The sequence below is a fragment of the Polypterus senegalus genome, chromosome 15, assembly GCF_016835505.1.
Source record: "Polypterus senegalus isolate Bchr_013 chromosome 15, ASM1683550v1, whole genome shotgun sequence".
Taxonomy (NCBI): Eukaryota; Metazoa; Chordata; class Cladistia; order Polypteriformes; family Polypteridae; genus Polypterus; species Polypterus senegalus.
This window is the reverse complement of record NC_053168.1, coordinates 87,496,249-87,568,337: the sequence shown is the minus strand read 5'-3', so window position 1 is coordinate 87,568,337 and position 72,089 is coordinate 87,496,249.

Sequence of the window (72,089 nt, the reverse complement as noted above, 5' to 3'; positions counted from 1 at the left end):
CACTGGGGGTGCTTTGCCACTGACATCGGTGTAAGAATATTTATATTATCATCAGGTCTGAATTAATCCAAGATTTAGTTATTTCTAAGGGCATTATATGCATTTCTTTTTCTATTTTTTTTGGTATTTGTTGGTTTCTGAAATTCAGTTTGAAAGTAAGACCTTTGCTTTCTGGTTAGTAATTAAGATTTAAGGCATACTGGTTTGAACTTTGGGTTTCGATCTTCACATTTTGTCTTTTTGAGTTGTCTTTTGTGCAAGAACAATGATGACCTTATTCTAACCCTAGGAGACAGGGTTACTACCTTTAAAAAATTATATAAATCACATCACATCAACAAAGGGGTTGCGGTATATGGACCTGAGGTTCTGTGCGTGCTCCCATTGGTGAGTCAGACTCGTATTTTTAAATTCTTCGGGATAGCAAGCCAGGAGGCCATATCTGCAAATTGCAGTATTCTTCACCGTTTCACGGACTACTTTTAATCTCTCTCTTTTTAATATCCTTTTTCCTTTATGTATGGTTTGAACTGGGGATTAAGATTTGGCCGCTGTGGGTAGGGAGGCTGGGGAGGGCGTCCAGGGAAAAGGGATCACTAATAAGCAGTCCTTCACCTGGCATGTAAATGTATCAACTTTGGATTGCAATACACTTGCTTATTTAAACAGTCCAACTACCATCTGAAACAATTTAAAACTGCTTACTTTCACTTAAGGCAGAAGGGCAGTCCGCATCTGCTCGAACTTTTATAGTAATTGTGTTGAACAGTTTAATTGGTCAGCGCAGGGGCGCCGAATACAAAAAGGAGTTACGGCCTCTAGAGGGGGTATTCTGACTAGATTGTCTTAGAGAAAGGTACTTGGTAGAACAGCATTTTGGAATTTACCAAGCATTGCAGCTTGTGCCTTGCTATTTGTAAATATTTTTCTTCTCATATATATAGGGTTGTGGTTATTGGTCCACTGTTTATTTTTGTATATACACTTTTTCTGTATTTTGAATATTTTTGTTTTTGTGAATCCTGTATACACTGTTTGAAGGAGCAGCTTCCTGACTTGGAGCACTGTGGATGAAGACAGCTTCATTTTTGGTTTGTGTATATATGGTTTGCACTAGTTTGTGTGTATTTTACTTTTCTATTTGGGACTTTCTGGCAGCACTGTAAATACTGTATATGGTCATTTTTGGGCTCCATTTGATTACTGTTTTTGTGTGTCCTTTGCGGTATTGGACTGTGTATTGATATATAAATTCCACAGGACATTATTTTTGTTTTCTTGAAGTGCACCTGTAAATAAAACCTCACTTTATTTTTCAAAAAACCCAGCCCTTTTTGTGTCCGTGTTTCTCTGTCTTACACCATCATCCTGGCCACGCTCGGTCCCACGTACTAGACACGTAGAGTGTAGGCTGGTGATCCTAATTTCCACTATACAGGGTGTCACAGGTGACTTTCTCTCTCAATCCTCTGCAGACCATCCACAGGAAATCCCGCTAGGTTCTGGCGCCAGTGATGACATCACTTCTGGTACCGGTGCCACTGATGACGTCACTTCTGGTACTGATACCATGGATGAGGTCACTTCCGGTCCCAAAGACATCACTTCCGGTTCTGGCACCAGTGATGACATCACTTCTGGTCCTGAAGACATCATTTTTTGTCCCTGTCTTTAAAGCCTCCATATTCTCAATCTCTAGTCAGTTCTTAAAAGGACTCAAACCTGAATACAACTCCTCAAAACAATCCTTTTGCAGCCAGGGCACAATACATGGGTGGTTGCCCCAAACCTTTTTAATGTATTTGTGTATTTCTTGTGATAGTGGCATAGTCCGCAGAATTTTCTGGCTGTCTGTTTGGCAGAAACCTGCATAATTTTGTGGGCACAACCCGACAAGACCGCGTTGTGGCACAAGGGGGACCTGGAGTTGGGAGGTAGAAGACAGAGCTTGCTGGAAGAAGTGGAGGAGACATAGAGAGAGTTGTGTGTGATTATTGTATTTACTTGCCTGTGTATGGTGGTTGTGGTGCTCAGAGGCACTATTTATAAAAGCAAGGAAGTACTAGGGTGTTGTTAGCCATTATGAATGTAGTGAAAAGTCAAGCAAAATGACACCTTTTATTGGCTAACTAAAAATATTACAATATACAAGCTTTCGAGGCAACTCAGGCCCCTTCTTCAGGCAAGATGTAATACAGAAACTGGAGTTCCCTGTACTTAAATAGACACTGGGACAGAGACAGCACTCTATGTGGGAGAAACTGGACAAACACTCTGCCAGAGAATGAATTTACACAAGTTTCACATTAAATGTGGCAACACAGATGTTTCCTGTATCGGCCAACTTTAACAGCCATTGACACTGTGAGAGGGACTTTAAAGTCACAGTGCTTATGGGCAACTTCAGAACACAGCAAGAGAGAAAAGAATGGGAAGTTAAACTCATGCTAAAATGTAATACATTGCGACATGGTTTGAATAGAGACAAGAGTTTTATCGCCAGATATGAGGATTGTTTGCATCTCTCAGACTGACACAGACAACCTGACTACAGATCCACATTGTATTAAAAACTCATTAGAAACGTCAAAAGACTTTGTTGGACAGTTATCTTATCCAAAGATCTTGACCATACATTGTTCGTCTCTTTTGTTAAATTAACCCTAGCCTGAAGGAGTCTATTAATTTTTTACATTTAAGATTTCTCACTTAAAGGTTTTCCAATGCTGTCTCTGTCCCGGTGTCTATTTAAGCACAGGGAACTCCAGTTTCTCTATTACATCTTGCCTGAAGAAGGAGCCTGAGTTGCCTCGAAAGCTCGCTTATTGTAATCTTTTTAGTTAGCCAATAAAAGGTGTCATTTTGCTTGACTTTTCATTAAAAGAAAGGAAGGAATTAAAATACTTCTTAGTACTTTTACCTGGTGTCCTGGATGTCTGTCTGTCAGGTTATAGGAGCGACAGTGCCCTTTAGTGTCACAGCTATTATATCCTTTGAACATTGTCCACTTCCCTCTAGTGTGGTGAAGCAATTATTACAAACTAGACAATAAGCCTGTTAAAATAACGGGGCCTAGAACAGTAGTGCATAAACATTTGTATGAACAGTCTATATTAAATGGCAAGGGACCTTGTATATGGCTGTAATATGCGTCACTGTATTGTGTGCCTTTAATTTTCTCTCTCAGTAATACTGGTTTGTATTTCCGTAAAATGCCTGTAATTTTGTCTGACAGTAATAAAGTGGAACCTCGGTTCACAACCATAATTCGTTCCAAAACTCTGGTTGTAACCCGATTTGGTTGTGAACTGAAGTAATTTCCCCCATAGGACTGCATGTAAATACAATTAATCCGTTCCAGACCGTATGAACTGTATGTAAATATATATTTTTTTAAGTTTTTAAGCACAAATATAGTTAACTATACCATAGAAAGCACAGCGTAATAGTAAACTAAATGTAAAAACATTGAATAACACTAAGAAAACCTTGAACACCAGAGAAAACTAACACTGCAAGAATTTGCGCTATAGCCTTATGACCCTCTTTTTTAATGAGTTTTAAGCACAGGGGAAAAAATGAACATTTGAAAAATCTGTAATTTAATAAACAACCAAGAAAAGTAACATTGCAACAATGCTACACGAGTGAGTCTCTCTCGCGGGCCTGCATGTGTGTGTGTGTGTGTGTGTGTGTGTGTGTGTGCGTGACTTGTGCACGCCTGTGTGTGTGTGTGTGTGTGTGTGTGTGTGTGTGTGCATGACTTGTGCACGCCTGTGTGTGTGTGTGTGTGTGTGACTCAGGCGCCTGTGGCCCCGCATGCACTTCACCAGAAGACACACACACACGGACACCTGGACGCACACAAGGGTTTTATTAAAGATGATGATTAATGTAGCAGAATACATTTTTGGTTCATAAATAAGATTTGTTGGAATGTTATGGACTGTGTGTGACTAATGATATACAGAATGTCTTTACTAACTTCCAGTAAAAAGAACAAAGTAGTTTGGTAAAATAAAAGGGCATGACCAAACAGAATTTTATGTATTAAATTAAGACTTTCAAAGACAAAGAAAGCTTAAAATTCAAGCACAGGAAGGGGATAAGGCTGAAGAAAAAGAGGAAGGATCAGTGCAGATGTGATATTTAGAGTGGGTAGATTAACAGTTATAAGGTGAAAACAGTAAAAGCAAATAAAGGAATGAAATAAGGAATCATGTTGACAGTCTCATCCTGATTCTGTTGTTTGTGCTGTACAAAAGAAAAAAAAATGCACAACCATTGCGCCAAAATTATTTCCAGTATTACAAAATATTCTGCCACATTGAGTACTCATACAGCACTAAATAGGCTTGGCCATGTTTTCAGCCTTTTATCCTTATTCCCTTTCATAGATCTTGACAGTCACTGAAATTTCAGCAGTGCTTTTGTCATTTATTTGTTCATCACTGTTCTTATTTATAGTTGTTTTATAAATATGTAATTTTTTCTATGTATACAAGTAACATCACATTGAGAAAAAGTTGAATGACACAATTGACAGCTGCTGTCCTTCTAAGGCTAAAGCAATTTGCACAAGCTATTAAGCTGGCTTATGGGATTGTAGGGGTATGTATGATCTGAGAAGAAGGACTGAAACAGTTTACATTTTTCAGTTTAGCAAACAGAGACATAAGTTGATGTGACGGAGTGGCTAAAATCATGGAGGCATTGGTTGACGTTAGTAGTTACTTTAAAATGAGTTCAACAAGAATCAACACTTGAACACGAATCAATGGCTGCAGATGGAAGTTAGTTAAGGGAAAATTCATACTAACATTAGAAAGTATTTCTTTATACAGAGAAGAATAGATACATGGGATATGTTACTGAACAGTTTATTAGAAAGACTTAAGTGAATAAAGATTGACATGCTTTTGTACTGAATGGCCTGTTAACTTTTCTTACAATATTTTCTTCTGTTTAGTTTCTTTACAGATCTGTTCTTATAAAGTTTGTTAGTTGTTATGTATGATTTGGGTAACTGTTTTTATGGAGTGAAATTAGACCTTCATCCACAGTGGGATCCTGTTCACAGAAGCGAATTGTGTCAGATTGAGTGAACTGTTGTAATATAATACAATACAAAACAATACAATTTTTATTTATAAAGCACAATTTAAAAACAACCGAGGTTGACCAAAGTGCTTTACAACACTATTAATAAATACACAGTAAAACAGACACAAATTATAAAACGTGATATCACGCAAGCTGTAAACACAGGCGAAGTTCCTAAGGCCAAAAACACAGAACAATAGTTCAAGAGATGTTGAACGCCAAGGAAAATAGATACGTTTTAAGAGTGGACTTAAAAACAGACAAGGTTTGAGCAGTTCTGATGTGAAACGGGAGATCGTTCCATAACTTTGGACCAACAACAGAAAAGGCACGGTCACCTCTGGTTTTTAGTCTTGACCTAGGCACTTGCAATAAATTAAAATTAATAGATCTGAGTGATCTTGGTGGAATGTAAGGCTGTAACAAATCAGTTAAGTACTGTGGGGCCAGACTATGTAAAGATTTAAAAACAAACATTAGGATTTTGTAATCAATTCTATATTTAACTGGCAGCCAATGAAGTGAAAACCGGCGTAATATTCTCGTATTTGCACTTTCCTGTGAGAAGCCGGGCTGCTGCATTTTGGACTAACTGCAATCGAGAGACACAAGACTGAGAGACACCGACATATAAAGAGTTGCAGTAGTCAAGCCGAGATGTTACAAATGCGTGCATAGCTATTTCAAACTTCTTTAGAGATAGAAATGGCTTTACTTTTGAAAGAAGACGAATATGGTAAAACAAGACTTAACCACTGTACTTATCTGCTTATCAAATTTGAGGTTACTGTCAAACAAAACACCCAGATTTCTGACACATGAGGTACTGTACGGTGATAGAGATGTACTTTTAAAATCATATACGCATTGATCAGTGGGACCAAACACTATGAATTCAGTTTTACTCTCATTGAGGCTCAAAAAGTTTGTTGCCAGCCAAAGTTTTAGCTCCTCCAAACAATCCAGAATAGGCTTAAAGGCATTCTTATTTCCACGCTTTAAAGGAATATAAATCTGAGTGTCATCTGCATACAGATGGAAAGAGACCCCATATTTACTAAAGATAGACCCTAATGGAAGCAGATAAAGAGAGAACAACGCTGGACCCAGAATCGATCCCTGAGGTACACCAGATCTTAACTGTATCTCAGAAGAGGAATGGTGCCCAATATTGACCACAAACCTCCTATCAGAAAGATATGACCTAAACCATTGTAATACTATGCCCCAGTAAACCAACGACGTTTCAAGACGTGAAATTAGAACGTTATGATTGACCAGATCAAAGGCAGAGCTGAGGTCTAACAAAACCAAAGCCGTAAACTGGCCAGAGTCCGTAGTCAACATGACATCATTTAAAACTCGTAAGAGGGCTGACTCCGTGCTATGGCAAGATTTAAAACCAGACTGAAACTTTTCGCAAATAGAATTATAAGATAAATGTGACTGAAGTTGGTTTAAAACAACTTTCTCAAGGATTTTAGATAAAAAAGGCAGATTTGAAATGGGACGGAAATTAGACAGCAGTGTGGAATCGAGATTTGTTTTTTTAAGATGAGGTCTCACTGTAGCAAGTTTGAAATCATGGGGAACAGTACCAGTTTGGAGACACTTGTTAATAACAGACAGCAGATCAGGGCCAACAGTGTCAATAATCTGCCTGAGAAAGCGTGGTGGAATAACATCCTGGGGACACATTGTATATTTTTGGAAAAAAAACCCAGCTTAAATAATGGTAACAGTACTGTAAAGCATATTAAGTATTTCATTGTGTGAAACAGTTTTCATTGATTTTGTCAGAGGACGGATTTCAAACGTTGTAGCATGTCCTCAGATTTCAGTGCGTCACGTAAAAGTGCTTTGTCTATTGTCTGCCACTATATTTGTTTATAGCATTAAACCAGAACACCTAGTCATACAGTTGCTCTAACTTTTAAAACATTTGTGCATTCATTCTCTGAAATCTCCACTTCCACAGTAAGTTACAAATATCCTTTTTTTAATTTTTAATCATACTTTTTTATCTTAATTCTTCCCGCTTTGCAGTAGCTCTTCTCTTGCTCAGTCTCTTATTCCCATTCTGTGAATGTCTCAAATGTATCTCTGTGATTCAGGTATAATGCAAAATATGTTGCTTTTCAACCCCTTTCTCTTCAACAATACAACGATAAAGTCAGTCGTGACAAACTTGATATACAACACACAGATCTCCGTATACCTGCCCCATTTTCTGGGATGTTCAACTCAGGGAATTATTGGGTTGGCCAACCTGGGAGTCAAGTGGTCAGACCATATTTAGGACAGTGCCTAAAATGTGTAAATATTTTAAAAATACACTTTGAAATTTACATTTACCAGAAATCAGATAAATCTGCCAAATGTAATCTTTCAGGACATTTAAAAAACAAGGTTGTAGTGATATTGATTTCTTTTCTAGTGGAAAATGTTGTAATAATTATGATTTTCTTAAAATGTTAAGAGTTTAAGATGCTAGCTAGAGTATTGAAGTAAAACAATGCATGGTACAGTATTGAGAGAAATGTTCATGTAAAATTCAGATTTAGTATGATTATTTTGTTATATCACCTCGAGCTTAGTACAAGATCTACATAGTTAATTAGACAAGTGCATAAAGGATATTCATATTTTAATAAAAAAGTTAAAAACAGTGGCCGCATATTGCACACCTGTTCACTCATCTTCATCGCCTCCTTTCATCTCCCCAAATGCATAAAAACCTGCATTTGCATTTCACATCTACACCTCTGCTTAAACTATAAGGTGGCACATCTCTCCAGCAGTTACATCACTCTACATACGCCAGCAGCAACAAGAACACAAGGTTCATTTAGTGTCATGGCCTCAGAATTTCAGTATTCATGTTTTATACCCACTTATTTTCCATGAATTCTTCTTCAAAAATCCATTCATTAACCTGTTTGAATATTGTATAAAGAATAGAGTGTACTGTAATACTTTCTCCTGCCGCTCCTAATCACTTACTTTAGTACTCAACATTTAAATGAAATCTTTCATGAGCCACCTCGTATTTTACAGTGCGTTTTTTAAAGTAGGCATATCCCTCTGGTTTAGCCCTCTTTTCTAGCTAACGAAAAGCTTAACATGCAGCCTACTGTATATAAATAAGGGAACATCTTTCTTCCCCAGCGCACTGAATAAATCGCTTGCATACTCCAGATTTCTTTTGAAGTTTCTAGTTTACATAAAGCCACTCTCTCTTTTTTGAACTGTTCATACATGTTTTCTCCCAAAGTAAGCAGAAAGTTGAAATGTGTTAATGTTCTGATTACATTATGTTTTGTAGCTCTAAAAAAACTTGACAAAAATTCAAAGAAATTGTCCATTAAATATTAGCCAATATTTTTCATGGTCCATTGGAAATTATTCTTTAGGTATCAAGATCACATGGCTGTGCAAAAACTGTCCTCTTGGTAGCAAGTATCCAGTTAGAGTAGGGCAGCAGATTATTTGGCTTTAGGTTGGACAGCCTGGCTTTTCTGCTCCCTGTCATCTGTTCATTGCAAATTCTATATGAATATTTGTTTATGCTTGCTTTAACCTAACCACAGTATGCTGAAATGTAAAACCTCCTACAAATCAGGCAGGTCCAAAGAACATGTATTCATTTTGAAGAGAAGAAAAGATGTATTCCATTAATTCTGCCTCTTTTGCTGATGTGATATGGATATTTGCAGCTGAGAAAAGTGACCTGTAGAAAAACCAATGCAAAAGTTTTATGTGAAAATGATCTAGGTCCATATTTCATTAAAGTACTTTATAGTAGTTTGAAGATACTTTAACTTTAATAAACGGGTGCAACATATGCTTCTAGATTTTTACAGTAAGACCAGTGAAGCATCCAAAGCTATAACCAATTAGACAAAGCTGAGATAGAGTTAAACAAAAAGTGTTAGTTCACGCAGCAGACAATGCCAATGTAAACTATGGTGTGACAGACAGCTGGCGTTCTTACTCGGCCTGGATGCCCAAGGGATGGAAGAATGAGGGAAGACAGCTTCTTTAGGGAACCGCCTTCTCTGGAACAGTAGATGGCAGCCCACCTTGGTTGTAACAATGCCCCAGATTCCCACAGCCTCCAGGGGGTGCTGCCAGGACTGAAGAACCTTGCATTAGGGTGTTTCCGCCTCACCCACAAGTGCTGACAGATCACGTGGTTGGATGTTCATAAGCACTTCCGGTATGGCTAAAATAGAAGGAGCTGCCTGCCAGACTTTAGAGAGCCAGAGACGGGTGGAAGGTGGACAAAGCTTGCTGGGGAGACAGTGACAAGAAACAGAAAAAGAAGAAAAGAAAGAATTTTACTTGTGTTTATTATGGTACTTGTGGCAGTGGTGGGAAATGATTGTTATAAGAAGAGTTTCCCACAATAAAGGCTCTTTGTGCTTTTAACTTGTGCCCTGTGTTTGTTTGTGTTGGGAAACTATTTAAAAATTGAAAGTCATTCAAAAGCTCAGAAATTCGTGCTACCAGTTATTTAGCTCACATACTGCACAATTCAAATAAGTTGGAAGAATGGATATGGAGCTCAACATTTTCAGCATCAAGATGTATAGCCATTTCATTATCTTGGCTAGTAAGACAAGAAGTTGGGGGATTCTTCGAATTTCAGGTTAATTAAGGCAATTCTTCATGCCATGCTGTGTGAATGTGGTTGTTATTACTGCCATCTAATAACTGGTTACTTAAATAGTAACTGACTAAATGCTTTCTGAGTTTGGGTGAGTGCTGTATATTTATGTGTGTATGCTTCCAATAGGAGGGAAATGCTCATGAGGTGTACAAGAGTTATATTCTCTTCCTGAGTTATTTTTTGATATTATTTACTGACTGTATAGAGGCGCTGAAAGCAAAACTAGTCTGTAGCACCTCACTAAATCACCAACCTGAATGATAAACTTCACACAAGACTTGGGAATCACTTCTTTGGCTTTGCTATGAACTTGAGGCTCAGACAACAGATATCGCTAATAAATGTGGTGCTGACTTCATTGTTTTATACAAAAGGGCCAATCAGATACCTCAGTCAGATATGACTTCTCTGTAAAGAGCTTTCACAATATATCTAAACTGAGCTTCACATATACTGTGTCATCTGGAGAATTCAGTGAAGCTGGCCAACAGTGTAATCTCAAATACACTGACATGGGTGGATTATATGAGAGATACAGCATTGTGGTGACATTTCTCAGTTTTCCAGAGATAGAGAATACCAGCAACAGCGGGAAGAATCTCAAACTCTTTACTTAAGCTGAATAACCTCTTACCATCTTCAAAAAGGTAAGTGCCTATGTTTTCTCCATTCCATTCCTCAATCCTTACACAGATTATACTCAGTAATGACTGCTGCATAGAGAATTGAAAGAAACAGTGAAGGTGTATAGAATCAAAGCAAATTCCAAATATTTATGAACTTCTCAGAATAGTGTACAGAGATGTTCCACAAATTTTTATCCAGTTAGAAACTCTTACTGCGGTGGGCTGGCGCCCTGCCCGGGGTTTGTTTCCTGCCTTGTGCCCTGTGTTGGCTGGGATTGGCTCCAGCAGACCCCCGTAACCCTGTAGTTAGGATATAGCGGGATGGATGGATGGATGGATGGAAACTCTTAGATGGAGTAAGGAAAGAGCTCAGATGTTACATGTAGGAATAACTAATTGTGACTTCAAAATATATTTTTATATTGGTCAGTCACTAATGTACATAGTGTCCTTCTTTTTGCACTCTGCATTAAGAATGACAGATATGCACAGTCAGAAGCTTCTTTATATAAGCCAGCATTTGGTCCAAGAACTGTCAATCTCATACTCATCTTAATTTCCATCATCTCTTTGCTGGTAATTTGATCTATTAGTTTTGGTTCTTCTCCAACAGCAGGAAGAGATAATTTATCTCATTTAGGCACTGAGTAAGGGATGTGGACACTTTTTCTCTAGTGTCATTTCTTGTGACTGAAGACAGAGAGATATAATTAAAGTTAGTAAAAAATATTTTATTAATACACACCAGGCAAAGGTAAGAATGACAGAGAAGCACAGTCCTAGGACACCTGCCCTTCATCTGCCCAGGTGTCGGTGTCCTAAATCTTTTATAATGCTAAGCGCAAAATTTGACCTTATGACTTTAGTTGCACAAGAATTTCAAGACATTACATCTTTACAATAATTTTGTTTGGATCAGTAGTTACACAATTTTAAAGGTCATCAGTTGGGCACTTGTAACTTCTTGTTCGTTACAGAAAACAGAAGCTGCACTTGTCGCAAGACAGACTTCTCGTGGCCCTTGTCACGCACACCAGATTTGATCAATAACTGATTTTTATTTTTCCACATTCCCCCCTTTTTATCAATCTGGGCATGACAAAGAGTGAAGAAAATTCAGAAGGTGGAGGTAAGGGATGGGGAAGGAGGAGGAGAGGGGGAAAGGGATGAGGAAACTGAAGAGGCAATTTGGAGCATATGTTCCTCGTGTAGCATATAGGCCTTGGCTATAGAAGCAGTGAAATATTTGGATATTATATAGCGAATAAGAGGAACAATGCAACATCCGATAAGTAAAAGGACAATGAATACTACTGCCAAAGAAATAAATACTGATTTTAGCCTTTGGCCCCATGACCCAAAGGTGGACATGAACCATCGATCCCAAGGGTCAGAAATGCCTGAGTTAGTGGCAAGTTCATTGGAAAGAGATGTTAGGCTGGCTAGTGCTCGAGTAATGGACCCATCAGGTGCAGTATTATTAGGGATATATGTACAACAAGCATCACCAAACATAGCACATACTCCACCTTTCTCAGCAAGTAAACGATTTTGCCAAGTCATTAGGGAGGTATGATCTAATTGTTCATGAATACCTTCTATAGCATTTCTAGTAAAATTAAGGAAACGCTGCTGGTTATAATATAAGTAACCATCTATTCTGGTCTCCATAACCAGTTTCTACTGAGAACGTGCTTGTTAAGGTGGTTAGATTCAAAGCCTGGACTAGGGTTTTTCCTCGCTGGATGCAGTAGTCAAAAACTAAGTAGGAAAGGGGGACAGAGGAGAGGGAGCAGGTGTCTTGACCTTAATTTGAAAGAGTCCTCGGGGATCATGACCACTTGCATATGCAGCTAAGACATAAGTTCCTGAATCATGCAAAGAAGGATTCTTTAGAGTAATGATTAATGGGTTACACTGATTCTTAGCACACTCATGAGAGGCATGTCCCTTTAAAATAGAGAATCGAGTCTTTAGGCCATACTGAGTAGCCTGCCAGGGTTCATAACCCCAGTCATTTGGTCCTGTGTTTGCAAACACATCACTCCAGAACAATTGCACAAAAGTCAACCTGGTATGAGGCAGTTTCCTCAACCTGGAAAGTCAGTGTCACCCGTGAAGTGGATAATGGAAGAAAAAACAACAAGAGTATGTATATTATGGGTGCCATCTTTTGCAGTGCGGCGTGAATCCAGGCGGCAATCCTTCAACCTTTACAGCGTGTGGTGTGGACAAAAGAACTTGGAACGGTCCTCTCCACCTAGGCTGATGCCAATGTTTCCTCCGGGTGTCTCGAACCAGGATCCAGGTGCCCAAGGGAATCGGCGAGTCCTTAGATGGAGGGCTGGTTCTCCAAGCCTGATTAACCTGCTCGTGGACTTCCTTCAGGGACGCCGGAGGCCTGTAAGACTAGAGAGAAGATCATTGTCCACAGTATGCAGGTTCACATTTCCTATAACCATGCCAACGGGCATGGGTCGTCCGGTCAGGATTTCAAACGGCGATAGCCCCAATTGCCGGTGTGTCCGTCCCTCAATCCCATTAAAGCCAGGGGTAAAGCATCTGGCCAGGATAAATTGGTTTGTTCACAAATTTTTGCAAGCTTAGCTTTTAGGGTGCCATTGCATCGTTCCACAATACCCCACTTTGTGGATGGTATTTGCAGTAATGATGTACATTGATCTGTAGCCAGGTAGTCAATTCATTTATTATGGAATTCACAAAGTGAGTACCATTATCTGTCTGTAGCTTTTGGGATGCCCCATCTTGGAATAATTTCTTTAATTAGTGCTTTAGCAACCGTTTTGGCATCATTGCGTTTTGAAGGGAAAGCTTCTACCCATCGGAGAACACATCGACAATCACAAGGCAATATCGGTAACCTTTAGACGGTGTTAGTTCAATAAAATCCATTTGGAGGTGTTCAAACGGACCCATTGGGTTAGGAGTAACGGCGGACTTACCTGAGTGCCTTTTCCTACATTAAACCTTTGACATAATGCACAGCGTCTACAGAATTGCTCTGCATATGTAGAGAAGCCTACAGCTTCCCAATGTTTTTCAACATCTTGAACCATGGCATCTTTCCCAGCATGGTCGAGGCCATGGGCTATTTTTGCCATACCTGGAAAAGAAGCTTTTGGGAGAAAAGGTTTGTTAGTTTGCTGATGAGTCCAGACTCCATCAGAGAGGGATCCTTCTTTGGACCACTTTTTCTTTTCAATGTCCGTGGCTGCACTCTGTAAAGAAATAATTTGATTATCGGGGTCCTTGTCATTTCTCTGTTGGAATAAAGAGATTGGTGTGTTACTGTATGCAGCCTCTTTAGCAAAGTAATCTGCCAATTCATTTCCTTTGCTGACAAGGTCCTGTTTTCCTGTGTGAGCTTGACATTTAACAATCGCTAGTTTTGATGGTTTAGTTATGGCTTCCAAGAGGGATTCGATTAACTTTTGATGTTGGATGGGCTTGCCAGTACTGGTCTTAAATCCCTCAATTTCCATAATGCCCCATGATCATGGCAGACTCCAAAGGCATATCTGGAATCTGTATAAATTGTTATGATTTTTCCTTCGACAGCTGACATGCTCGGGTGAGCGCTATTAATTCAGCTGCTTGTGCACTTAAACTTGATGAAATTCGATTTGCTTCCAGCAGGCGGTCCCCTTGGACCACTGCGTAACTAGTTGAGGGTGCTCCGTTTTCCAATCGCAAAGAACATCCGTCTACAAAAATATTTTCTCCAATTTCTAAAGGTGTTTCTTGTAGATCTACTCGAGGCTTTACAACCTTTGTTATTTCTGTATGGCAATTAGTGTATTGCCCTAGCAGTAGTGAGATGGGAGGTCTTAGCCTGTACTAAAATGGAATGTACAGCGTGAGGCACCTTTACTGTTAGGGGGCTCATGAGCACTATATCTGTACTGGCTAGCACAGCTTCTGTTGTGGCAGCCACAGCCCTAAGGCAAGGCGGAAGTGCTGCGGCCACAGGATCCAATTTTTTCGAAAAATAAGCTATTGGCCTTTGTTTATCCCCATGTAATTGTGTTAAAACTGCATTCATATATCCCCCCGTTTCGTCCACGAACAGAGTAAAGGGACGAGAAAAGTCCGGAAGGCCCAAGGCTGGTGCCACCGAAAGTGCATTTTTTAAGTCACAGAGAGCCTTCTCAGCCTGCTCGGACCATTGCACCTGACCAGAAAGAGGAAGGCCAGGGGTGTTTGCTAAATTTTGTAACGGCTGTGCTCTTTCAGTGAAATTCAAAATCCATTGCCGGCAGTAACCCAGAATGCCCAATACAGACATAACCTGTTGTTTTGTGACAGGTCTGGGAAGATTTTGAATGGTGTTAATGCGATCGCTAGAGAGAGCTCTTATTCCATTTGTGATGTCATGACCTAAATATTTTACAGTTGTTTGAATTAATTGCAATTTAGCCTTTGAAACTTTATGTCCATTGTCCCCCAGAAACTGCAGTAGTTTTTTAGTATCTTGCGCACAATCTTCTTCAGTAGCACTGCATAACATAATATCATCTACATACTGTATTAATGTACTACCTCGGTCTGGCCAGAACCCTTCTAAATTTTGAGCAAGCGCTTGTCCATACACACAAGGGGCTTCAGTATATCCCTGAGGCATGACAGTCCATGTCCAACGGCGGCTTCAAAAGTAAAAGCAAACCAGAATTGCGAGTCAGGGTGTACGGGATAGAGAAAAAGCATTGGCTAAATCAATTACTGAAAAATAACGAGCAGAGGGAGGGATTGCAGAAAGAATAGTGGAAGGATTAGGTACAATAGGAGCTCTAGGAAAGATTGCAGCATTCACTTGTCGTAAGTCTTGAACAAAACGCCATGAACCGTCAGCCTTTTTTACAGGTAAAATGGGAGAATTAACTGGAGAATATTTAATTGGAATAATCGCACGCTTCACAAGATCGGAATGTACGGCGGAGATGCCAGCCTCTGCTTCAGGAGACAGAGGATACTGGGCACGTGCGGACGGAAAGAAGATTTAGGGTAGATCACCAGAGGCTCACAATGGGCTATCCTTCCATAATCATTTTTACCCTGAGACCACAAAGAGTCAGGAAGCGCTAAGAGCCAAGAAGGGAAGTAGTTTGCAATGACAACGCAGAAAGGGAAGTGCAGCATAATGTACGATGTACTAAAAAATCAGTTTGAAGCACAACTTTAGTTATTAAATGGTCTGAGGTATCAAAACACTTGAAGCAACATGTACCCAGTCTGTTCTATTAAGACATTGTTCTACCCATGATCCGATTTCCACCCAATGGACAGTGCTTGATTTAGCTAAAGAAATATGAGGTAAAAATATTCTGTGAATATGTAAGATGTACAAATGCAGCAGCTTTTGTGGGGAAATGAAAATGCAGGGGATGTGAAGGGTTTCGGGGCAGGTACCTGATGAAAGAAAAGATTCTAGCCAGGGGGTGTTTACTTCTATAGGGAAATATTGGGCAGTGCAATAGGGTGTCAGGGGCTTGGAGATTGGGAAACAAGCAGGAGGGAAATGAGTGAAGGGCTTTAAGAAGGATGGTGTGTGGGGAAACATTTCATTGAAATGGAGAGAGAAAGTTTTGTCATGAGATCCCTTCCTAAGAGGTTAACTGGACAGAGCTGATTTAAAAGAAATCAGTGTGTTAAAGTGGAATCACTGGAATGCAGCTGAACTCGAAGAATCTCTTGAGGCAGGGACCTCCTTCAGCGAAAGGGCTGAGCGCGTGGCTCCTGTGTCCACGAGGAAAACAGTTTCAGTGCCATTCACCAGCCAGCAAAGTCAATAATGGATCAGTCTCTGAATTATGGGTGAGCAAAGGTAGTTGAAGAGAAGGGCTGGGGATCCCTGCGGATTCCTATGTCCATGAAACATCAAATTGTTCAGGTGGTGGAGGAGGGGGTGGGCACTTGTGAGGGCAATTGCGGCAGAAGTGTCCCATTTCACCACACCCGTAACAAGCATATGGTGTAGCGTTTGGATCTGGAGGGGAGGCAGCTGAGTGGATGATCCACTTGGATTAGGTAACATATATCCGCTACCTTGTCCCCGTCCACACCCTTGTCCCCGGAAAAATCCTCCACGTCCACGACTTCTGCCGGGAGTGGCCCCACCAGTGTAATAGTTCATTTGTGCTGCAATCAGCTTTGTCTGGGTGTCTGACTCTTTCTGCTTGCTCTGTTGTTCAGCATGCGCTGCGTGACGTTTTACTTCCTCAAACGCGGCAGCCTCTCATCTAATACAGGATACCTTGTTTTGAATGTCGCTTCTAAGTCCGGAAACAAAAAGAGGAACTGCAGTTTTAGTTCGGTTGTCTGGATTTTCAAGGCCGGAGTGTGTTGCCATTAACTCTTAAATTCAGTGTGCCCATTCATCTACTGTCTCTTTTTTTTTCTGTTTGGCAGCCGAGATAAGAGACCAGTCTCTGCCTTTCTTATACTTGTCCTTAATATTATTTTAACATGTTCCCATTGCGTAATAAAGGGACCTTCATCCCGGCCCCGAGGCAACGCCTCGTTCCACTGCCACGGGTTTCCGTTATGCTGTCCATGATTGACAGTCTCCCATGTGGTGCCAAGCTTTCTCCACAGCACCTGAGTCCATTCTGCGGCATTAGGCTTATACATATCATACAGCTGCTGTAATTGTTCTATGAATTTTTTAAACACACCGATGACTTTGGGATCAGGCAATTCGGACACAACGTCCTTCAGCTCTTGAATGTCTCAGTTACGATGTATCATTACAGTAGTGGGGTTATTAGCTCCTGCAGGTTGCATTGAATCATGTCGGGGGGGTTCTGGGATCTCAATCAGGGGGCATTCCAATAAGGGGCCTGTGGGTTTGGGGACTTTAAGGGGATTGAAAGGTGGTGTTTTGATTAGGGGGCTGAAGGAATAGGGTTTGACTTCTAGTGCGTTGTGAAATGGAGGTTCTAGGATCGTGAAACCCACCTGCCGAACCCATTACGTTACTTTTGTCATTCCCGGATCAGTGTGTAATGAGGGATCATAATGATATTCTTCAAAGAAACCAGACCCCAAGGGATCATCTTTTAATTCTGGTGCGGTGGGCGCTGGAGGTGGTGGAGGAACAAGTGTGGGATATAACGGGTCTTTTTTTTTTTCTAGTTCTAACTTTCTGCAGCCAATAATTCATTTCTGTACTGCCTTTAAATTACAATCTTTAATAACCAACTCCCATCTGTCATACATAACACATACCTCTATTACAACATCCTCATACACTTCTACATACAACACCCTTGTGCATTTCTACATAATATTTTTCTAATTTCCTGAATTTCACTTGCGTCTTCTGTCCCTTCTAATGTCCACCGCTCTGCTTATTCCATTTTTTACATGCCCTTTTAAAATCCAATCCTGTGTTTTCTCTATTAACTTTCTAGGTGACCCTTTTTGTGCGGCGTCTGCTGATCCTCCGAAAACAATCCTTCCAGCATAAAAGACTTGAACCCCGGCGCCGGTTGGCAGGCTTGCTGTTATGTATTCCCATTTTTTCCTTTGCTTTTCCCCCCCGAGCCCTGTGCCAGATTTATCTTTCTATCCTTGTCCTACTCGTCCCCTGTCCGATGAACTATTGGAATGCTGAGTGTGCCACTCACCCGCCCCAACGTTCCCTTTAATATTCCCAGGGGAAGTATACTACACTATTTCCTACGTTACTGTCACAGTGCACGGTGAAAGCAAATATTTATTTCTAGTACGTACTTTTTATTACTCCCCTTGTTTTTTTTAACCTGTTATTCTTCTATTCTATGCTCTATCCTCTGTCCAATAGATTTGTCCGGGTTTATGGGTGTGCCACGCACCGGATCCCGTCCTAAATCCCCTTTTTAATTCCCAGAGGATAGTGTTCTATACTATCTTTCCCAACAGGAGTGACCTAAAACAAGGTATTTCTTTTCCATTTACTATTCCCGGTCACTTTTATACTCTACAGCAAGCCCGCCCCCAGCTTATCTTTTTACGGAAACCTCCGGGTTACTTACCCCAGCCTGGGTGTTAGTCAGCTCTGTCAGGAAAATCCTTCTCAGTCACCGTGGTTGTACCAGAAGGAGACCGGGGACTCCTCACGCAGGAGTCGTCTCAGGACAGGGCAGTCCTAACTTTTATCGGAGCTGCTTACTCTGCTGCCGGTGTACACTGTAGCGGCAGTCTGCTTCAAGAAGACAGATCGCTGAGATCTTCCCGCTCGAGGAGTCAGCCGGCCGTCTCCTGCCCCACGTTGGGCGCCAGAAAACTGTGGACACTTTTTCTCTAGTGTCATTTCTTGTGACTGAAGACAGAGAGATATAATTAAAGTTAGTAAAAAATATTTTATTAATACACACCAGGCAAAGGTAAGAATGACAGAGAAGCACAGTCCTAGGACACCTGCCCTTCATCTGCGCCCAGGTGTCGGTGTCCTAAATCTTTTATAATGCTAAGCGCAAAATTTGACCTTATGACTTTAGTTGCACAAGAATTTCAAGACATTACATCTTTACAATAATTTTGTTTGGATCAGTAGTTACACAATTTTAAAGGTCATCAGTTGGGCACTTGTAACTTCTTGTTCGTTACAGAAAACAGAAGCTGCACTTGTCGCAAGACAGACTTCTCGTGGCCCTTGTCACGCACACCAGATTTGATCAATAACTGATTTTTATTTTTCCACAGGGAAAACTTCCAGAATTGAAACAAACACACTCAACATTAGTGTGACCGAGGCCCCAAACGCCACTGAGGCATTTCTCAACTACCAAGGTATCATTTTTCACTTCTGGTTGTGCATGGGATGAAATAGTTGACCTCACTCCATGTTACTGCTGGCCCATTTTGCCACAATTCATTGGCATGGTTTTCCGTTGATACATTCCTTTAAGAGTTTGTGGTCCTTCACTGATGAGGGCTTCTAGCACTTCCTTAACACTTCTAGCTATTAAGATTAAGTATTCCTCAAATATTGCCCCCAATTCTATTCCCTGTAAGTTTATTATAAAGTGATGTAGCTGCCTTGGATTACTGTAGACATTGGTAGCATTTCTTCTCACTATTTAGTATCAATATCACAGGCAAGTTAATCTTTTTGTTCTCTGACACTGATATTCCACCATGGTCATATTTTCTTTTAATGCAGACTGTAGTTTGTAGATTTTAAACATCATTGATGTTTGCTGTGACAAATCAGTTAGCCCTTATGCACTTTTTCAAAATTGACATGAGTTCTAAATCTAGCACTAATACTCACTGAAACATTCTATTCAACAAGCCATGTATCTTTTTTTTTTTTTTTTTTTGTCTCTGGCCACAGCGGAACACTTCTTATTTCTTCTTGTACTCATCCAGACAGTCAACCCACTTTTTATTTTTCCCCTTTTTTAGTTTTATATACATTCTCTCCAAAAATGTATGAATGTAGAATGAGTGCTTATTTTTCATCACCCTGAATCATTTCTCTTCCTTTCTTTTGGTTTCAGCCTTTTGATGGGGCTTTCTGTTTCCCGGTGGGCATGACAATCTCCCATTTTCTTCTCCCCTCTCTTCCCTTCCTTTTTCTCAACCTCCAATGCCCAGTTACTGTCCTACCCAGGCTGGGAGGCACTAGAAGCTATCACGGCAGGCTAAGCTGTCCAGTTGCACTTCTTGCATTTGGAGCTCATTTTCCTTTTTCTGTTTTTTTTCCAGATCTTACTAAGGTTACATAAAAAAAGAATGACAGAGGGAGTGTTCATATTACTTTAATCCAAAACATTCTCATGATCTGCCCTCATTAATGTAATAAAATGTCTTGAATATGAATATAAATAAAATCCATAAAGAGCAGTAAAGAGTGGACACTGGACTCTTAGTCTGAGACCCATGCAGTCATACACTACTTCACTGTGTGTGACAGTCAATGGACTACAATGTAATTAGTACCTCCTGTATCAACATTTCTTATTTCTTCTAATTTTTTACCATTTAAAATTGACATTATTAAGTTACGGTATTGGTTGTACATGGTATCTATTTGAACAAAAAGTGCAATGCATTTTATTTTACATGGATCAAACACCTTGTGATGAGTGACATTATAGCTTTTGTGGACTGCAGTTGCACTCTGTTAAACTCATTTCATTTCATGACATTTCTGTACCTACATTTAAGTGCTAGACCAATATTTCTCAACATTGTACATATTCAGAAGGAATGGCCTTTTATTTTCTCACTAAAAGGCCTTTTCTCTCACTTTAAACTTCTGACAGACATCTCTATTCTCAGCAAGTTGCAAGAGACTGTGGACAACAATGACAGTACAGTTATGAAGTTCTGCCTGCAAGTCAACTGTCATCCAAGAATTGAGGATTTTCTTTTTGAGCCAAAAAGCAGATGTTTTAGTCAAGTTTGTAAGTGTCCTTCTCCTTACTATGTTAAATCTAGAATAATGGGTCATTTCTGTGCACCACGTTGAATCCATATTTTAGACATCCTGTATTTAGGACACAATTAAGTCCTACTTTATTTTACAGCTGTCTGCCATAGACAAACAGAGGACGGTGATGTTGCCAGTTACCCGACGCTTGGTTATAATAGGTAATGTTGACTCAAGTCCAAAAACATACCTAACAATGTCAGCAGGTTGTTGCAACAGGATGTTGACTAGGAAAAGCATGCTGACTCAACCATTTCCTGTCCTGCCTAACATACTGAACATTTTCATACAAAACTGAGATGTTCTATTGTAAAGAATTTTACAACAATAACATTTATTTATATAGCAAGTTTTCATACAAATGTAGCTCAAAGTGCTTTACAAGATGAAGAAAGAAAAAATAAAAATAAGATTAGCAATACTACAGGGGGGAAAGAAAAAAAAAACTGCAGAGAAAAAAATAAAATCTGCAGGGGTTCTGAGGCCATGAGACCCCAAACACTCACTGGGCATTATACCTAACATAAATGATCTCAAACAGCCCTTATGGTTTTCAGGCTTCACGTGTAAGTATTAGACAATGATGTTCATGGGGACATCTGGCCTTTGATCCATCAATGTAAGGTCTGCATGGTGCCTTGATCAGGTAGTGGTGGTGGTGGTAGAGATTGCCACCACAGAAAACAGGAAAAATAACAGCAAAGAAAGTAGGTGTTAGTGAAAATTGGACAGCCATGATAAAAATGATGATTAAATGCATATACAGAATATCAGGGTTACACTAAAATGAAGCCATGAGAAAGTCATGTAAAAATAATGGGTTTTTAGCAGTTTTTTAAAGTGCTCCACCGTATTAGCCTGGCAAATTTCTATGTGTTCTACCTATTCCAGATTTTAGGTACATAACAGCAGAAGGCTGCCTCACCATTTCTTTAAAGTTTAGCTCTTGGAATTATAAGCAGACACTTATCACAAGATATAAGGTTACGATTTGGAGTGTAAGGTGAGAGGGATTCAAAAAGTATAGGATGGAGCGAAATTATTTAAGGCTTTGTAAACCATAAGCAGTATTTTAAAGTCCATTCCAAATGGCACGGGTAACCAGTGTAGTGACATCAAAACTGGAGAAATGTGCTCAGATTTTCTTTTCCTTTCTTTTCTTCTGGCAGCTGCATTTTGGGTCTCAGTCTCTAGTCCTGAGGGGAGTGCATTACAGTAATCTAGTCAACTGAAAACAAAAGCGTGAACTAATTTTTCATCATCTTGTAAAGTTATCAGGGATCTAGTTTTTGCTACATTTCTTAAGTGAAAAAATGTCCTAGTGATCTGATTAATATGTGATTTAAAATTTACGTCAGTCAATAATTACCCCTAAATTCTTTACTTCTGTATTGATTTTTATGCCTAATAGATCAGGTTTATTTCTAGTATCCTTATTATATCCATTTTTGCCAATCACTAAGATTTCTGTTTTCTCCTTATTTAGTTTGAGAAAATGACTACTCATCCACTCAGAAAAACAAGTAAGACCTTGGGTCAGTGAGGGGTCGTCAGGTGCTATTGATAAATACAGCTGTGTGTCATCAGCATAGCTGTGGTAGCTCATGTTATGCTTTGAGATAATCTGACCGAATGGAACCATATAAAATATCATGTGTCTTCAAAGTACAATTACCACAACTAACAAAGAATTTTCTACCTGCCAAGTAAGACTCAAACCAATTTAAGACACTGCCAGAGAGGCCCACCCACTAACTAAGACAATTTGTAAGAATATTGTGATCAATGGTATCAAATGCACTCAGATCTAAGAGCCTATATCTGCATTAACACGCAAGTTATTTACTACTTTAATGAGTGCAGTTTTTGTACTGTGATTTATTCTAAAACCTGACTGAAGAGTACTAATGAATACTGACCATTTCAGTTAATTTGAATTATAGTTGATAGTTTTTGTGAAATGTAGTAATTTTATACCAAATCAGAACGTTTGTTCTCTTTGTAAAGTTTTGAAAGCATCTTATTGAAAAACTATTATATTAAAGTGTTGAGTTAACTCTTTTCTTTTTAATTGTTTTAAAACATATGATGCCCTGTATCATATTACTTTAATAGACAGATACACTATGTCTACTTGTGTCACTTTCTCATGTAGGTTTTGAAAGATCTGTGGAGCTGATGCTTACCTTTATTTCAGGTGGATATTGACCATTGCAGGACCACCATTGGTCTAAATATTGCTTTCATCAATGGCATAGGTGCAATCTTCATAAGCTATTACTATTTTAACTTACAGTGTCCTGTAGATGCCTCATCCACTCTGGAGTTTAGCCAAAGGTAAACTAATGGCACTAACATTGTAGATTATACGTGGCCTTTGAAAGTATATCGTATATTAGTAATATAAAATGTTAAAATGTGTTTGATTTTTCTTTAGCCATAAGTGTGGGCTCTGTATGTGTCAGAACTGGCAACCAATGAATGCTCATCTGGAAGTACAGCTCTTATAATACATCCATCCACCCATCCATTATCCAACCTGCTATATCCTAACTACAGTGTCACAGGGGTCTGCTGGAGCCAATCCCAGCTAACATAGGGTGCAAGGCAGGAAACAAATCCGGGGCAGGGTGCCAGCCAGTGATAAAGAATAATGGAAGTTGGTGTTTTGGACCTCACAAACAGAAGAGAAGCTTATCTGTCTGATGTCTTGTGTTTTATATACCATGACAGAATGGAAAAAGAAAAAAAAGATCAAGAGACTGCAGCTGAATTGGCCATACCTGTTAATCTTTTGTACAGTGCTGGCTCTGTCAGGAAGCATGTTATTGGCTGGCTTTATATGTGTGGGAAAAAGACAATTACTGGTAAGTCAAATCCCAGCTGCTTTAAGATGAGCTCTTCAATATGAATACAGGGGTGCAGATGAAAAATTGCTAAAAGTAAATACTGCACAAACATTAAAGAGAGAGGCACAAATGCATGCAATAGGTGACCACGTAGTGTAGTAGACTAGGACTTTTAAGTGTAAATTTACAGAATATTACTGGGTGCTGACATGTATTACTTTTATAGTTGAAATGTAAAAATACAGAAGCATTATCTAATTGAAAAGCAGGACATTTATTTTCAGGTCATTCCACATGTTTGATTGGGCTCAAATCTGGGCTCCGGTTGGCCACTCAGAAATACACAGAGTTGATGCTAAGCTACTCCTATGTTGTGTGAGCTTTGTGCATAGGGTTATCATCCTGTTCAAAGGTGAACCATCAGCCTAGTCCGGTCCAGGTTTGCAATAAGGATATCTCTGTACCTTGCTTTGCTCAGTTTTCCTTCAATCCTGACAAGTCTCCCAGTTCCTGTGATGAAAAATAGCCCCGCAACATGATGCTACTACCACCATGTTACACTGTAGGAACAGCATAGCACAGTTGATACATGGTACTTGGTTTCCTCTATTTGTAATGCTTACTGTATAACCAAGGCCAACCAGTTTAGTGTTGGTGTCACCATACCAGAATCTTATTTCTAAATAGCCTGAGTCTTTTAGGTTCTTTTTTACAAATACCAAGAGGGCTTTAATGTATTGTCTGATCACTTGGCCATTAAGCCTAGATTACTGGAGTCTTGCAGTGGTGGCTGACGTTCTGGACGTTTCTCTCATCTCCACACTGGTTTCTGGAGCTCAGCCAGAGTGACCACTGGTTCTTGGTTACCTCTCTTACTTTGGCACTTCTTCCCCAATAGTTCAGTTTGGATGTAACAGACAGCTCTAGGAAGAGTCACAGTTGTTCCAAACTTATTCCATTTAAGAATTATGGAGATTACTGGGCATTTGGGATGAACCTCCAATGTTACAGCATTTTTTGTAGATAATAATTGACTGGAAACCGAAGATGCTCACATTCCACTCAAGGACCGAAATTCAATGAACAGTCTTTACTCAACCTGAAGACCTGGACTTTGCTGATGACTTGGACCTAGTGTCCCACGCCTGCCAGCAGGTGCAGGAGAAGACAAACTATGTGGTGAACACCTCAAAGAGAGACGATCTTCACATAAAAAATAAAAGACCAAAATCCTACAGGCTAATGTAACCATCACAGACATAGTCTACCTGGAGGGTTAACATTAGAATTCCTGAAGTCTACGAAAAAAACTTGTAATCCCGGCCCACCTTAAATCCCTTCACACCTCTCCATTCAGCATCTTTTTTTGTAAATGTGGCGAACAGCACAAGCAGCAAGCGATGCAGCCTGCTATCCCATTCCCCCACCATCAAAGAAAGGGCGAAACGCTCTCCCACCTCAAGCCTTGTTTATCTGGGAGTGAGGTACCTAGAGAAGTAGAGGGTAAATAATATATGGTTATTTGGAACACATGCATTTCATGGGTGATCTGTGTCTACAAAGATCTATGTAAGGGTAAGATGACAGGAAATACAAGAAATGTTGAACACATACTTAAAAGGCAAACTTTTTTCATGTTTTAGTACTAACAACAAAATTTTGACATGAAGTGTATAATGTGTGAAGACTGAAGTCCAAATATCAAATAAACACTTTCACAAAATGTACAAGTGAGCTTTCAGTCACGAATATAACCGAAGAAAAAAAAATCTGGTTATTGTACTTTGTTGACACGACTGTTTTGGTAGTATGGCGGTAAGAACTACTGAGTCAACATAAGTAAACATTTTAAGCAGTGAGCTGCTCTTATTGTTACTATTATACAATAAGAACATACATTTGATTTGAGTCTGTAATAGCCAGTGTAAATTTATGGTACTTGTAAAGGTTAGTGTTTTTTTTTATTATTATTATTCAGTTTTATTCTCTCAGCCATGTTTACGCTCCCCCTGATCTGACACTGTTGTTTTCAAATAAAGATGTGCTATAACAGAGGTGAACTCAGATGCAGATGAGGGTTCTACATTTGAGAAAGAGAACAGAAGCCCTCCCCGCAAGAGACGTCCACTCACACATAAGAACAATGCAGCTGCACCAGGCGTAAAAGCAAAAGATGGGCACCGTTTGGATGCAGAAAGAGGTCCAGTGCCATCCTGCCAGTCAGTCTGCCCCACACCTGTCCTTCAATGAAACAGCATGGCTTAGAGAGTTTGCCAAGGTATCATGCAAAGTCCAGTTTGTGATTATGTTTTGTGATGGTCTTTATATGAAAACATTTATATTTTACTTATATAAAAGCCAGATCAAATGTTATTTACCTTGATTTATTTATGTATCTTCCTACAGCGTAAAGTCACAAGTAGACTGCAGAGCATCCTCTGTTTGATTGACATGGGCATGCTGACAAAGTACATGTGTATAGAAGTGACTTTAGCTGCAGGAGGAAGCAGGTGTAATATATATACACACACACACTGTAAGCAGTACTGTTCTGTACACAGTACTGTTCAAAAGTCACCTCTAAAGGAATGTTTTTATGAATCAATAAAGTTCCTAGAAAGTGTAGTAAACAGACAAAAACACAATGAAATCAATATTTGGTGTGAAAATACTTTGCCTTTTCTATGGTCTATTCATGCATAGCTTCTGAAGGTACTCGTGTCATTTTTGGTTGTTCCAAGCCTCCTGGAAGACTTGCCACAGTTCCACTGCATACTTGAGTGGTCTTACTTGCTTCTGCCAAATTGTCTCATTAATGTTGAGATCAGGGCTCAGTGGGGACCTTAACCACTTGTTGCAGGATTCCATGTTCCACTTTTCCCTGCAGTTGAGTTTTTATGATTTTGCCTGTGTGTTTAGTGTCATTGTCATGTTGCAGAATGGAGTTGGCACTGGTCAGATGCCTTGCTGATGGTATTGCATGATACTGTATACAAGAATCAGCCTGTACCTGTCAACTGTAAGGGGGCCATTAATTTTGATCAAATCACTAACTCAGTTTGCAGAAATGCAACCCAAAACCTGCAGGGAACCGTGCTTCACTGTTGCTTGCAGGCATTCATCCATTTACCATTTTCCATTCTTTCAGTGGACAAACTGCTTTCTGTTACAGGCAAAAAAATTCACATTTTTGACTAATCTTTCCACAGCACCTGCTATCATTTTTCTGCACCCATGCTTTTCTGTTTTTGTGTATAGGGGAATCATTTGGCTCCAATCCTTCATAATTAGAATGCCATTTTTTTTGCAGCTCTTCCCTGAAGACCTCTTCTGATAAGATTTCTCCATATTGTAGATGGATATAGCAGGATACCTATGGCTCCTGCCAGTTCTGAGCTGATACTGGTGCAGGACATCTTCCAGTTTCAAAGGGAGGTAAGCCTGAGGTATTTTTCATTTGCAGTGCTGAGCTTCTGTAGCCAACCACTGCATTTCCAGCCCTCAACTTTGCCCATTTGTTTGCGCTACTGAAGAAGAGCTTAAATAGCACATCTGGAAATATCTGTGAGGTATGAAATTTCTTCTTGGGAAAGACCTTGCTGATGAAGGATTACAGCCGTGTGTGTTATTATGCTCAATTTTGCAATGTTATAAGATTTGCAGGTTAAAACAATGACATTTATTTTATATGGTACTTACCTCATGTGCCTGTTGTAGCAGTGGCTGAGAAAAGGTTTTAACCTCATGTTTTCATGCAGACTGCAGAGAAGAAAGTTTATCACACAGCAGAAACCAATAGTGACCAGTGCTGTACAATGAAACATGATATGAAAAAAAAAAGAAAAAGGAAATCTCACATTACTTGTGTTGCATAATCCACATGTCATTCATCCAGTCATATGTACAAAATATGCCAAACACATGCCTTTTTTGCTATTATGTCATTTTTTTCTCTCCATTCTGCATTAATACAAGATTACTTTTGTTCTTGGCCATCATAACAAACTATCTAACATACAGTAAAAGGTCGTAAATTATGCACTTGTCTATATGCCTGCAAATATCTTACTTTAACTGCAAAGTGGTCTATTATTATATTAGTTTCTTTCTTTATGGACTTTCAGATATCTTATTACATTGCTTCAATGACAGCAATTTCTTAAATAGACAGCAGTGTTTTAAATTGGTTCCAATTTGATTTAACAGGTAGAAAATTCTTTCTTAGTTGTGGTGATTGTAGTTCAGAGGTTCATGATATTGTATACAGTGTACCTTCTTTTTCTTTTGGCTGCTCCCGTTAGGGGTTACCACAGCGGATCATTTTCTTCCATATCTTTCTGTCCTCCATACCTTGCACTGTTACACCCAGCATCTGCATGTCCTCTCTCACCACATCCATAAACCTTCTCTTAGGCCTTCCACTTTTTCTCCTCCCTGGCAGCTCTATCCTTAACTTTCTTCTCCCAACATACTTAGCATCTCTCCTCTGCACATGTCCAAACCAACGCAATCTCGCCTCTCTGACTTTGTCTCCCAACCACCCAACTTGGGCTGACTCTCTAACGTACTCATTTCTAATCCTATCCATTCTCGTCACATCCAGTGCAAATCTTAACATCTTCAACTCTGTCACCTCCAGCTCTGTCTCCTGATTTCTGGTCAGTGCCACCGTCTCCAACCCATATAACATAGCTGGTACTGTATAAAGTGTACCACAAGGATCTATTCTGGGCCTGCTGTTATTTTAAATCCGTACTATTTGAAAACACAAGGTGAACTACCACAGCTATGCAGATGACACACAGCTTTATTTATCTGTAGCACCTGATGACATTGACGCTATGTGCTGTTTGATCCAATGTCTGTCTTGTACTTCTGAAAGGATAAGAAATAATTTCATCAAGCTAAATAAGTAAAAAAAGGAAAATTTTCTCATTAATAAAAACGGAAATAGGATATTAAAAATAAACTTAACCCCTTACCATTAAAAGTTAAGGCGGAAGTAAACAATTTAGATATAATCTTGGACTCTGGCCTAAACTTTAAATCGCATATTAACCAGATTACTAGGACAGCCTTTTTTTGCTTTGCGCCCTCCCCCAAAATAACCTATCCTTGATTGGGTAGGAGCAAAAGGTTTAGATTTGTCAAAAATTTCGATGTCCAGATTTCGACGTATCTCAATGTTTTGGGGTCCCCTGATACCAAAAAAAATTATATATCGATGGTGGAGCGTGTGTCAGTGTGTTTGTGTGTCTGTGTGTCACAGTTTCTTGAGGATGGATAGAAAATAGTAAACTCAGAACATAAGCCTGTTATGAGATGATGAAGTGCTGATTAATTTTTGAGCCAAATTATGCAAGAAAAAGAAGAACTCAAAATACAGTAATTCTGCAATTAATTATAAATTCTTCTTGTCAATTGCTATAGTAATGACCTACTCTATGATCAGAAAGATAAGCATCACAATGGTAAATAATCACTGAAATGTTATAGAATAGTTTGTGTAACTTGGTTCCTAGGGTGCAAAGCCTACTGATGCTTACATCCAATTTTTTCCATTTAAGGTACATTGTAAAAGTTAGACCTCTTATAATGCTGTAAGGTTCTAAGAAAAATTTTTGGATTTAATCAGATAGATTACTGTAATGCATTCCTAACTGGTCTACCTATGAAAGACATCAATTAGTTGCAATTGATGCAGAATTCAGCAGCAAGAATCTTAACCAGAGAAGGAAAATCCGAGCACATCTTACCAGTTTTAGTATTGTTACATTGGTAACCTGTGTCCTTTAGAATTGACTTTAAAATACTACTAATGGTACATAGAGCCTTAAATAATCTTACTCTTTCCTATACCTTGGAGTGCCTGCCCCCCTTCAATCCTATTCTTAACCTTAGATTTTCCGACTGCTTATACTGTACTTCCAAGAATCCAGCTTAATAGAAATGGTGAGGTGGCTCTTATAGATACTTTACCAATAGAGATATGTCAGGCTGATACTGTGGAACATTTTAAGCAGCTGCTAAAATCTTTTTTAGCTTGGCTTTTTTGTGGCTTTTATTTGCTTCTATTCTTAATACCCTACATATGCGTAGAATTATCATTCTCTACCGTGAATCTGCAATCATTATTAATCTTTACTATTCTCTGTTTTCTTTTCTGGTTCTTCCATGGTGGTGTTCTACACCACCCCCTGATCAAAGTACCGTGCAGTCGCCTGTGATGCCCAAATGATAATGAATATCCCAACTTGTTACAAGACACACTGCATTGAATTCTCTAAGAATAAAAAAATTTAAAAAAAAACAAGTAGCAAACTACCTAAAACATTTATGTTACACAGAATGCCTATTTGAAGGCTGGGTGGTCTTTTGGCTTGGAACCCTTGCAGATTTGTTTGTTATTTATTTTTTTCTCCAGCTTATCTGTATTTTTTAAATTGTTTTTTTCTGTCCACCCACCTGCCTTCTGACTTTATCATCAGACTGTCACTTAGAAATGTAAGAGAATAAAAACAATTCTATATTTTAGGGACTCTATTTCTCTTAATTATATATCTTTCTTATGTAAGTGTACATTATTTCTTTATCTTTTGTATACTACTATTCATTATTGTCCTTATCTAAATTTAATGTGTTTTTTGCTTTCCATATAACTTACTTCTTTGAGATGTTTTAAAGCAATTGCATCCTTTGTATAAAAATGTGCTATGAAAATAAATGTTGTTGCTTCTCTTTTTGCAAAAGAAATGCTTAAAGTTTAAAATATGCTCTTTTCTATTCACACACTACTCTAGAAGACACAAAATAACCACCTGTAGCACATCCCTTTGAATAATTTGTATTATGCTGTATGGAATATATTAACATACAGTTTATATTTTCCAAACTCATTAATTCAATGCTTGGAAAATTGGTAACATTGGAATAGTGGTACCCTCACTCTGTGACCCGACATTTGCGCGATAGACATATGCATGCCGACAAAATAGCGCAGATTAAAATGCCCCGACAAAATCGCGAAAGTTTCATTAAATATGAATTACTAGTTTAAAGCATATATAATAATGTTTATTTTAGAAGTCAATATTATGAGACGTGGCATACCATCAGCACGGCACGCAGATAGTCCTCAAGATCACGCTCTGTATGTGTATGAAGAATTGCAGCAAGGGCATCCCACTCTCTTGGCCTCTCTCGCGATTTTGTCGGCGCTCATTTGTCCATCGCGGTTTTGTCGGGGCGCATATGTCTATCGCTCTTTTGTCGGTGAACCCCCTCACCCTGTATATTGACACTGGTTGCATTCGAACATGAAACAATTGATGCTCAAAAGGCAATTTACTGAACATTGTGTATTAACTGAGAAATTGTTTTGTACAGTATTGTTTTCTTGTGATTTAAATTTCTTTTTATTTTTCAGTTTCTTTTGAACTTGATTAAGTAAATTTAATAAAGGGCATGTTTTATAGCACCTCCAGTGTATGAACTGAGACACAGTTTGTAGGCTGCTTATCTAAACATTTACCCCGTTTTGAAAATAAGGAGTTCATAAGTAATTTCAGTAATTATTATCCTATATCATGGTTGGAAAAGTCTTCACCCACATGGAATGTCTGCTCATCTGTTACATGTGTAAAATATCATTTTTAAGGATTTTTTTAAGGTGGAAGCATTGATTAGTCTAATTGTTATCATTGGTGGCACTGTGCTGTAAAAAAAGACCTTCCTTTGAACAATGTGCTAAATGTGTAGCACTCATAAAGCACGTTTGTATTTTAATGCTGTAGAAACTTACAAAAAAAATCACTGAAACTGTCTGAAGAGTTTGAAAGGGGCCGATTTAATGATGTCTGTAAGCACAATTTCCTGAAGTAAATTCTGAAACACAGATTTCAGAAAGTAAATTTAATTGTAGTTTTATGGCAAAAGACTGTGCAGCATAGTAGGAAACAAACTAGAATGGAACATTTCAAGTCTCTTTTAATGCCTTTGAAAGTATATAGTCCAAACATCAGTTTAACAAAAGTTTATTGGGACACATTGAAAAGGTAAGGAGGATGTGAACTTTAGAGTTACAGTTGCATGCCTAAACAGTGACTTTATGTGCAATGCCAGTGCTAGGTTATTTTGTGCCTTATGCCATGCTCATTAGTGCATCAACCGATTTTTCGGTAGCTAACCTGTGTGGTCCCCATTCCCCTTATGATCTGTGCATGGTGGCACCAGCCCTGTTTAGGTGATAATATTTGAATGCTGTATTTCATTCCAAACATTTCTCATTCTAAACCTCAGCTGTGTATCGATTAAAGGTTGTATTACACAGACTCAATAGCTTAAAATATTTTCACACAAGAACATAAACACAAAGATACAATATCAAGTATGAGAAGGAAACATTTATTAACTAAAATATAACTTACAAATTTTAAAAAGTAAAAAAAAGGTCCAGCTTTTGAATGCATTGGCCCCCTGAAAATCAATACGATAAAGAAAAGTTTTAGTACTTGTATAGTTTTAGAAGAAAGCCATACACTGCACCACTCTCTAATGAAGATCAGCAATGCATCTTTTAATGTTGAAATCATTATTAATTTTATGATAATAAAACAAACAAACTTCATTTCCCATTTATAATTGTGAAAAGAAACAGAAAGACCTGCTAAGATAATGTAAGATGTGTTTCATATAGAAGTCATCATTTAGAATCACAAAGCAGATATGCCTCTGTTTTTGTCAAGGTCAGACTCACCAAGCCCAGATATTATGCACTGGTGGGCACTGAATATTTCCATCTTCCTCAAATGGGATCTGCCTGACAATTTAAACACATTTTAAACCTCTAAGGGTTAAATTCATTAAAATAAAAGGAAAGAAGAGAGGAGTGTACAAGTGTGTTTATTTTATCTTTATAATAACCTTGATCAGGCCACCAAGAATTATGTGAAAAAGAAAAGTTCATTTTGTTACTGGAATTTATTGGCTTAGTGTACTTTGTAGTATGGACAGATAACTGTGCTATGCTTGACATTATTCTTTCCAGGTGAATAAAATTATAATGATATTTATTTTTGTGTTTATTTTTCAAGCTAATGTAACAACTGCTCCAGACTGAAATATTTGGTATAAATTAAATATCACACTCACCTGGGGCCTCATGTATAAACAGTGCGTACGCACAGAAATGTTGCGTAAGATTTTTTCCACGTTCAAATCGCGATGTATAAAACCTACACTTGGCGTAAAGCCACGCACTTTTCCACGGTACCATGGAAAGAAAGTGTAATGCATCTGATTGTAATTAACTCGTAACAATATAATGGTCCAGGGAACAGCCATAGTATTCCAAATACCATAACTGCTTTAGCGTTGTTACTCTCACTTCTCCTTCTTCTTCTTCTTTCAGCTCCTCCCGTTAGGAGTTGCCACAGCGGATCATCTTTTTCCTTATTACTCTCACTGCATGACTCGGAGTATTGATATCACTGTATCTGAGTGTGAATCACAGCAGCAGCTGATCGGAAAGAGAATTATCGGTATACAGCTTTAAGGACACGCTGTCTCAGCCACTGCAAAACGTTTTAAAGCCTTTCCTGTACAGACCTCACGGCTCAGAAACAGTTTCATCCCAAGAACTTTAAATGCACTCAATCAATTGCTCCTTGTAGAACGGTTTGTACTTATAAGTACAATCACCCCACTGTAAACTTGCACTACAGTTATAATATCTCACAACCTGAGCCACTTTATAAAGCGCGTATTTACATATGATGACGATATCATTTTTAAGGTGAAATGCAGCAAAATATGTTTGTTTAATTATACACATAAAACTTTAACTTCATTTAAATAATCTATATTCTTCACTGGGAGTGTCGTGAAGGATAGAATAATTAAACATGTACTACGAAGATATTTCAATGTTCTTTAAACGTTTTGAAGAATCGGCGCTAAGCTTACAGATGGCTTAATGTCTATTACAGAGCTGATTGTGTGGCGATCGGTTACTTGGGGAAAGAAAAGCACTGACTGCAGTGACGGCTACGCCAATATATATTGAATATAAAACAGAAAGAGAAAATAACAACACAGCTAAAAATGCAGCGACAAATTTCGACAATAAATTATTTCATTGAAGTGAAACACATGTTTAATAACGTGCTTTAACTCCTATCATCATGAAAATGACATCACGTATACATCTCAGTATTTTAGTTATTCAGAGAGCTATAATATCACGAATGTAATGGATTCTGTGTCCAGTTGGAGGAAGAGAGCCAGTTTAAGAAGCAAGTAGTGATTCACACACATAGATCACATACAGTAGAAGATCAAATACAAAACAAAGCATTTAACGTGCTACTTTAATTACGATGTGATTTGAGAAACTGGTTAATTAAACGATTTTAAGATGAAGTTTATAATGTTCTACTAAATGACAAAATAAACTACTTGATTAAAGTGGAAATGTCGAGATTGAAGTTGACATTTCGTGCTTTTTCCCCACCGTGTGCCTTTTTTCTCTGTACCCTAATAAACTTTCATATGACACTCAGACAGTGGGCTTCCAACTCTTCTTTTCACGGCAACTTTGATATGTGACTTCTTTTTTATTTCCGACACTGTGCGATTTTGTGAATGTGAGCTTTCAAGTTTCTCCAACACGCTATGCCACTCGATCAACTTCCTTTTGTTGATTATACCACGGTTTATTTGAACAAATAGTACGTTTTTACTTTGCCTCCACTTGGTATTCGCTGAAATTCTTATATTTTCCCCGTACTTTTCCCATTGTCTTTTCACAGAAGGCTGCGCTTAAGGGCGATTTATATTGATTTGCATATTCAAATAGGCGTAATTCTGGGAGGATTTGGGGCGTTACATAATGCGGGTGCACAAGCGTTAGTTTTCACGCTGATCGGGATTTATGTAACTGAAGAACGTGGAAGTTGGAGTACGCACAGATTCCTGCATCTGGATTTTTCTGTGCGTAAGCACATTTCGGCTTTTGTGCTTACGCCATGTTATAGTGCGAGTTCTACGCACGGCGTTATACATGAGGCCCCTGGTCTTGCAGCATCACTTCTCTACAGGCAAAGAGAAGTTTGCCACACACCATAGCCAAAATAGATTTTATTTAACATATAGAGCTATGATACAATATTAAGAAACTATTACAGTAATGGTACTACTATGCTGAGCATTTTATTCCAAAATTATTTAAACTTATTATTTTCAAGCACTTGCTCTAGCAGTATGGAGTGAAAGAGCTGAACAAACTCAAGAGCTGGAACCAGACCATTATAACGTACATTTACAAGCACAGTCATAACAAATCGTATCAAGATATGCTGAGTAGTCCACATGTCTTAAGGATACATGAGGAATATGGTATCCCAAAAATCATATGCTGACAAAGGGAAAGCAAGACCGTTGCGCATAAATAGTATGCAGGCCTGAGTTTTGAATATAAGACTCTGTTTACTGCCTTCAGGGGGAAAAAAGCTTGTGAAATGCATAAATAAATAAATATATGGAAAATGTCCATGAGAAAAATGTAAAAAACTGTCTATTCTGTAAGGTAAATAATATGCAGACTTAATGATTCCTGAGGACTAATTTAAATACAGGTTATGGAAACTACTTTCACTCATCTCCTGAAAACATCTTTTTACAATATATATCATCGAGGACCAGAACCTATCCCAGCAACATCAGACACAAACCATGAACCAGTCTGGGAAGAGGTACCAGTGCAACACCATGTACAATCACTTATAAAATATCCATTTAGAGTTGCCAGTCAACCTAACCTTCACATTATTTGGATGTGCAAGGAAACTGAAGGACTAAAGACATCACATACAGGCAGGATGAATATTCAGACTCCACACATATCAAGTATGAGATGGAATTTGAACTCGGTAGTCTATGTACTGTACCTATATGCTATGAGTTGCTTTTTCAATAGTCAGCAATATGCACATTTTAAAAGCAGAACTTTGGTTTAGTTATTTTCCTATATATTTTTTGATTTTATTGATTTTATTAAAATGTGACACCAAGGCTGACTGACAGGCATTTAAAGATTTTGGTCCAGAATGATGTTAATTTGGTGAAGGCCCAAAATGTGACCCAGTGAGGCTGGAACTTGATTGCGGCGTTTGCAGGTTGGATCTTGCCCTGGAAACATTTTGGACAATATTAAGCGAGACAGATGTGCTCGATATATAATTTTGAGTTGAATAATTGTATGCTTTGCACATATGGAGCTCGAGTGAATTCTGTGCATTGGTTTCTTCCACTGCTTTTCTGAGATGTTGAGTGAGAGATTTTTTTCCCACTGTACTCCTGGATCTTTGAAAGGGAGGGACTGTAAAATGTTTTTAAATATTATGGAAATGCCGTCTGAGTCCTCCAGATTTTTTCCAGCATAGAGAGAGGTGAGAGGTGAGGAAAATTGGACAGGTTCTGTTTAACAAAGTTTCTAATTTGAAGGTAGTTAAAGAAATGTGTAGCTGGAAAGTTAAATTTGAAGTGTAATTGTTCGTAGGATGCAAAGACGTTGTCTTTGTGCAGATCTCTAAGTGATTTAATCCTGAATGTTTTCCAGACATTAAAAACTGCGTACGTTTGAGAGGGTGGAAAAAGGTGGTTCTCGTGCAGAGGTGCCACAGATAAAAGCTTCTCTATCTTAAAATACTTTGTACATTGGTTCCATATTCTAAGTGAGGGAAGCACAATTGGGTTGTTAGCATATTGGCCATGACTTGTATTTATTGAGGTACAAAGCAAGGAATATAAAGAAGTACTGCAGGATTTTATTTCTATTGCAGACCAAGCCTGTGTATGTTCATCTATTTGTGTCCATGTCCAGGTTTTTATTGCTTGGACATGGACACAAATTTCCCTTTGAATTAATAAATCAATAAACATAATTGCAAATAAAAAATTGTATGAATGGAAAGCTCATATTTTTTCTTATTAAAGTCATTTGTCTTTATTGTTAATATTTTATCATTACTACTGCTTTACATTTGTAATTAGCCATAGGGGGGTCAAGGTTAGAAAGTAATGGCCTCAGTGGGTGCTAATCCCAAATCCTCATTAAAGACCACTTGAGTAGGTCTAAAAGCAAAGACATTTGAGACCCCTGGGCAATTCTTCATACAAAGCACTAGAGTGGGAGAGAATGAAAGGTGGGTTTCCAGTACCTTAAAAACAGAACCTGTCAGCTAAGAGAGACAACATTAAAAGAAACAATGTATGCCCTCCAAATTAGTGGGGGTTAAGTGAGAGCCTAACATTCTCACCTTTTAAAAACCTCCTGTCCAGAAGTCTAAAGAGACTTAAAATAACCAGTCTAATTCATGGGAAGGAATTAAACGTGTTAATCCAAGAATGAAATGGGTAGCATGAAATGTACTTAGTATTTATAGAGCTGGGGCATTGTGAGGACTTCAGGAACAGATTGAGAATTATAGAGTTAACATGGCAGCAATTCAAGAGACAAAGTGGAGTGAACCAGGTACCCATATGTGGAGGTGTTATACACTGTTCTACAGTGGAAGTGATGAGAAGGTAAAAGGAATGAAATTTACATTAAAAACCCTTAAAATTACAATTAAATATTTTTAACATGTCATTTACCAATTTTGTGTAGTGAGAGTAAATGAAGGATTATTTAATATTATCCTAATTTGATGTTATGCACCTGCAGAGGCAAGTGATAAAAAGGATAAAGTGTGAGAATGATTGTGATAAATTCCCAAGAAATTATGTCAAAATCCTACTTGAGAGCTTTAATGAAAAAATAGGAAGAGAAAAAGGATACCGACCACAGGTAGGAACCTCATTGTTAAAAGCACATTCTTTAATAGAAAGAACCTGGGTTTCTTCTGACATGTATCAGATACTGTATGTATAGTAAATGTGGTTATAGAGGCACTGATTATGGTTCTCATCATCACAAACACAAACTGTCTACCATCTGCCAGAAAAGAAAAAAAATAATATTATCCGGATTTAAAGAATAAAGATGATACAATCATATATGAATGGGAAATATTCAGGAGGTTCAGTGAACAACAGAAGAGAAGGAAGCAGTGAATGAAAGAGTGAAAAAGTTCAAAATACACTACAAAAGCTACAGCTATAATCTACAGAAATACAAAGTGGGCAAAGCAACTATACAAAAGGAAAACATGGAAGACGAGAGGAAAGAATAATATGAAGACGGAAGATTTTTTACAAAGGAGTAAGAAAGATGAAGAAAGAATACGAACCAAGAATTGGTATATGGAAGAAGTGAGATGGCAAAACTGATTTCCGATGTATAAGATAATGGAGATGTGGGCAAACTCTTTTGAAAACTCTTTAACACTGAGATTAGGATCACAAAAATAGATGAACTGGAATATGAACTAGCTGGGGAAGTGTAGGCAAAGGTTTTAAGTGTGCCCCTGCGATCTGTGAATCACAAAGAGAGACAAGATGAGCCAGGTGTTACATAGTGGTGAAGTACGCATGTGTCCTGTTTGGCAATGATCAATAAATATGGCCAAGGTCAATGTCAGCTATTTCAAGGTTTCCTAAGAAAGCAATCTCGGCAGTAACTGTGTGCTATTTCCTGTTCATGCTCATCAGCAAACATGTTTGGAGGTTGCATGTTTAAAGAGAAGGTATAAAAATTGGACAAATGCACATAACCCTAGAGCTGAACTACAGCTGGATGGAAGAAATCACTCCAGCCCGCGTCTAGGACAAAAATGCTTTTCTGCCCTCTCTTTTTCTCTCAAAGATGGACAAGCGCCCATTGCAGGAAATCCTGATTGCATCATTCTTTGGCCAAGTACAGCTCTCCTTCTACTATTATATTATTGTGAGCGTTAAGCCGATATTAAATAGAAGCTAACATATAAGCTTCCTTTAGTGTTAGTGATTCTTTCTTCCTTTTAGAATCACCACTGTACTGCTAAGGAAAGATATCATGCATATATTGATTTAGTAAAGGCTGCAATGTCTAATGAACCTCTTCCCAGGGAGCCCCCTGTTGGATACAGGAAGAAGACCCAGCAATTGAAACACCAATGATAAAAGAGATTCAAAGGGCTGTTAATACCATTATTATTAGGAACACCTGTTCAATTTCTCATTAATGCACTTATCTAATCAACCAATCACATGGCAGTTGCTTCAATGCATTTAGGGGTGTGGTCCTGGTCAAGATAATCTCCTGAACTCCAAACTAAATGTCAGAATGGGAAAGAAAGGGGATTTAAGCAATTTTGAGCGTGGCATGGTTGTTGGTGCCAGACGGGCCGGTCTGAGTATTTCACTATCTGCTCAGTTACTGGGATTTTCACGCACAACCATTTCTAGGGTTTACAGAGAATGGTGTGAAAAGGGAAAAACATCCAGTATGCGGCAGTCCTGTGGGCGAAAATGCCTTGTTGATGCTAGAGGTCAGAGGAGAATGGGCCGACTGATTCAAGCTGATAGAAGAGCAACTTTGACTGAAATAACCACTCGTTACAACCGAGGTATGCAGCAAAGCATTTGTGAAGCCACAACACACACAACCTTGAGGCGGATGGGCTACAACAGCAGAAGACCCCACCGGTACCACTCATCTCCACTACAAATAGGAAAAAGAGGCTACAATTTGCACAAGCTCACCAAAATTGGACAGTTGAAGACAGGAAAAATGTTGCCTGGTCTGATGAGTCGCGATTTCTGTTGAGACATTCAAATGGTAGAGTCAGAATTTGGTGTAAACAGAATGAGAACATGGATCCATCATGCCTTGTTACCACTGTGCAGGCTGGTGGTGGTGGTGTAATGGTGTGGGGGATGTTTTTTCTTGGCACACTTTAGGCCCCTTAATGCCAATTGGGCATCGTTTAAATGCCGTGGGCTACCTGAGCATTGTTTCTGACCATGTCCATCCCTTCATGACCACCATGTACCATCCTCTGATGGCTACTTCCAGCAGGATAATGCACCATGTCACAAAGCTCGAATCATTTCAAATTGGTTTCTTGAAAATGACAATGCGTTCACTGTACTAAAATGGCCCCCACAGTCACCAGATCTCAACCCAATAGAGCATCTTTGGGATGTGGTGGAACGGGAGCTTCGTGCCCTGGATGTGCATCCCACAAATCTCCATCAACTGCAAGATGCTATCCTATCAATATGGGCCAACATTTCTAAAGAATGCTTTCAGCACCTTGTTGAATCAATGCCACGTAGAATTAAGGCAGTTCTGAAGACGAAAGGGGGTCAAACACCGTATTAGTATAGTAATAACAACAACATTTATTTATATAGCACATTTTCATACAAAAAATGTAGCTCAAAGTGCTTTACATAATGAAGAATAGAAAAATAAAAGACACAGTAAGAAAATAAAATAAGTCAACATTAATTAACATAGAATAAGAGTAAGGTCCGATGGCCAGGGAGGACAGAAAAAACAAAAAAAAAACTCCAGACGGCTGGAGAAAAAAATAAAATCTGTAGGGATTCCAGACCATGAGACCGCCCAGTCCCCTCTGGGCATTCTACCTCACATAAATGAAACAGTCTTCTTTGTATTTAGAGTTCTCATGGAAGGACTTGATGATGATGGGCACGTAGACTTCTAGCTTTTAGTCCATCAATGTTGGAGCATCATGATGCTTTGAGTAGGTGGTGGTGGCGCAGACCACCACTACAAAGAAACCGGAAAAAGAAACAGAAGAGAGAGTAGGGGTTAGTACGGATTTTAGAGCCACCATGAATAATTATTATGATGAACTGAACATACAAAGTGTCAGGATTAAATTAAAATGAAGTTATGAGAAGGCCATGTTAAAGCAATGAGTTTTTAGCAGTGTTTTAAAGTGCTCCACTGTATTAGCCTGGCAAATTCCTATTGGCAGGCTATTCCAGATTTTAGGTGCATAGCAGCAGAAGGCCGCCTCACCATTTCTTTTAAGTTTTGTTTTTGGAATTCTAAGGAGACACTCATTTGAAGATCTAAGGTTACAATTTGGAATACAGTGGGATGCAAAAGTTTGGGCAACCTTGTTAATAGTCATTATTTTCCTGTATAAATCGTTAGTTGTTACGATAAAAAATGTCAGTTAAATACATCATATAGGAGACACACACAGTGATATTTGAGAAGTGAAATGAAGTTTATTGGATTTACAGAAAGTGTGCAATAATTGTTCAAACAAAATCAGGCAGATGCATAAATTTGGGCACCACAAAAAAGAAATGAAATCAATATTTAGTAGATCCGCCTTTTGTAGAAATTACAGCCTCTAAACGCTTCCTGTAGGTTCCAATGAGAGTCTGGTTGAAGGTATTTTGGACCATTCCTCTTTACAAAACATCTCTAGTTCATTCAAGTTTGATGGCTTCCGAGCATGGACAGCTTTCTTTAACTCACACCACAGATTTTCAATTATATTCAGGTCTGGGGACTGAGATGGCCATTCCAGAACGTTGTACTTGTTCCTCTGCATGAATGCCTTAGTGGATTTTGAGCAGTGTTTCAGGTCGTTGTCTTGTTGAAAGATCCAGCCCGGCGCAGCTTCAGCTTTGTCACTGATTCCTGGACATTGGTCTCCAGAATCTGCTGATACTGAGTGGAATCCATGCGTCCCTCAACTCTGACAAGATTCCCAGTCCCTGCACTGGCCACACAGCCCCACAGCATGATGGAACCACCACCATATTTTACTGTAGGTAGCAGGTGTTTTTCTTGGAATGCTGTGTTCTTTTTCCTCCATGCATAACGCCCCTTGTTATACCCAAATAACTCAATTTTAGTTTCATCAGTCCACAGCACCTTATTCCAAAATGAAGCTGGCTTGTCCAAATGTGCTTGAGCATACCTCAAACGGCTCTGTTTGTGCTGTGGGCGGAGAAAAGGCTTCCTCGGCATCACTGTCGCATACAGCATCTCCTTGTGTAAAGTGCGCCGAATGGTTGAACGATGCACAGTGACTCGATCTGCTGCAAGATGATGTTGTAGGTCTTTGGTGCTGGTCTGTGGGTTGACTCTGACTGTTCTCACCATTCGTCGCTTCTGTCTATCCGAAATCTTTCTTGGTCTGCCACTTCGAGCCTTAACTTGAACTGAGCCTGTGGTCTTCCATTTCCTCAATATGTTCCTAACTGTGGAAACAGACAGCTTAAATCTCTGGGACAGCTTTCTGTATCCTTCCCTAAACCATGATGGTGAACAATCTTTGTCTTCAGGTCATTTGAGAGTTGTTTTGTGACCCCCATGTTGCTACTCTTCAGAGAAAATTAAAGGAGGAGGGAAACTTACAATTGACCCCCTTAAATACTCTTTCTCATTATAGGATTCACTTGTGCATGTAGGTCAGGGGTCATTGAGCTTACCAAGCCAATTTGAGTTCCAATAATTAGTTCTAAAAGTTTTGGAATCAATAAAATGACAACGGTGCCCAAATTTATGCACCTGCCTGATTTTGTTTGAACAATTATTGCACACTTTCTGTAAATCCAATAAACTTCATTTCACTTCTCAAATATCACTGTGTGTGTCTCCTATATGATATATTTAACTGACATTTTTTATCGTAGCAACCAACGATTTATACAGGAAAATAATGACTATTAACAAGGTTGCCCAAACTTTTGCATCCCACTGTATAAGGTGTCAGACATTCCGATATATAAGATGGAGCGAGATTATTTAAGGCTTTATAAACCATAAGCAGAATTTTAAAGTCAATTCTGAAAGACACAGGTAACCAGTGTAGTGACATCAAAACTGGAGAAATGTGTTCAGATTTTCTTTTCCTAGTTAAGATTCTAGCAGCTGCATTCTGCACTCGTTGCAAATAATTTATGTCTTTTTTGGGTAGTCCTGAGAGGAGTGCATTACAGTAATCTAGTCTACTGAAAACAAAGCGTGAATTCATTTCTCAGCATCTTTTAATGATATAAGAGGTCTAATTTTTGCTATGTTTCTTAAGTGAAAAAATGCTGTCCTAGTGGTCTGATGAATATGCGAGTTAAAATTCAGGTTGTAGTCAATATTTACCCCTAACCCTAACCCTGACCCAGTTTGTAATTTGTGGTTTGTTAAAGGGCCTGATTCCTTTCATCAAATGTTTTTGTCCTTTCCTTCTGCTGTATTTTTGTGGACCTCCATTTCCACCTCTTTTTGCTCATTTTGGACATTTTATTTCCTTGTTCTCCACAGCTTTTTTTACTTCTTGATTTTTCATTGTGCTCCTTTTTTTCCTTTAATAAGAAATTGATTTTAGTCACTTATTTACATGGCAAGATTTTCCTGGATTCTCACCAGAAAAAGCAAGACCAAGATCTATTTAATTCTTGAAGTTACTTATTTTATAACATATTTCTTTTAAAAATTTCACCTGTTTGTATCAACTTAATTTCTCCTTCCACAATATCATCTTTAGAAAAATGAAATACACTTTGTTGCCTGAAGGGGGCGCTCCAGCTCCCCAACACCTGACACAGACAGATACAGACACAACAGTATGAAAGCAAATGCTTTTAATTGTGTGAAACGCTTTCTCGGGAAGTGTTTCACACATCATCAACACAGTACAGCATTAATTAAAGCTGCAATGCCTTTTTCTTCTCTCCTTTTCATCTTCTGCTCTTTCTCTCTCTCTCTTTACCTCCACTCCTACCAGCATGCTTTGTCTCCTTCCTCGTGACTCTCACAACTCTGGCTCCTGGGACTGCAGGAACAGGTTTCTTTTATGTGACTCCTGGAAGTACTTCCAGTATCCCATTAGCGAAATCTGGAATCACTGCTGGGTGAGGCAGGCAAGACCCTGCAGCACCCCCGATGGATCCCAAGGGACCTAATGGGGCTGAGTAACGGAACTTCATCTCTCATGAAACACTGTGGGAATCCGTGGCATTGCAACAACTCAGGGGAGCTGCCATCTAGCGTAACAAGGGATATAATGCCCTATGCATGCTCTCTTCCCCAGTCCCTCCAGTATAAGAGTGTCCTGGACGGGCAAGGGCGTTGGCTGTCCACCACAACTTATTACAAATTTCTTATTTTGTATTAATTGGTATGCATAGGGCGTACTGCTAGCACTTCTTTTTTCAGCCATCCCCTAATGGGGTGGATTTGGAGGGGTGCCAGTTAGATGGGGAGTTTATTCTCTTTTTGAGAAATAAGATGCAAAAAGTTGGGTGAGGCTGGCAGCCCAAAGTGCATAATTCAGCAGTTCTTTAATAAACTGTAACTTTTTACAAAATGTTTACTTATTTTAATAAAATTGTGTGTATATTTATGGTTGTAAACTGCAAAAATAATTGATATTACAGACACAAAAAAATCCAACAAAACACTAAACATAAAATGAAAAGCACTCACAGATGCAAGTGATGCTGTAGTAGTTATGAAATGAAATCCCCTCTGAAAGTTATGTAAAGTTTTGTCCTAGGAACTACTGAAGCTGCCCAATGACACAGTACTTTCCAAGGTTGCTGGGACTTGCAGTCCATTTATGTAGCACCGTTGTAAGCAATAGATTGCAAAACAAGCAAAATAATTAACTGTACTTGGTATTTGTAATTGTTGAATTAGAGTGGTAGATCATATTAATAAAATTATTTGCCCTTCCAGGGTAAATAAATGCACTAATATTTTTTTCCATTACTAGTCACAAACACATCAAACAAAATTTTAAAAAGTGCCTGATTACCTAAACCCATCTTCCCAAACATCACTGGGGGTTTGTATATATATCTCTCATAATTTTGCACACAAAGTTCCATCCCTAAGTGTTTTAAGATTTTATTTTTCTATTGTTAACCCCATTTTCTTTTTTAAGTATTTTTTTTTGTTGGCCAAACACATTATTTCAACGAATAAACCAAAATAAATGTCTGAGGTAAGGTCTGAGATTTGTTTGCATTGCAATCTTTACAATCTGTCTCATCGATTCTGAAACTCCTGTTTACCTCAGGGTCCCACATTTAAAGATCTTAGATTGTGTCCTGCCTGCGTATACCAGAAGGCAGTTAGTCTGGATTTGATTTGGGAGCAGATGATGAACAGTAGTAAAAAAAAAAAAACAACTAAAGTCAAAACCAGAAAGTCAAATTAAACTAAATAACTTAGCCAAAATGCTAAGCCCAAAATGTAGTAGAGAAAACAAAGCATAATAATCCAAACTGGGAAATCATAAACGAATAAAGTCTCTAGTTGAATCTTCAATCTCAGATGACAAGTTAGTGTGTGGTAATACCCCTTATACTGATGAGTTGATTACATCAAAGGTCGCAACCTCCAGTCATTCCTCATTGGCAACCATCTTAGCAACAGTATATAAAAAAATGTATAAAATGGTGGTGCCCATTAAAAAATGGTAAATATACAACTAAATCAACGATTAAAACAAAAAAATCAAAATAAGAAATAGAATTAGTGCCCCCAAAACATATATTGAAAATAAAAAGTCTTCAAAGAAGTCCAAAATAATTACAATAAGTAAAAAAATGTAAACGAAACCAAATTCTAACAGTTTGTCTTTATGGAAAAGGGTCATGTTATATTTATGTATAAATACTGTACTGAATACATATGACAATAAATTTGAAGCTCTTCACTGTATAATTTAGCATATACTTTATCTCTATATATATAAAATACAATATCTGTCTGTCTGTATGTCTGTCCGGTTTTCAAGAGAGAACTACTTAACACTAGAATTACCAGAGCCTACGAAAAAACTCGTAGATCCGTCCCACCTTAAATCGCTTCTTAAAACCGTTCTCACCTCTCCGCCAGCATCTTTTGTGAATCTAAATGTGCTGATAAAAGAAAAGTAGCAAGTAGCCGGCTAATCCATCCCCCACCGACTTAGAACGTGCACAAACTTCTCCCAGCTCATGCCTCGAGTATCTGGGAGTAAAGTGGAGTTTTAGAGTGGAAATAATAGATCGTTATTTGGAACACACGCATTTCATGTCTGTTCCGTTTCTACAGTAATCTGTAGAATGTTACAATGTACAATGTTAAAACAGAAACGTTTTTCATATTGTAGTAGTAAATGACAAAATGTAGGCATAAACTATATAATGTATGAAGCCTGAAGTCCAAATATCAAACACTTTCACAAAAGGTACAAATATAACAGAACAAGTATGCTTTTATTCAAAAATATAACTGCAGAAAAAAAGCCGCCTTAGCATGCCACATTGACACGTACTTACTACAACTGCACGGTAGAGTAATGGTATCAGCTGTTGACTAGTAATCAAAAGGTCATGAGTTTGATCTCGCACAATTCAGTTTTGAGAAGTAAACTGCTCTTATTCTTACTATTTTAGAATAAAAACATACATTTGATTTCAGTGTGTAACAGCCAATGTAATTTATGATACATACATTTTTTTTATTCACTTTTCATTCTCGTACCAATGCTTGCGAACTGAAGTGCCTGAGTGCACTTTTCATGGCATTACACGTCTATTTTTTTGAGCATGCCCGTGTCGCTCAAACACAGGAACATATGTTGGTGTACAAGTATAACAAAACAAGTGCACTTTTATTCTAGACTATAAGTGATGAAAAAATAAAGCAAATTACAGTAGGCGGATGATACAACAGCTTGCGTGGTGCAATGCTAAGAACTGCTGATTATATAAAATCATCACATTCAAATATTAACAATTCCCACACACCCTTCCTACATTTACGACATGTGTACTTGTTGCAGTGTACACATCTCTCTGTGCTATGGTTCCTATTACACTGAATGAGCACCTGACACTGTACATTCTCCCCTTTATAAATAACATTCAAGCTATAGCGCGTCTCCAAATAAATCACATTTGCATCTTTATGTGAAAACAGCAGTGTCAGATGGGGAGGAGGGGATCGTGAACACGACTGAGAGAATGGAACTGAATTAAAAAAAAAAAAAGCTAACCTTTACAATTATCATGCATTTACACTTACAGACTGACTGAAATCAAATGTATGTTTTTATTCTAAAATAGTACAGTACATGCAATATTTTTTGAAAATGAACAGCATCAGATCGGGTTTGAATACACTTATTCAGTGCAGCAGTTTCAACGCACAGTACATGCAATATTATTTGAAATCGAACAGCGTCAGATCGGGCACATATTCAAACCCGAACGCTGTTCATTTTCAAATAATATTGCATTAGTGCGATGATGTTTTTACATATATTGTCTCTTTCATTCATCTTGCGGTTTGTAATCAGTGACCGCTTGGTTTTTCCCCGTTCTTGCCAGTTCGCACATGTTGCTGTATGGTGGTGTTTCTTTTGTACTCCTGGACATGCAGAGGACAGAATAGTACAGAGCAGTAAGTTCAGCACTATATGCAATTAGACAGACAGACAGACAGACAGGCAGAGAAGGCACTAGATATATAAATAAACAGGGAAGGCACTGTATAATAGATATATAAAAAACAGCTAAGGGGATAGATATATAGATGGATAGAAAGGAAAGGCACTATATGATAGGCTGACAGGGAAGCTCCTATATAATAATAAAATTACTGTTATTACTATATAGATAGACAGGGAATTCAGGCAGGCAGAACGGTGAAGGTTAAAAATAAATAAATAAACAAATTTTCTCCCCAGCAGGGAATCGAACTCGGATCTCTTGAGGTGCATCAAGTCTGCTGTGCTCTAAGTGACGAAATCTTACCAGTACACCACAGAAGCTGTTGCAAAATTGTTGAACCTTTTATGAAAGTGTTCATTTGATCTTTGGCTTTCAGGCTTCACACATTTTATAGTTTATGCCTACATTTTGTAACAGTTATTAGTAAAATATGAAAAAGTTTCTGTTTTAACATTGTGTTTACACAGATTACTGCAGAAACGGAACACACATTAAATGCGTGTGTTCCAAATAACAATCTATTATTTCCACTCTAAAACTCCACTTCACTCCCAGATAATCGAGGCTTGAGCTGGGAGAAGTTTGTGCACGTTCTAAGTCAGTGGGGGGATGGAATAGCCGGCTGTTTGCAGTTTGTTTTTATCGGCACATTTACAGGTCAAAGGAGGCTGGCGGAGAGGTGAGAACGGTTTTAAGAAGCGATTTAAGGTGGGACGGATCTACAAGTTTTTTCGTAGACTCTGGTAATTCTAGTGTTAAAGGATTTAGATAGGGTTTTTTTCTATATTTTGCTTGAACATTCCGGTTGATTTTGCGACTTCTCTCATTATGTTATGTATCATAGTTTGCTTGCGGTACTGACTTATTTGAGCAAATCTCAGAGAGAGGCAGCGGGCCGAAGAGAGGGGGATGGGGCCTTCCTCACTCACGCTCCAGCCTTGGGGCATATCTTACATTTGCTTAGCTAGCAAATGAGAGAAATACTTAATGGATTTAGATCAGGCTTTTTTCTAGAATTAGCTTGAACATTCTGGTTGATTTTGTGACTTTTTTCATTGCGCTAAGAATCACAGTTTGCTTGCAGGAGTGATATATTTGTGCTAATCTGAGACAGAGGTTGCAGGCCGAGGGGAGGGGGAAGCGTGATGTCAGGAGTAGGGAGCCAGGCAGGGTCCTCCTCCCTCTCCTGTTTCACTTCTACATGGGTGGAGCCTTGGGGGATGGATAGTATGAAATAAACAATATTTAAATAAAATCATTTTCAATGCTTTTGCAGTAGACAGTGAACATTGTATTTCTGAGAGCCAATGTGTTGATTTATTAATGTGTACATGTGTGTATTACAGTATAATTTGTTGATCCTTCAGGTTAGTAACTCACAATGTATTCGTATTGCTGTTGTAAACAGCTTTGATGAAAACCGTTAGGTAAGGGCAGATTTCCTTTTGCTAAAAAGGTTTTGAATTAAAAATTTTAAGTAAGCTTGATAAGAAAAGTTTTTGGGGGAGGGCTAAGTATGTTTAGTCTGTGGCTGATGTGTTACAACATTTCTCTTTATTTGTCTATGTAAAAAGTACCTCTGTTATAACTGCTTATTAAATATATACTGTAAGTAGTATTTTTTAGTATTTTTTTGATTTCCTGAAGGATTGCCTTCATTGTCAAGAGTGTATTTCTTTGTTTTTTTCACTAGGAAGATGTTTTCCAAAAACTGGTTCTGCAGGCACGGTTCTGGAATGAGCCATTCCCAAGAGTAATAAAATAAGGCTCTATGGTGTCCTCCACAGGGGATAGTTTTATGTGTATCAGTTAGAATATCTCATTGCAATACTAAAGGTACAGAAGTCAAAGGCCCTTTGGGGATTTTCTCCAATTTTAAAACACTTGTGTGTGTGTGTGTGTGTGTGTGTGTTTTTAATAAAGTTCAGAGTGTGCAATATTGTTTGAAAGTTTCCAAAGTTTTGTCATTCAAACACATCACAGTTTTTCTTGTTTTTCACTCTTTTATGGTTTTCCTCATAAATTACAAAGATCTTGGATGTCTGGCAGGATAATATGAAGTAAGCAATATTGGCACCAGTCTAAACCTGGAGTTTTAGATCAGGAGTTATGTCCCTGGGCGGCACGGTGGCGCAGTGGTAGCACTGCTGCCTTGCAGTTAGGAGACCCAGGTTCACTTTCCGGGTCCCTGCGTGGAGTTTGTATGTTCTCCCCGTGTCTGCATGGCTTTCCTCTGGATATTCCAGTTTCTTCCCACAGTCCAAAGACATGCAGGTTAGGTGCATTGGCGATTCTAAATTGTGCTTGGTGTGTGGGTCTGTGTGTATGTGCCCTACGGTGGGCTGGCGCCCTGCCTAGGGTTTGTTTCCTGCCTTGTGCCCTGTGTTGGCTGGGATTGGCTCCAGCAGACCCTGTGACCCTGTAGTTAGAATATAGCGGGTTGGATAATGGATGGTTATGTCCCTTTATGCCTTTATCAGGGTTTTGAAAAAAATTCAAACCACACACTCTGTGGTAATTTGTTTTAGATTTGTGCAGAATATTATTTACTGTTTTGGTCATTTCCTGCTTACATTTTGCTTTTGGCTCTGTTATGCATTTTTGGTCATGAGGAGTTAGTTGGTTGGGTAGGAACTTGTAGGTATTTAAGGATTTGTTCAGAAAGCTTCTGATTTACTTCATTTTGTCAGGTTAGTTTGTAGAACCTTGTCAGGTGTTGAAAATATCTGGAGCTATTTTATTGTTTAGTCTTCTTACAATTTAAAATAGCCAACTTAACATAACATAAGCACAACATAAGCCTTAAAAAGCAAACACAAAAATATAAATAATCAAGAATAACAGTTTTTGAAATATATACAAAATCATTTAATAGTTTTGAAATGGTGAAAGAGATGTAAAACCAAGGCCCTAAATCTGTGTGGTCAAATAAGATCTCAGATCGTCTTTCAAAAAGAGCGGGGAGTTTCCCGAAATCTCAGCTAAACTGTCCATAACAGCCTGGTTATTCTGACCACTTAATCATCAGCTGTCCCTTATTGGCTAACTATCTCGCACCCCTTCACAACCTGATATCTAATATGTAGGGAGAGTATGGGTGCATGTATGGCTGCCGTTGCATCATCCAGGTTGATGGTACACACTGATGGTGGTTGAAATCATTTCCGACTGTCTATATAAAGTGATTTAAGAAGGTTAGAAAAGATTTATATTAATGTAGTTAATTAATTAATTACAAAAAAATTGTGGGATATTGTTCTTTGCAATATAAAATATATTTATTGCTTGATACTCTAGAACATAATGGATTCCATTAAAAATATGATTCATAACACCTTCCCCTATGAAAGGAGTATTATCAACTTAATTAACATAAGGACAGTCAAAGCTTTACATTTTACGAGGATGTGCAGTGCAAACGTTAATCTCATAACTATTGGTACAACGGCTTCAGTTTCCAGCTCTAGTTCCAGCATGGCAGTTCATGCTGCCAGATTTTGATGCTCCATGACACTGCTATGAAAAAATGAGGTCAGCAAATGGATAAATACAGGGATGAAATTATTGTCCAGTTACTGAAGGAGTTCCTAAGTGCTTCGTCTACCAGTTGAGTGACTGTCAAGCACAGTGCATTAGTGATCAGTTTTAATGCATGCATCTTCTTCTGAACTGTGTTGGGAGCATCTAATACAAGGTTTATTTCTTAATCAAAATATATTGGGTACATGGCTGGGCTGTAGCCTAGTGTTTCCACAAGTTACATGGGCCCTAAAATAAATCAAAATATATGAATAAAAATGTTGTTTTATGGTGTCCAAAGAAATATTTCTGCCTCTAAACTGGTCTTTAGATTCCTCTTTTCCCATTATCTCTGGGATAGCTTACCCATCACTAAATTTCATTTCATCCTAGAGGATCTATTGTTGGAACAGTAGTGCCAGCTGAATAAGGTTGTCAGGACATGAAGTGTGTTCATGTGCATGAAAAAGAGGAAGAAGAAAGCGATTTATCATGCAATAGCAAGGACAATTCTTCAGAAATGAACAGTGACAGTGTGGTAGATTCTAGTTCTAATAATAGTGAAATATAAGAAGGCGTTGATTTTACTTAAACGGTAAACTAATTCACAGCTAAAAACACATAATACTGAAAAAATGGTTTGGTGCCAGCCATTGTATTTAGGTAATTTTTTTTCCCTGACTCCTTCTTTCTTATTTTTACTATCAGAATGGATATTTGAAAGATCAGATTCTTCATATTTTTAACATTTGACATGGAATCGCGTTCTCTTTATCATGTATTGTTTTAGATGCTGTTTCTGTGGTTTTTGTGGCTATTCATTCACCAGTTGCTTAAACTCGTGGAGCACCAGTTGTTCTTGTATAAAGTCTAGTCTACTCCTAAGCTTTAATATTATATATTAGTTTTTCTGTGGTCCTCTCTAAACAGTTAGGTGGGGTACAGACAATACTTCAAGCCCAGATTCAGAGTCTGCCTGTGTGGTATTTATCAAAGTTAAATGTAAGAGCCATATGTAAAAATATTTTTATATCATTCTACCTCTAAGACAAGTTGTCTATGGTGAAGATTTTCAGAGCACACTTTCCAAATTGGCAGGATCAGCGCTACTGCCTTCTGGTCATTTGGCAATCTGAGAACGGAGGATGCATCTGTGAGGTCTTTAATAGACAACAAATTTAACAATTTGTGCGGTCTTTAACTTACTAACACATAAAGAAGGAATTGTTTGGCACTACCAAGTATCTCATTGAATTGCTGAGTAATAATGTTTAAGTTGCACACTTTCTTTTCATGAAGCTGAAAAGACTGAAATAAATTATCCTTTTTTTAAAAAAAGGATTTATACTGTAGGAAATTAAATCTCGAGAATTAACAGAAACCAGATTATGACACGCAATAGATACCAGATGAACAGCTGACACACACATTTTCTTACTTCAAATGTAGCTGGATTCACTCCATTTTTTCTGTGGGTCTAATGTTAACCAATTAAGAGTGGAGACCAAAACGGAATTGTGCATTTTACACTTTTTTAACTTTAAGTCCAAAAAAATGTTCTTTTACTTATCATATGATGTATTCATTCCAAGCACTGTAAACCTTACAAGATGTTCACTCCAAGCATTATAAACGTATTGTGGTGAGAGTCTTAAAAAAATCCAAGAGGCATTGGACCTAAAATGTCAGGAGTCTTAAGCTTGTGGTAGGATTTTCCTTGACAAACTGGTCTGTTTGAAGTGAAGTGCCTGACCAGTTTCAAATGCATTTGACACACAAATCTTACTTTAAAAATTAAAAACTATAGCTGTAACACAGATACTGGGATAGACTTCTAAAGATAGCCCTGCATGAAGCTGGTAAGCTACACCTATCAGATGAAGGGTGTGGGTCAAATGCAGCTTGCTGACAGCTTTGAGTCAGACATAATATAAGGACTGAGCCCCTGGCGATGACGACTGGCCTTTAGAATGTGACTTTCTTTATGCTTCCTGGTGAGACAGAAACAACAGCTTGTAAGGAAAAGTGAGAAAATAACAGCTAGCTATATTTCAAAACAGTTATACGCAGACTTTGTCAGGAAAGCTTTATTGAATGCTTAATAATTCTGCTTATCCTCAGCGATATAAATTTTGTTTGAACCACTTGACAAATAAGAGTCCTGCAAGACTGTTTAAAGATAAAAAAGAGGTCAAAATGATTTGGTGTCCACATACATTGCATACAAGACTGCATTTTCCTATTCTCGTTGAATATCTTTTGGCTCTATTTAGTCTAATATTGTTGGTTATTTGAATATAGAAACACAGGATTAATTAAGTTTTCCTTTTTGATGTAAAATAGTGTAGCTTGTTCTTGTCCTCACAGATGATAAAACATTTGAGGACATCTATTTTACCATAATAAAGAAAATGAATAATCAGTAAAGTGGTGTAGGAAGACATTTTACCTGTGTTTGCCTTTGCTTTTCTTATTATTTTGTAATATTCATTGGTGTTTAAATTCTTGTTCATCCAATTATTTTTGAAACCTATACAAGGAGAATTTTGATGACATTAGTGTCTACAGTTAGACATAATATAATGTTTAATCCCATGACTAATGATCACTGTAAGATGCACACGTATGACAGAACAAGTTATTCAAGAACTCCACTGCACTTGCCAAAAGCAGCACTTCTTCCAGAAATCAGTTTTTAAAAGTTATGTCTGGAAAGCCCATAGCTGAATCCTTTTAAAGCTGACGTTAAAGTGACCCAATTCATTTCTGTTATGTCTAAAAGTAAGGCTGTCAAATGACCCTAAAATAATCATATTAAAAATAAGTATATATTCAAAAATAATACTAAACATAGATTGAATATATAGGCAGAAGTAGTTGCTGTTGCTTTGGTAAGTAACGTTAAGGCAGGTCTATCAAACTTTTATAAATGGTATTTCCTAAAGTGTACCCTATCAGTGATAAATTAAATTAATCTCATTTAATTTCAGAGTTGAAAATCTGGGAAAAGGCACTGTCTTTGAAACTCCCTTTAGTAAAAAGGTAAGTGGAATCCCCAGGGTGAAAATTTTGAGTTCTAAAATAGTCGAGTGTCTCTTTCTGCCAAAGTGGGATATGTGTGCCAGATTTTGTTGAGTTTGGACCGAGCGTGTAGAATTGTATAAAGAGCAAAATCACTGTGGTGCCCCCTGAAATGGCACCGTTGCACAGTTTCAGACTCCGGACTCCTGACAACGATGACTGTTCAAAAAAACAGAACCCTGGTTTATTAAAGATGTGCCAATAACTATTTACAGTAATGTCTTGCAAATATATACACAGTTGAATGGAAGAACACTAACAAGAAAAGTTGAAAACTAAGTGCAGGTGCTACAATAATTACAGTGGCTCCAAAGCAAAAAAGGGATAAGAAAATTCAACAAAGATAAACAAAAAGCCTTTTCTTCTTCAACAGACAGTTAACAAAGGTGTTCTAATAGATTTGAAGTGTGTAATCTGTGAAGTTTAATTCAAAGGCATTAATAAGCTAACAGAGCGAAGTTGACAGGGAGAGGCATGACTCAAACAGCAGATGACACCGTCAGGCCATTAAAAGTGCTGATATTTGCTGAATTAATGTATGGCCAGGGTGACCAAGAGCCAGTGTCTGCAGAAGCCATGAGGGATTAGAAAAGGGGAAGGTGTTATTTGGGCACAGGATAGAAATAATGCAGACAGCTCAAATGGCAGTTGTCCATACTTGGCAAGGTTCATAATAAATTCTATGAATATGTACATATATAAGGGCTTATAATGAATGATAATGATCCATCATGAAGCCAGAAGCCGACCAACGCTGCCCCCACCCTGCCAGACCAGACTCGACTCGTATAGCTTTCAGCATTCTCACTGAAGAACTGATTGAGGAGTGGACGTTTCATTGGTTTCTCTCCAGCCTGGATATATATGTATAAATGATTATACATTATATTTTGGAGCTGGAAGCTACACTGTAAAGCAAGTTAAATACATATATCTCTTTTTGAGCCATATTTCTCTTGTCTGATTATTTCCACCATGGTTATGAAAGAGATGGGTAGAAGGCTTGTGTATATCCTGAATTCAAAAAAAGAACAGAATCCCAGGGAGTAAGCACCCCCTACACGATTCAAAAGAACAGACATCTAAATAATCAAAAACAAAAAGCATTATGCATAAAGGCAATAATGAAAAATCAGCACCCACAAACACAGATTACTTCCACCCAAAAAAATATACAACTCAGAAGTAAACTGTCCTCATTAATATTTTCAAACATAAGCACCCTTCTATCTGCACTACCAACTCAGCAGTAAAGAAGCATCTGCAAGCCTGAAGACCAGTGAAAAGACCAATCATTATTTACGTCTTCTGGGATCCCCCAATAGCAAAGGACATCGAGCAAGTCATGCACCCCACATTCTCCTCTAGTGTCACTATTTTAAACCTCCACCTTTCCCCACATGCATACATGTTTGCAACCATGTCATGCTGGTTGCTTGTTCGCTTCTACAGGTAAGTTACACAAGCAGTGGTCTGTCACAGCAAGAGAGCGCTCCCTCAGCAGGACTCAGTCAGAACTCATTATTACCACCAAGAAAAGAAAAGTTGACAGGAAAAAAGTTTACTCGAAATTAATCTTGACATTGAGAAATATTATTTCTGTGTACATTTATTATTGTTTAAACTATGCTAAAACATAAAACCACTTTTTTATATGTTTAAACATTCAGATTAAATTTGTTTTAAAATGGCTTCCTTCAAATAGGACAGGCTTCTAGCTGATATAATTCAGTTTGATATTTAATTTTCTTCACATTTTTCCTCATTATTTCATTATTTTAGGGTTTTTATTTTAAGAATTTTAAAAACAATATTTACTTTTGATTATCAGAAGTATTTTTAATGATAAAATTGTTTTGCATTTTCTTTGGACATGATTTTGTTTTCAGCAGGGGGTACTATCTTGGGGGCCTTTGTTGGCACTGCTGCCATGTTGTCAGGCTCAGACAGTCGTAAGTGTGCTGTACACAATGATTTTCTGCAATGGAATAAAGTTCTGCATTAGACATTTACGGATTGTATGAGTTTGCAAATATTCCTTAGACCTTTGCTAGTGTGTTATACAATTCTTAGTCTTTAGGGTTGATCAATTCAGTGCTTTCAAAAATTTGATTATGGTTTGGATTATTGTGTTGGCTTTGACATCACATAGGACTGACTCACTGTTCTGACTTAGGCCCATTTTACTGACGGTGTATGGACAAAAGCGGAAATGTGCATATGCACAAAACAAATCCAGATGCATAAATCTTTGTGTACACCAACTTCCAAGTTCTTCCGCTCTATAAATCCTGGTCACCGTGAAAAGTAACACTTGTGCATGCGCCTGTGGCCCCACCCCGACTCCTCCCAGAAATACACCACTTTGAATATGTAATTTCAGCGAATACCAAGTGGAGGCAAGGAAAAACGTACTATTTGTTGGTTTAAGCAGTGATAAAAACAACAAAAGGAAACTGATCGAGTGATAGAGTGGCAGAGAAACTTGAAAGTTCAAGTTCAGAAAGTCTCACAAATAAATAAGAAGCAGTCAGATATCAAAGTCATCGTGAAAAGGCGAGTTGTAGCCCACCATCTGAGTGTCATATGGAAGTGTATTAGGGTACAGACAAAAGAAAAAAACTGGGACACAATGTGAAAAAGGTTGAAATTTCCACTTTAATCACATAGTTTATTTTGTCATTAAAGTAGAATGTCATAAACTTCATCTTAAAATCGTTTAACTTAATAGTTTCTCAAATCCCACCGTAACTAAAGTGGCACATAAAATGCTTCATATTCTATGTATTATTCAATGTAATCTTATGTGTGTGAATCACTACCTGCTTCTTAAACGGGCTTTCTCTTACGTTGACAGGACACAATACATTACATTCATGATGTTACATTTCTCTGAACTATTTAAATACTTGTATCTTAATATTATTTTCATGATGATATAAATTAAAGCATTTATAAAACATTGAGGCACGTTGGCGCAGTGGTAGCGAAGAGCTGTGCCCCTTCCAGAGATTCTCCTGCAAGATGCTTGCTGTGCCATGCGCAACCCTCAATAAAATAATTTATTGCAGCAGTACTGTCTCTTTCAAATGTACTAACCCCTGATTTCTGTCCTTCCTTTTCTTTCTCCAAATAACCAATCGCCACACAATCAGCTATTTTAATAAATGTCAAGCCATCTGTAAGCTTAGAATGCCGATTCTTCAAAACATATAGGGAACATTGAAATATCTACATTGTACATGTTTAATTATTCCATCTATCCATCCATCCAGTGTCACGCCAGTCCCAGCAAGCATACAATGTGAGGCAATAACAATCCCTGAATGGGGTGCCAGCACATCGCTATCGCTGCCCACCAAGTCTTTGAATATTTAAACATTAACAATATACATTATTTAAATGAAGTTAAAAATGTATCTGTATAATGTAATCTATACTAATAAAAGGCAAAGCCCTCACTCACTCACTCATCACTAATTCTCCAACTTCCCGTGTAGGTAGAAGGCTGAAATTTGGTAGGCTTATTCCTTACAGCTTACTTACAAAAGTTAAGCAGGTTTCATTTCGAAATTCTACACGTAACGGTCATAACGGTCGACAACATCCGCCATGTTGAACTTTCTTATTTACGGCTCCATCTTCACGAAATTTGGTAGGCGGCTTCCCTGCGCTAACCGAAACCGATGTACGCATACTTATTTCGATGGTATGATGCCACTGTCGGCCGCCATATTGAACTTTCCAACGCTACTAATTCTCCAACTTCCCGTGTAGGTAGAAGGCTGAAATTTGGCATGCTCATTCCTTACAGCGTACTTACAAATGTTAAGCAGGTTTCATTTCGAAATTCTACGCTTAACGGTCATAGCGGTCGACAACGTCCGCCATGTTGAACTTTCTTATTTATGGCCCCATCTTCACGAAATTTGGTAGGCGGCTTCCCTGCGCTAACCGAAACCAATGTACATACTTATTTCAGTGGTATCCGTCTTTCGGATGAGACGTTAAACCGAGGTGCTGACTCTCTGTGGTCATTAAAAATCCCAGGATGTCTTTCGGAAAGAGTAGGGGTGTTACCGGCATCCTGGCCAGATTTGCCCATTGGCCTCTGACCGTCATGGCCTCCTAATCATCCCCATACACTGATTGGCTTCATCAATCTGTCTCCTCTCCACCAGTAAGCTGGTGTGTGGTGGGCGTTCTGGCACACTATGGCTGCCGTCGCATCATCCAGGTGGATGCTGCACACTGGTGTTGGTTGAGGAGATCCCCCCCCTTGTATGTAAAAGTGCTTTGAGTGCCTTGAAAAGCGCTATATAAATGTAATAAATTATTATGATGCCACTGTCAGCCACCATATTGAACTTTTCAATGGTCTTTGTTACTTATGGGCCCATCTTCAAGAAATTTGGTACGTGGGTTCCCAACGCTAACTGAATTCTACTTACATACATATATACATCCATAGCCTGCAGCTCGGTCACTGTGTGAGGCGGCGTTGGGATGGGGGACCCACGTTGTTGGCTGCCCTCCTATATAAGGCCGTCCGTCGCTCCGGTCTCTACATTCCCTTCCTTGCTTCGCCACGGGATTCACGTCTCCCTGCTGATAACTACAGCGTTTTTACTTAATCCATGGCTTCTCCGTTGTTTCATTGTTTGTTTATTACGATTATAGTTATTGTGTGGGTATTTTAGACTTACTTTACATTGTTCAGGTACCCATTTCCTTTATCATTCCAACCGCATTCCCCATTAACATGTCTATCGAGGTGATCACCATCGATCAAAGAACTGTCATTTACCGAGTGGTTTCCATGCCCGGAGATGGCTCCTGCCTTTTCCATTCTCTGTGTTACATATTGCACGGCCATATCAGGCTCACTCTTGATATCCGGAGGAACATTGTGTCTTATGTATTGAATGACTGGGACAGGTTCAAGGTGTGGACTGATGATGGTACAGGAGATAATTATACTACACAGGAGCACTATAAGAGTGAAATGCTTAAGCCCTTCACCTATGATTCTGCATGTGAGTTGATGGCTGCTGCTGAATTGTTCGGTTGTCGCTTTCAAATGTACCAAAATGGCCAAATATTTTACACCTTTTGACAACCGCCAATGCCTCTTAAACATTTTAGATTCATAGGTGACGATTTCAGTAGTGGACACTTTGATGTTTATGAATGTTTAAACTTGCAAAAGCTGGATGTGAAGTTATCAATGAAACTGATTGTAAGCTTGACAGATGCCGAATGTCACTTCAACACAAGTCCTGCAAATACTGTCGTAATTGAAACAAACCATGAAACTCAAACCGATTATGACAGCAGCAATCCAAGCTGTGAGATCTGAAACAAGATTACTTTTCACATGGCCAACTGTACATTGCACGCTCAAGAGTAAGCTCAGCGCACAGCTTGGTCATATTACAACCGGAGGGTCGAAATGACAATGTGGTATACAAAGAGATCCTTAAAAAATAATTATTGGTATATTTTCCCTCAGTTTAAAAAGGTTTAATTATCTTCTTAATAAAAATTTTAAGGCAGTACTCGCCGCTGTGAAGCACGGGTATTTTGCTAGTATATATATATACTTCACTGCATTTCATCTTTAAAATGATATCAAGAGCTCCAAGAAGACAGCGCCTGGAAATCTAATTCAACTTAGAAGCCAGTCATCATCATCCGTAAATACACGCTCTCAATTGAATTGAGTTCCTTTATTGTTATAGTATAATAAATAAGATTCACTATGCAAATTCTCCATAAACATATTTTCCTATAAAATGGTAAAATAACAGCAAAAATAATAAAAATAGAATAAAAAAACATGAAAAATATACAATATGAAAGCATAAGTGGCTCAGGTTGTGCAATATTACAACTGTCATGCAAGTTTACAGTGAGGCAATTGTACTTAAATATAAACAGTTCTAACCAGGAGCACTTGATGGACTGATTGAGTGCATTTATAGCTCTTGGGATGAAACTGTTTCTGAACCGCAAGGTCCGTACAGGAAAGGCTCTGAAGCGTTTCCTGAATGGGTGAAGTTCAAATAGACTGTGCACATGGCTGAGGCAGCGTGTGCTAGAAGCTTTATCCTGATATTTCTCCCGCTCTTGACACAATCTGCAGTAGAGCTTTCTGATCCGCTGCTGTAGAGCTGTGATTCCACACTCAGATACAGTGGGTTAAAATACTCCGAGTGGAGCACAAACTCCATTCGGTGCACAATTATATGGTTACAGGTTGATTACAATCAGATGCCTTGAACTAAAAAATTATATGTGGTTAATTTCAGGGTATTTATAAAACCGCATCAAGGATGTAAATCTAAAAAATAAAGGGAAACCACACAGGAACAGTAGCACTTCTTTGACGCTGGATGCCGTCAGTTTGCATAACCGAGTGGAGAACTTGCGTATGCCAGGAATTGAGCTGGCGTGAAAATGTGCGTTGCTTTATGCCAAGTTTAGTTTTTATACATCGTGATGTGAGCGTGAAAATGGGCATACACAACATTTTTGTGCATACGCAGCATTTATACATGAGGCCCTGGTTACTTATTAAACAAATAAACTGCTTTTTCTGTCTCTCTTATCTTAGAATACTGACCTGCGAGTTATTCAGGCTTAAAACGGTAAAGCTGATCATTACACGTCACCCCAAGTTTGACATGGGGGGGTGGTGACATAATTATACAGAATTCCAAGCCTGTGTCATGCTCTGGGTTAACGCCAAGAAGATTTGAAGCTCTATGGCGTAGTTAAATAAGTTAAGGATGTATAAAGGTACGCCTAGAGCACTGCAAGGTCAAGGGGCCTTGTTGCGAGATGAAGGTTGGGGGTGTTTTGATTGATTGATTTATTCAATGATTTTCATACAACCTGTATTTAGCTCATACCAGTGCACAGCACACACTTGAAAGAGTGCACTGGCTTAATCCAATAATTGCCATGTGGAATGCAGCTCATTTGGTATGAAAAGGGAGCAGGTTAGTGCAGAGGTGGAAAAAATACAATGGTTTGATTGTATTTGGGAGAAAAATAAAAAGTGATTACTGTAGATAGCTATTAAATGAGGACAAGTTCAGGGGCATCCATCATGCGGATTAGTTTATGGAGAGCAGGACAGAGGGCTGGGTGAGTTCCATGAGGCAGATGTGTTCTCATCAGCTGAAGATCTGAAAAGTGCAGCTGGTGAGAAGAAGAGAGGTCATGGGAGCTGGCAGAAGGAGGAAGGTTCTAGCACAACACCACCCAGCAAAGGGCAAGGCTCCAAAGGAACTGCAGTGACTGATGGCAGTGGCAGCGACAAAAACTGTGGGTACTGACAGAGATGGAAGTTCCAATTCATGGAACTGAAATGGCAGATTATGGGGGTATGGTCGACTGCATTCAGGGGGTACTCCCACTGTCTTGATGAGGGTGGTGAAAGAATATGAAATGAAAGACGGTTTTTACCTTTCAGTTTTGGAACTTTAACATATTTATTTTGATTTATTTTGAATAAACACCCAAATTCTCTCATTTGTGTTATAGCACAACTTTATGGATTTACTGTATTTAATGAATTATGTATGATGTTCTTTATTTGAATACACTGTTTTTTTGGACATTTGAGCACTTTTTCTCTGTTTTAAAATAAACTTTTCATCTTTTGATCTGAAAGTCTTGCTTGTCTGTCTCACTCACCATGGTCCATCCCAGTCATGACTACTGATGTCCTGGAACTGAAGGGTGGGCTGTTGGCACTAGGTTTGGGGCCCCACAGGCCAACCTAGCAACCTGGAAACAGGCTAGCGACGTCAGGCACAATGAGAATTTCACATACTCCAAAAATGAACATGTTTTATATAAAAAATTACACTGAGCATATAATGGAAAACTGGATATATGTCATCATAAGAACTGTATTGAAATTGCTGTAAAATTTTAATAATACATTACATTATTGAGTTTACTACTTATTTAAATCTTGTGCAACATTGCCATCTGCTGGGGTATCAGGAGCAGTGCCTCACTTTCCCTTAATGAAGAGACACCACTACTATGCATGTACAGTTGGAATTAAAGCACTTTTGAACTTTTTAATGTCTTTCAGGCTGTTATTGCTACAAATCATGATATTTTAAATTAATATTAATGTAGTTTAAAAAGGTAAGATACTTGTAATTCTGATCTTACACCAAATATAGAACAAAGTAGCATGGGTAGTTTGAAATAAGAAAGCAAACAGCTAGTGCATACAGATACCAGACAGACTGGTCCAATGGGGGCCATGGTTCTTAGGAAAAAGCAAGTTAAGCTTCAAATGACTGCATAACTCCTTCCTGGATATTGTGTAACATATTACTATGCTGGCTAGCGTCCATTATTGTGCTGGAGTAATAGAGTAATCGGATGTTGAGTCTGTCACCAGTGGTCCTGCTCTGACCCATCGACTACCTTTGCAGGTAGCAGTGGCACAGCAGCTCCTCAAATAAGAGTGGCATCTAACACAGGATAATATCTTCACCTTTGAAATTTTAAATAGGGCTCATAACGATATAGCAAGAAAAGATACGTATGAAATATACAAACATTACATGTTTCAGAATCACTAGCTGTTATTCATAAAAGAGGGAGGGTTATTGTAATGCAAGACACTTCTGGTCAAGAGGAGTTGGGTCATCTACAGTAATCCCTCTTTAAGTTATGCATCACATCTTATGACAGAAAGCACTGTGAATTATGCAGAAATTGGAAGCATTTATTATCTTTTAGATATTAAAAAACAAACACGCACCTGCTCAGACATCATTTGATAATATCTCACGTTATATCCTAGAAAGCTGCAATTGTGCAATTGTATCCAGCTGCAGGTCGCAGAGTTGGCTTTCACGCCCCCGGCCTTCCATGCCTCCTGCCTTCCACACCACGCCCCCAGAATTCACGTCCGTTCTCTGTCACATCGTTTTGTTGAAAAACACGTTGTTTTACCCTGTAATCCTAAAAGACGATATTAATATGACTTGCTCCAATCAGAATGCAATAATCCGAGTTTCTCTTTATGGTATTACTGTTGTATTTACTTTTAGCAACCAAAAAAAACAGTTTTATAATTATGAGTCAGGATTCGATATAGTTAAAAGAAAGAGGGCAGAACATATTTTTAGATTAAGGAAACACCATACTAAATATGAATGTGGTTGCTCTAAATACTATTATAGTGAATTCTACCATTCATCCAACCATTATCCAACCCGCTATATTCTAACTACAGGGTCACGGGGGTCTGCTGGAGCCATTCCCAGCCAACACAGGGTGCAAGGCAGGAAACAAACCCAAAATATTTGAAATTATTTTTACGGTACTTGTGTACTTAATGGCATGTATGACATTAATTCTGGAACCTCGCTTAAAGGAAAATTCCATTAATGACATTAATTTATTATGTTACAAAATAAATTATCAATAACACAACAAAGCAATCAACAGGCATGAAAATGAAGGCCTACACTTTTGAGCTCTCAGTAAAAGAAACTTTTAAAATTGTTTATATTGAACATTTTTTAAATGATCCAGCTTACTATACAGTTCATACCTTCATTTCCATTGTTTGTCTTGAATTGTGTATTCTTAATTTTGTTCGACACTTCTGCTATAATGTTGATACATTTCAAGTGGAGTTATTAAACTTTCAAACATTTACCTGGTTTTTAATTTTAATGCATAATTGTTTCTCCCTGGGACCCTAACTTTTAAGAATGTACTTATCAAAAAAAGTGAAGCAAATCTCTTAAATTGCTTAATAGATATTATATTGTTTGTTATTCTAAAGAAATGTAAAAAATTGCATTATTGAAAGTTGCACTTCCATAAACCGTCTTTTTTATTTATTTTTGATCTGAACTAACAAATTTTAAACTTAACTTTAATAATGTTTTGTTTGGGTAAATGCAATAATTACAAATCAATTTTTTTGTGATTTTAAATCCTTTAATCACCATATACAAATTCTTTTATTAGGAGGAATTTGCCATTTGTTGCATAACCCATTTACTCTCCAAATGAAGATGTACTTTTTTGTAAATAAGTTTACTCTTATTAGGTCATCAGTCTCACTGCCTGCTCAGGATTCATCTTTTCCCATAGTGTGTTCAGCTGTCTTTGACCACTTTGAGCCAGCATGTGTCATCGTCAATGTTGTCTGATTTGGTGCCACGTCTGAATCCTACAAATTGCCCCCTGGACAGTGTCCCTCTCGATTAATTTAAAGAGGTTTTTGATTCTGTCAGACCAAGCATTGTTACCTTAATAAATGGTAGCTTAATTTCTGGTTGTGTTCTTGCTGCCTTGAAACACGCTGTGGTGCAGAAACATATTATAAAAAACAAAATAAAGATCCTCTAATGTGTCGAATTTCAGGCCAATTTCTTAACTGCCTTTTTTATATAAAGTCTTAGAAAAACTTGTCATAACTCAAACATTTCTGGATGAAAATAGTATTCTGGAAAAATTCCAATCCAGATACAGATGTTCTTACAGCACTGAAAAGGCATTGTTAAAGGTTTAAGATGACCTCCTCTTCCCAACTACTAATGCTGGTGATTCTGCCATTCTTGTACTGCTAGATCTTACCTCAGATTTTGATATTGCAGATCTTACAATTCTTATCCCGCCTTGAACAATATGTACGCATCCAAGGTAATGCCCTTAAATGGTTTAAATCTTATCTAAGAAATAGGAGCTTTTCTATTCATTTGGCTGAGTTCTCATCCTCTGTAGCTCCTCTTACTTGTGGGGTTCTGCAGGGTTCCAACCTTGGACCAGCTTTCTTTTTGATATGCATGTTACCTTTAGGCTCCATTGTTAACAAGTATGGCTTCTCTGTGCTGATGACACTCAAATATATTTGCAACTAAAATCAAAGCGAGAAAATATAGTCTGTCCATGCATTCTTGAATAATATTAAAACCTGGATGGCAATGCATCTTCTTAAACTAAATGATAATAAAACTGTGATCATGGTGCCCAAAAGTTAAAGTTTGAGAGTCTCCATATCATAAAGCTTCAGTTAGGAGCCCAGGTGTGATCTGTGACAGCTCATTCAAACTCGACAAACAGACAAATTGTGAGGTTAAATTAAGCTTTTTCCAGCTGAGACTTTAAGGTAAAGGCTTTTCTTTCTTTCAGTGATCTTGAAAAGTAGTAGTAGTAGTAGTTTAGTAGTAGTTTATTTATATAGCGCCCTTCACAGACAAGAAGTCACAGAGCGCTGAACAGCAAATACAGAATAAATACAAACAGTTGAAGGAAAAACATAAACAAAAGCAGTAAAAAAAAAAAACAAACTGGAACTATTTAGCACTAATTAAAAGCTTGCTTAAAAAGAAATGTTTTTAGTTGTTTTTTAAAAGAATCAACAGACTCGACTCCACGCAGACAACAAGGCAGGCTGTTCCATAGTCTTGGTGCCACAGACTGAAAGGTATGATCCCCACGGGTTTTTAGCAGAGTGCGTGGGACAACTAAAAGGCCCTGTTGACCAGATCTTAGAGTCCGGCAAACTGTATGGCGTTGGAGCAGGCTGGTTAGGTACTCAGGGGCCTGTCCATGCAAAGCTCTGAAAGTGAGTACCAAAATTTTAAAATTAATTCTATAAAACACTGGGAGCCAGTGCAGCGTGTACAGAATGGGAGTGATATGATCACTCCGGCTAGCACGAGTTAGGAGCCTGGCAGCTGCATTTTGAACTAACTGGAGGCGTGACAGAGAGGACTTGCTCAAACATGTAAAGAGAGCATTACAGTAATCAAGCCGTGAAGAAATAACAGAATGAACAAGCATCTCCAATTCTGATTTAGAAACAACATTTCTTAATTTTGAAAGATTTCTTAAATGAAAGAAACACGAGCGGCTGACTGACCGAACATACTCATCAAGTGTCAGGGACTGGTCAAAAATAACCCCAAGGTTACGTAGACTCGACATAATAACAGGAGAGACAGAAGATAATTTTAAACTGATCTCAGAATGAAGAACAGGAGGAGCAACAATTAGTACCTCAGTTTTTCCTGAATTCAACTGTAGGTAATTACTACTGAGCCAGTCGTTAACCTCAGACAGACAATCAACTAAAGTGACCAAAGTATTAATTTGGTTAGGCTTAAATGAAAAATAAAGCTGTATATCATCTGCATATAGATGATACGAGATGTCCTTGAAAGAGTTAAGAATCTGTGATAAGGGAAGAATATATAAAGAGAAAAGTACAGGTCCAAGAACCGATCCCTGTGGCACTCCACATGTCAAAGGAGCAGAGTCAGATGAAAAACCAGCCAGACCGACTGAGAAACTCCTATTTGACAAATAAGAGGAGAACCAGTCCAAAGCAGAGCCACAGACACCTAACAGCTCTAATCTATTAATTAAGATCTGATGGTCTACCGTATCAAAAGCTGCGGTAAGATCTAACAGTATAAGTACAGAGCACCTGCCTGCATCAGCCGCAATTAAAAGATCATTAAAAACTTTTAGAAGAGCAGTTTCTGTAGAATGTCGCCTCCGAAAACCAGATTGAAAAGAATCAAAGATCCCCTGCTTTTCTAAGAAAGTACAAAGTTGCTGTTCAACCACCTTTTCTAAAACTTTGGCAATAAAAGGTAGTTTTGAAACTGGCCTGTAATTACTCAAAATAGAGGCATCAGAATTAGATTTTTTCAACAACGGTTGAATTACAGCATGTTTAAAATAATGACGGGACCACACCAGATCTCAAGGAGCAGTTTATGATATTCAAAAGGCACGGACCAATAAAACTCAAAGATTTTAACATTAATGATGTTGGCAACAGGTCAGTAGTACACGATGAAGGTTTCATCTTCCTGAGCAAGTCAGAAAGATCCGAAAGTGAAACTTCTGAGAACACAAAAGACTCAGAACATAAGTGAGGGAGAGCACTAGGTAAGACAGCTGGAGCAATATTAGCCCGAACAACATTAACCTTGTCAATAAAAAACCTAAGAAAATTATTACATTCACTGTCAGAAAAAACCTGAGTAACAGATTGAGATGGAGAAATAATATTGTGAATAGTATCAAATAGCACTTTGGGATTACGCTTGTGAGTCTGAATGAGATTAGAAAAGTATGCTGTTCTAGCATCCCTAACCAAAGAATTAAAAGAAGCAAGTAAATCCTTTAAGTATGAATGATGAACTTCCAGATTAGTAGACTTCCATAGGCGCTCCGCTTTTCGGCAGGAACGCCTAAGATTACGAATGGAGTCATTCATCCAAGGAACTGAGTGGGTAACAGAATGCTGCCTGATCTTAAGAGGAGCAATCTTATTCAAAATATCAGTACAATGGTCATTAAAACATTGAACTGCTAACTCAACATTATCAATATTACTGCCGGCATCAGATGCCACAAATAAATCAGCAAACTGATTGATCACTGACTCATTAATAAAACGAGTACGCCTAGAGTTAACACAGGGTGACAGCTCTAAATTTGAAAACAAGTCAAACAAAACACACTTATGATCACTAAAGGTTACATTACAAATTGTAACATCATTCAAGCCAACTCCATAAGAAAAACCAAATCCAATGTATGCCCCCCACTATGAGTAGGGCCAACAACATGTTGTACAAAATTAAAAGAGTCGGTGATACACAGAAATTCAGAAGCCACACTACATAAAATATCATCCACATGGATGTTAAAGTCACCAAGCATTACTATTCTATCCATCTTAATAATGGTGGATAAAAAATCTTGAAAATCAGTAAGAAAAGGACTAATCGCACCAGGTGGACGATAAATTAAAATACAATATATTGGGGTTACACGCCCAACTTTAACAATCTGAAGTTCAAAAGTCTTATATGAAATGGTAGGAATAAAATGACATACAAATAACTTCTTAAAAACCATGGCGATCCCACCTCCACGGCCAGTGTGCCGCGGTGTGCTAATGAAAGAGCAGTCCTCGGGACACAACTCTATCAGATTAGTAAAATCAGAATCACGCTGCCAAGTCTCTGTCAGGAACATAAAATCCAAATTATTACTAGTATAAAAGTTATTCAAAATAAATGACTTGTTTGCGATAGAGCGTGCATTAATCAGTGCTACCTTAGCTGGCAGAGTCATAGAAACAGCGGCCGTCAAATTAGCATTTCCTGGAATACGAGAGATAGCACGGAGAAGTCCGGGATTACTCCTCGGCAAACTCGGCGTCTCGGACGGGGAGCGGGAAGCAACACGAAAGGTAATCCCGGCAGAACAGGTCTCAAGCACGTTGGCCTTCTCAGATAATCCTTAGATAAAGATGGATGATCCACATCAGAAACACAGCGCCATAGACGCCGAAACCTCGCATGTACACCTGCCCTTTTTCCACGTTTCCTCCGACGGGACTGCAGGTTGACTCGGGTGCCGTTAACCAACAGACAGGAAAAGCCGCTGAAAAACGTAGCATTCATAAATGGCGGAGGAAAAAAGGTAAAAAGGTCATCCAAGCTTTTATAACATCTCATTTGGACTATTGCAATTCTTTGTATGTAGGTGTTGGTCAGGCCCTGTTACGGAGCCTACAACTATTCCACAACTTTGCTGTTCACTTATTTAATGGCTCTTGTAACTGCGGCCATATTTCACTGACACTGCTTCATTGGCTTCTGTTCCGTTTCAGAATTGATTTTTAAATTCTATTTCTTATTTTCAAATGTTTGAGTGGATCAGCCCCATCTTGCCTCTTGGAACTTATTCACTTGTATGTGCCAACAAGAGCCCTGCAGTCTACTAGCCCAATGCTCTTAGTTGTGCCAAGGTCGAGGTTGAAACAAAGGAGGAATCGGGCGTTTGTGGTGGCTGCTGCTTTTCTCTGGAATGGCTCACCTTATTATATTAGGTCTGCTCCAATACAGGCCATTCTAAGGTAATCATTAAAGTCTTAATTCTTCTTGCTGCCATTTGACCCTGCAAGAGGTTGAAATTGTTTGTATATGTTGGCTCATGTATATTCATGATTATAAATATGTATGTATGGGTGTGGGTTTATCGTTTATGTAATGGTTAGTTATGCTTGCAGTTTTGTGATGTGTATACACAGTATATTTGAACTGCTTCTTTTACCCTTTGTTGTACAACACTTTGGTTCAGTTCTGGCTGCTGTTGTAAATGTGGTTTATAAATAAAAATCGCCTTGCCCTGCTTTATAAAACATTATTTTAATACATAACACTAAGAAGTGCAGATCTGAGAAAATGGACTGTAAAGAAGAAGTTGGTTTGCAACATTTATTACAAAAAAGTTAAAGAATATATAAAATATAGAACAAGAATTGTATGTTGTAACTGAATGATGAGGGCCGTGTATGTTTGTTATATTTTTCTCACAAAACACAGTCATTTTCCTGTTTTCTCTCACATTATCTAAAAACAGAGGCATGTCTTCCATATGAAAAAAAAGGATGATGAAAGGGTCTAAGGACATATTCCCTCTCCTCCTCTTCTGGAAATTCAGATAGCAAATCAAATTTCTGAAGGGCCTCCTCAATTTTGTCTTTGTCCATTGATAGTAATGCAGGGAGTGAGATGTGCCCCCTGAACATAGAAATGTTCTAAGCACACCACTTCTCTACCGCAGTAAAATGCTGAAGGATTCTGTGTTGCTGTAATACGTTTTATTTAAAAAAAAAAAATCTTTATATGGTCATCATAAAACTTATAGCCTTTTTCTTCCACATTTACAAGGAATGTAAGAAAAGGAAAGTAAAAAATAATGTACAGTATATTCTGAATCTGTTAACTGCTTTCGATCACAGATTCTACAAGTCTTCAATGTTTCTTAGCATACACTATTATTAACACAGCACACAATGCATGTCAAATGTTTTAAGGCCTTTAAGAGTTGTACTAGCACTACAGTTTGTCAGAAGATGTAAAACAGGCTTTGGGCTTTGACTCCTACTGGTTAACGGTTAACAGTAGGCATCTGAGACAAGCATTAAAAGTCATTTTATACAGTTTATTCACTATACCATAGCTATTGTAAGCCAGCATCAACAAAATGTAATTCATCTTTCTTATGGAAGTTTATAGAATGATGTGTCTGTACCTGCTCATCAGTGCCCTGTGCTGGATGTTGGAGAAGGGAGGCTGACATTTCTTCTAAAAGAAAACATCTGAAACCTGCAGAACACAGTGCTATGGAATACCAAGCCATTTGTTCACTTCAGAGCAAGAACAAGTCTTTACTGATCTTCTGTCTTTTCATTAATGGCTCAATAAAGTCTAATTCTGAAAACAGAGAAAATAATATTTACCTAAGGAAATGTTAAAAAAGAAATAACAGAATAAGAACAAAAAATTACCCTGTCCTGGCTCTCCATTATTTCTGTACCTTCTAATTTTTTGTTTGGTTCTTGGCCTTCGTTTAGAAAGGCGTTTGCTCGCTCAGTCCGATGTGAGCAGTTACTTCAGTGATTTCAAAAAGAAGCACTAAGCTTATAATGGTAAGCATTTTGACTCTTTGTCTTTGATTTACAATATGGCTAAGTATATTTGCCACATTACCGCAGAACTAAATTAAAGTTATTAAAGGAAATTTAAATGTCATTTACCCTTTGGGGCTGGAGTTCTCAAGCAACATTCTACACCAGCACTTCCTCAAAGCCAGCATGTCATTCTAAAGAGGACTGAGCAGATTCATGTTGTTAAAATGAGTTTAATTTTACAAAAACATTTATGCAAACCATTATAAACATACATTTAAAATATCTGGATTTTTAAAGGTAGGCGTTTCTAGAACTTTAAAACCACTATGCTGAAATAAAAAAAAAATACAAATATAATAAAATCAAATAAACATAACACAAATATCCAACACAAATTGTAGAAGGTGACAAATATGGGAACCAGCAACCAGATATAATCCTCCCTCTACAAATGCTACAATGAAAGAAGAGAGAACTAAAGTTGAGACACACCTCGTTAAAACTGAATGGGGCCTTGAGGACGAAATACAGAGAAACCACAAAATGGTCATTTGGAAACCTGGACACAACATGAAATACAGACAGATACAAAAGGATAGTTATAATATGAAATGGTCATACCATCAACATGGAAATTCCACATGGCTATTCATCTGACTTGGAAGGCCCTAATACAAGGAGTAAAAAAAAATTAATCAAAGAAAAGTATTAAACACTGACATACAGTAAACTGTTGATAATGACTTTTACAGAAAAACAACAATGGAAATAATCATTTGTTACACACCCTGTGTTGTTACATCTGTAAATAATAAAACCTGCCAAACAACGGAAAATGCAGGATTAGCTCACCTTTTTAAACTGTACTTTAAAAAGTTCCAGTTCAGAAATCTAAACGTCAGTATTGTTTGCAAGCACACACTGCTGGCATAATTACCTGCATACTTGTATAGGTAGGGGGCGTGGAAGGCTGAGTCTTCGACCTGCAGTCGGACCCTTCTCCAATTGTGCCTTACAGGAGCACATGACTGAGCTGCACCTCAGGCTGTCTTTGCTCTTTCATGACAGAGCTATGTGTGCTAGCCTGTTCTGCTTCTGCTTGGAATATAAAAATGGCCCAGAATCCAATCTGTCATAATTCATTTTAACAGATTTAAAAAAAAAAAACATGAGTATAAGTTTTTTATTACATAATTTGTTACAGACAATATATATGGAATCGAATCCAGTTACTTTCCAAACAATGGCATTGCCTTTGCTCTCTTGCAATTAATGCAGAATTACTAGTGTATCTTTAATTCCCTTATTCTTTCATCTTTGCAGCCAGCCTTCTGTTTGCCCTTATTCTTTTTTGCAATAAATTCTATTTTTTAAATTGACTTTATTTTATAAAGAAGTAAAAATTATTAAACGGAATGAACAGTTTGACTTGTTATTCCATCCTGTAGTAGTAATGACATTTACATCAGCCAGATGATGAGTTTAGCACTGAGTCTGCAGCATGAGATGGCATTCCGTATTCAAATGAGCAGCTTCAGCGCCAGCCACAGGGTTGTCAATAAAATGGGTACACTGTCCACAGTCACACAATCTCCATTCTAGTATGTCCTTCTAAGGATAGTGAGCTACCTAAAAGAGCAACAAAATGAGCTGGCATTCTACATTCAAATGAGCGACTTCAATACCAGTAGCAGGAGAGTTTACAATAGGGGTGCCCTGCCATAGTTGCATAATCTCCATTATAGTGTAGCCTGTCAAGCAATTCGTTTTAAGGATAGCGAGATACCTAAATGTTCAAAGAAATGAGCAAAAATCAATTTTGTTCTACACTGGCAAGCACCACATAGTGCAATAGTATTTATTAGTCCCAATATTGGGGAGG